This window comes from Diceros bicornis, chromosome 24 (genome assembly GCF_020826845.1).
Source record: "Diceros bicornis minor isolate mBicDic1 chromosome 24, mDicBic1.mat.cur, whole genome shotgun sequence".
In the NCBI taxonomy this organism is placed as follows: Eukaryota; Metazoa; Chordata; class Mammalia; order Perissodactyla; family Rhinocerotidae; genus Diceros; species Diceros bicornis.
The window spans coordinates 2,560,927-2,633,015 of record NC_080763.1 but is presented as its reverse complement, the minus strand read 5'-3'; the positions used below and the strand labels follow the sequence as shown (position 1 = coordinate 2,633,015).

The 72,089-nt window shown below is 43.6% G+C and overlaps 1 long non-coding RNA gene across 6 annotated transcripts; it reads left to right on the top strand.

The window, feature by feature from the left end:
• The first annotated feature begins 31,691 nt into the window (after positions 1–31,691).
• Positions 31,692–59,004, top strand: LOC131420741 (uncharacterized). Of its 6 annotated transcripts, none has more exons than XR_009223647.1 (11): positions 31,692–31,782; positions 38,975–39,304; positions 39,839–40,054; positions 40,428–40,530; positions 41,348–41,417; positions 44,081–44,262; positions 44,472–44,592; positions 44,796–44,886; positions 54,105–54,226; positions 58,394–58,592; positions 58,923–59,004. It is a non-coding gene; the product is annotated as an uncharacterized LOC131420741 (long non-coding RNA). The 6 variants fall into 6 exon arrangements; XR_009223646.1 differs by having other exon boundaries at positions 31,709–31,782; positions 38,765–39,304; XR_009223644.1 differs by lacking the exon at positions 31,692–31,782 and adding an exon at positions 42,936–43,007 and having other exon boundaries at positions 36,425–39,304.
• Positions 59,005–72,089: the final 13,085 nt, after the last annotated feature.

Here is a 72,089-nt window from a genome sequence, read left to right as displayed (position 1 = left end):
TTTGAACGTAATATTGTGTCGGGCCTTGAGAAGGAATCTCACATTAATTTGAGAAGGAATTTTCTGATCCCAGCTTCTAAGTAGATGCCTAGAAACAAGTTTGTATATGAGTGAGAATCACTACTACAGCTGAGCTGAACTATGAATAACACTTATTCCCAGAAATACCTTCATGCTCAGTCTCTCTTCCTTCCAGATCATAAGGCCCACCTTGCTCAACCATGTTTGGAACATATTGTCATTTCCGGCCTTGAGAAGGAATCTCATACCTTTAAGAAGACACTTTCTGATCCCTGCTTCTAAGTATATGTCCAGGAACAAGATTCTATGTAAGTGACAATCATTACTACAACTGAGCTATTCTATGAATAACATCAATTCCTGGAAAAAAACTTCATACTCAATCTCTCTTACTTCCACCTGCTGAGTACCACCTTCTTTGACCAAGTTTGGAACATGTTGCTGTTTCAGGTCTTGAGAAGGAATATTACATTCCTTTGAGAAGTCACTTTCTGATCCTGGGGTTATGTAGATGACTAGGAACAAGTTTGTATATTAGTGGCAATCATTACTACACCTGAGTTAATCTATGTATAAATCCATTCATGAAAATATCATCGTGCCCCATCTCTCTTCCTTCCATCCAGTAAGGATCACAAACCTAAGCCAGGTTTGGAACATATTGCAATTTGGGGCCCTGACAAGCAATCTCACATTCCTTTGCAAAGGCACTTTTTGTTCCAGGCCTGTATGTAGATTTCTATGAACAAGTTTGCATATGAGTGGCAAGCATGACTACAGGAGCTAATGTATAACAGCCATTCCTGGAAATCATTTTGTGCCTAATCTCTCTTCCTTCATCTCATCAGAATCAGCTTGCTCAACCATTTTTGGAGAATCATGCTATTTCAGGCCTTGAGAAGGAACCTCATAGAGTTCAGCCCCCGTGCTGTAGCTGTTAAGTGTGCACACTCCACTGCTGCTGGCCCAGGTTCAGATCCCGGGCACGTACTGATGCACTGCTTGTTAGGCCATGCTGTGGTGGCGTCCCACATAAAGTGGTGGAAGATCGGCATGGATGTTAGCTCAGGGCCTGTCTTCCTCAGCAAATAGAGGAAGATTGGCATGGATGTTAGCTCAGGGCTGAACTTCCTCACACACAAAAAAAGAGAAAGAACCTCATATTCATTTCAGAAGGAACCTTCTTATCCCGGCTACTAAGTAGAAGTCTAGGAACAAGTCTGTATATGATTAACAATCATTGCTACAGCTGAGCTAAACTATGATTAACAGTCATTCCTGGAAATAACTTTGTGCCCAAACTCTCTTCATTCCTGCTCGTAAGGACCATCTTTGGCAACCAGGTTTGGAACATAGTGCCCTTTTGGGCTTTTGGAAGGAATCTCACATTCTTTTGAGAATGCACTCTCTGATACCAGCTTTTAAGTAGATACCTAGGAACAAGTTTGTATAGGTGTGGCAGTCATTACTACAGCTGACACACTAGGTATAACACCCATTCCTGGAAATAACTTTGTGCCTAATCTCTCTTCCTTCCATCTCTTAAATATCACAAACCTAAACCAGATTTGGACCATAATGCCATTTCAGTCCTTAAGAAGGAGTCTCACATTGCTTTGAAAAGGAACGTTCTGATCCTGGCTTTCATGTGGATGTCTAGGAAGAAGTTTGTATATGATTGGCGATCATTACTACAGCTGACGTAAACTTCATATAACACCTATTCCTGGAAGTAACTTTGTGCCTAATCTCTCTTTCTTCCATCTCGTAAAGATCGCAAACCTAAACCAGATTTCAAACATATTGCCATTTCGCACCTTGAGAACAAATCTCACATTACCTTGAGAAAGCACTTTCTAATCCTGACTTCTAAGTAGATGTCTAGGAAAAACTGGGTATATGAGTTTCAATCATTAGTAGGGGTGAGCTATACTATGTATAACACCCATTCCTGAAAATAACTTTGTGCCTTATCTCGCTTCCTTCCATCATGTAAGGATCACAACTCTAAACCAGGTTTGGTAAATAATGCCAATTCGGGCATTGGGAATGAATCTCACATTTCTTTGAGAAGGCAATTTCTGAACTTGGCTTGTCAGTAAATGTCTAGGAGCAAGTTTGAATATGAGTGGCAATCATTACTACAGCTGAGATGAAATATATATCACCTATTCCTGAAAATAATTTGATGTCCAATCTCTCTTCCTTCCAGCTCATAAGCATCACCAACCTAAACCAGTTTTGGAACATATTGGCATTTCGGAAACTGAGAAGGAATCTCACATTCCTATGAGAAGGCACTTTCTGATCCAGGCCTATATGTACATATGCAGGAACACGATTGCAAATGAGTGACAATCATTATTAAAGTGGAGCTAAACTATGTATAAGACCTATTCCTGGAAATAACATTGTGCATATTCTCTCTTCCTTCCATGTCATAAGGATCACCTTCCTCAAGCAGGTTTGGCATATAATGCCATTTCTGGACCTGAGAATTAATCTCACATTCCTATGAGAAGGAAATTTCTGATGCAGGTTTCTAAGTAGAAGTCCATGAACAAGTTTGTATATGAGTGGCAATCATTCCTACAGCTTAGCAAAAGTATGTGTAATGCCCATTCCTGGAAATAAATTTGTGCCTAACCTCTCTTCCTTCCATCTTCTTGTAAGGGGGAAAAACCTGAACCATGTTTGTAGCATAATGCCATTTTGTGCCTTGAGAAGGAATCTCGTACTCCTTTGATAAGGCACTTTCTGAACCCCCTTAGAAGTAAATGTCTAGGAACCAGTTTCTGTATGAGTGGTAATCATTACCACAGCTGAGCTAAGCTATGTATAACACCCATTCCTGGAAATGACTTTGTGCCCAATCTCCCATCATTCCAGCTTCTAAGGATCACCTTCATAAAGCAGGTTTGGAAACAGGGCCGTGTAGGGCCTTGAGACAGGACCACTCCCAAGTGCCTCAGACAACACACTTTCTACTCCCAGATTGTAAGTAGATGATAAGAAACATCTTTGTATCTGAGTGGCAGTCATTACTATAGCTGAATTTAATGATGTATAACACCCATACCTGGAAGTAACTTCTTGCACAATCTCCCATCATTCCACCTCCTAAGAATCTCCTCCCCAAAGAAGGTTTTGCACACATCCATGTAGGGCCTTCAGAGAGAATCTCACTCACATGTCTTTGAGAAGGCACATTCCTATCCTGGCTTGTAAGTAGATGGTAAGAAACATCAATCTGTCTTTGTGACAATCACTACTAGAGCTGAGTAAAATTATGGTTAACACTCATTCCTAGAAGTAACTTCATGTCCAACCCCTTCCTTCCAGGTCCTAAGGATTGCCGTCTCAAAGCAGGTTTGGAAACAGGACCATGTAGTGCCTTGGGACAGCATCTCACTCACAAGCCATTGAGAGTGCATTTTCTCATTCCGGATTCTAAGTAGCTGGTTACAAACATGTTTGTATCTGAGTGGCAGGCATTACTACAGCTGAGATAAACTAAGTATAACTCCCATTCCTGGAAATTACTTTGTGCCCAATCTCCCTTCCTTCCAGCTCCTAAGGATCGCCTTCCTAAAGCAGGTTTGGAAAGAGGATGGTATAGGGCCTTGAGACAGGACTGGTCTCAAATTCCCTAGAGAATACACTTTCTTATCTTGCATTGTAAGTAGATGTTTAGAAACGTCTTTGTTTCTGAGTGGAAATCATCTCTACAGCTGAGTTAAACTATGTATAAGACATATTCCTGGAAAGAACTTCATCCCCAATCTCCCTTATTTCTAGCTCCTAAGGATAGTCTTCTCAAAGCAGATTTTTCACAGTGCCACATAGGGCCTGGAGAGAGATTCTCACTCATGTGCCTTACAGAAGGCAGTTTCTTATCCCGGCTTATAAGTAGATGATAAGAAACATCTTTGTGTCTGAGTGGCAATCACTAATACTACTGAGTGAAACTATGGGTAACATTCATCCCCTGAAGTATCTTCATGCCCAGTCTCCCTTTCTTCCAGCTCATAAGGATCACCTTCCTGAAGTAGGTTTTGCATATAGCCATGATGGGCCTTGAGAGAGAACCTCACTCACACGCCTTAGAGAAAGCATTTTCTTATCCCAGCGTGTAAGTAGATTCTAAGAAACATCTTTCTATATGAGAGGTAATCACTACTCTAGCTGAGTTAAACTATATATAACACCTATTCCTGGAAAAACTTCATGCCCAATCTCCCTTCCTTCCAGCTCCTGAGGATCGCCTTTCCAAACAGGTTTGGAAACAGGACAGTGTATTGTCTTGAGACAGAATCTCACTCACACGTCATAGAGAATGCAATTTCTGACACCAGATTCAAAGTAGATCTTTAGGGACATTCTTGTATCTGAGTGGCAAGCATTACTAAAGCTGAGCTAAGCTAGGTATAACACCCATTACTAGAAATAACTTTGTTCCCAATCTCCCTTCCTTTCAACTCCTAAGGATCGCTTTCCCAAAGCAGTTGATACAAGGCTGTGTCGGGCCTTGAGACAGGACTGCTCTAAAATGCCTCTGAGAACACACTTTCTTATGCTGGATTGTAACTAGATACATAGAAACATATTTGTTTCTGCTTGGCAAACATTACTACAGCTGAGTTAAACTATGTGTAAGACTCATTACTGGAAACAACTTTGTGCCAATTCTCCCTTCCTTCCAGCACTTAAGTATAATTTTCCCAAACCCGGTTTTGCATGGGGCAATGTAGGTCCTTGAGTGAGAATCTTACTCACATGCCTTAGAGAAGGCACTTTATTATCCCGGCTTTTAAGTAGATGATAAGAAACTTCTTTCTATCTGAGTGAGAATCACTATTACAGCTGAGTTAAACTACAGATATCACCCATTCCTGGAAGTAAGTTCATGCCCAATATACCTTCCTTTCAGCTCCTGATTAGTGACTTCCCAAAGCAGGTTTTGCACAAGTCCAGCAAGTGACTTGAGAGAGAATCTCACTCAGATGCCTAAGAGAAATCACTTTCTTATCCTGGCTTGTAAGTAGACGGTAAGAAACATCTTTGTGTCTGAGTGGCAATCACTACTTCAGCTAAGTTAAACTATGTATAACACCCATTCCTGGAAATAACTTTGTACCCAGTCACCCTTTCTTCCAGCTCCTAATTATGGCCTTCTCAAAGCAGGTTTGGAAACAAGACCGAGTAGTGCCTTGAGACAGAATCTCACTCCCAAGAAATAGAGAACACACTTTCTGATACCGGATTCTAAGTGGATGCTTAGGAACATGTTTGTATCTGGGTGGCAAGCATGACTACAGCTGAGCATAAATATAACACACGTTAATGGAAGTAACTTTGTGCCCAATTTCCCTTTCTTCCAGCTCCTAAGGATCGCCTTCCTAAAGCAGGTTTGGAAACAGTCCATGTACAGCCTTGACACAGGACCAGTCTCAAATGCCTTGGAGAAAACCCTTTCTTATCTGGGATTGTAAGTAGATGGTTAGAGACATCTTTGTTTCTGAGAGGCAATCATCACTACAGCTGAGTTTTCCTACGGATAAAACCTATTCCTGAAAGTAACTTCATGCCCAATCTCCCTTCCTTTCAGGTGCAAAGGATAGCTTTCCCAAAGAAGGTTTTGCACAAGGCCATGTAGAGCCTTGAGAGAATCTCACTCATATGTCTTAGAGAAAACACTTTCTTATCCTGGCTTAAGTAGATGGTAAAAAACCTCTTTGCATCTGAGTGGCAATCACTGCTACAGCTGAGTTAAACTATCTATAACACCCATTCCTGGAAGTAACTTCATGCCTAATCTTACTTCCTCAAGAGCTACTAAGGATCATCTTCCCACAGCAGGTTTCGAAACAGGACCGTGTATTGCCTTGAGACAGAATCTCAGTCACAAGCCATAGAGAACTTACTTTCTGATTCCGGATTCTGAGTAGATGGTTAGGAACATGTTTGTATCTGAAAGGCAAGCTTTACTAGAGCTGAGCTAAATTAAGTATAACACCCATTCCTGAAAGTAACTTCGTGCCAAATCTCACTTACTTCTATCTCCTAAGTATTGCCTTCCTAAAGCAGATTTGGAAACAGTGCAGTGTAGGGCCTTGAGGCAGGATGACTCTCAAATGCCTTAGAGAACACACTTTCTTATCTCGGGGTGTAAATAGATGCTTAGAAACATCTTTGTTTCTGAATGGCAATAATTACTACAGGTGAGTTAAACTATGGATGAGACCCATTCCTGGGACGTACTCCGTGCCCAATCACCCTTCCTTCCAGCTCCTATGGATTGCTGACCCAAAGCAGGTTTTGCACAAGACCATTAAGAGCCTTGAGACAGAATCTCACTCACATGCTTGAGGGAAGGCACTTTCTTATTTCAGCTTGTATGAAGATGTTTAGAAACATCTTTCTATATGATTGGCAATCGCTGCTATAGTTGAGTTAAACTATGTATGACACTCATTCTTGGAAGTAACTTCATGTCCAAACTCTCTTCCTTCCAGCCCCTAAGGATCACTTTCCAAAAGCTGGATTTACACAGGACCATGAATGGCCTTGAGAGACAATCTCACTCACATGCCTTACAGAAGGCACTTTCTTGGTTTGTAAGTAGATGGTAAGACACATCTTTGTATCTGAGTGGCAATCACTGCTACATCTGAGTTTAACTTTGTATAACACACATTCCTGAAAGTAACTTCATGCCCAATCTCCCTTCCATAAAGCTCCTAAGGATCCCCTTTCCAAAGTAGGTTTCCAAACAGGACTGAGTAGTGCCTTGAGACAGATTCTCACTCACAAGCCTTAGAGAACTCACTTTCTGACACCAGATTCTAAGTAGATGGTTAGAACATTTTTGTAACTTAGTGGCAAGTATTACTACAGCTCAGCTAAACTAAGTATAACACCTATTCCTGGAAATAACTTTTTGCTCAATCTCCCTTCCCTCCTAAGGATTGCCTTCCTAAAGCAGCTTTGGAAACAGGCCATGTAGGGCCTTGAGACAGGACCACTCTCAAGTGCCTTGGAGAACACATTTTCTTATCACGAGTTCTAACTAGATGGTTAGAATCGTCTTTATTTCTGAGTCGCAATCATTACTATAGCTGAGTTTAATGATGTATAACACCCATTCCCGGAAGTAACTCTATGCCCTATCTCCCTTTATTCCAGCTTCTAAGGATGGCCTTCACAAAGAAGGTTTTCACAGGGCCATTTAGGGACTTGAGAGAGAATCTCACTTAGAAGCCCTAGAGAAGGCACTTTATTATCCAGGCTTGTAAGTAGATGGTTAGGAACATGTTTGTATCTGAGTGGCAAGCATTCCTACTGCTGAGCTAAGCTAAGTATGACACTCATTCCTGAAAATAACTTTTTGCCCAGTCTTCCTTGCTTCCAACTACTAAGGATCGCCTTTCTAAAGCAGCTTTTGAAACAGGGCCGTGTAGGGCCTTGAGACAGGACCATTGGCAAATGTCTTAGAGAACACACTTTCTTCTCCCAGCTTGTAAGTAAACGGTAAGAAACAACTTTGTATCTGAGTGGCAATCATTACAACAGTTGAATTAAAGTATGTATAACACTCATTCCTGGAAGTAACTTCATTCCCAATCTCCCTTACTTCCAGCTCCAAAGGATCACCTTCCCAAAGTAGGTTTTGAACAGGGCCAAGTAGGGCCTTGAGAGAGAATCTTACCCACATGCATTAGAGAATGCAGTTTAATATCCAGGCTTGTAAGTAGATGGCAAGGATCATGTTTGTATCTGAGTGACAATCACTACTACAGCTGAGTTAAACTATATATAACACCCATTAATGGAAGTAACCTCATTTCCATTCTCACTTCTTTCAGGCTTCTAATTATCGCCTACACAATGCAGGTTTGGAAACAGGGCCATGTAGGGCCTTGTGAGAGAATCTCACTCACATGCCTTAGAGAATGCACTTTCATATCCTGTCTTGTAAGCTGATTGTAAGAAACGTCTGTGTATTTGAGTGGAAATCACTACTACATTTGAGTTAAACAATGTATAACACCCATGCCTGGCAGTAACTTCATGCCCATCTCCATTCCTTCCCTTTCCTAAGGATCGCCTTCCCAAAGAAAGTTTGGAAACAGGACAGTGTATTGCCCTTGAGAAAGATTCTCACTCACACGCCATAGAGAATGCACTTTCCGATACCAGATCCTAAGTATATGGTTAGGAACACGTTTGTATTTGAGTGGCAAGCACTACTAAGGCTGAGCTAAGCTAGGTATAACACTCATTCCTAGACATAACTTTGTGCCCAATCTCCCTTTCTGACAACTTCTAAGGATCGCCTTCCAAGAGCAGCTTTTGATACAGGGTCATGTAGAGCCTTGAGACAGGACCATTCTCAAATGACTTAGAGAAGACACTTTCTTCTCAGGCCTTGTAAGTAGACGGTAAAAAAAACTTTGTATGTGAGTGGTAATCATTACTACAGCTGAGTTAAACTATGTCTAACACTCATTCCTGGAAGTAACGTCATGCCCAGTCTCCCTTCCTTCCAGCTGCTAAGGATCACCTTCCCAAAGCAGGTTTTACACAGTGCCATATAAGGCCTAGAGAGAACCTTAACCCCATGCCTTAGATAAAGCACTTTCTTATCCCAGCTTTTAAGTAGATTGTAAGAAACATCTTTGTATCTGAGTGGTAAACACTACTACAGCTGAGTTAAGCTATGTAAAACACCCATTCCTGGAAGTAACTTCATGTGCAATCTCCCTTCCTTCCAGCTCCTAGGGATTGAATTCCCAAAGAAGGTTTGGAAACAGGACTGTGTAGTACCTTGAGAAAGAATCTCACTTACAAGCCATAGTGAATGAATTTCTGATACTGGATTCTAAGTAGATGGTTAGGAACATGTTTGTATATGAGTGGCAAATATTACTACACCTGAATTAAACTATGTATAACACCCATTCCTGGAAGTAACTTCATGTCCAATCTCCCTTCCTTCCTGATCCTAAGGATATCCTTCCCAAAGCAAGTTTTTCACAGGGCCATGTAGGACCTTGAGAGAGAATCTCACTCACATGCCTTAAACAAGGCAGTTTATTATCCAGCCTTGTAAGTAGATGGTAAGAAATATCATTGTATCTGAGTGGCAATCACTACTACAGCTCAGTTAAGCTATATATAACACTCTCTCCCGAAAGTAACTTCATGCTCTTTCTCCCTTCCTTCCAGCTGCTAAGGATCACCTTCTCAAAGCAGGTTTGGAAACAGAGCCATGAAGGGCCTTGAGAGAGAATCTCACTCACATCCCTTAGAGAAGTCACTTTCTTATCCTAGCTTGTAAGTAGATTGTAAGAAGCATCTTTTTATCAGATTGTCAATCACTACTAGACCTGAGTGGCGCTATGGATAACACCCGTTCCTAGAAGTAACTTCATGCCCAATCTCCCTTCCTTCCAGCATCTAACGATCCCCTTCCCAAAGCAGGTTTGAAAACAGGACGCTGTTGGGCCTTCAGAGAGAATCACACCCTCATGCCTTAGAGAAGGCACTTTCTTATCCCGGCTTGTATGTAGATGGTAAGAAACTTCTTTGGACCTGAGTGGCAATCACTACTAGAGCTGAGTGAAACTATGGATAACAGCCATTCCTGGAAGAAACATCATACCCAATCTTCCTTCCTTCCAGCTCCTAATTATTGCCTTCCCAAAGCAGGTTTGGAAACAGGGCCATGTAGGGACTTTAGAGAGAATCACAAGGTCATGCCTTAGAGAAGGCACTTTCTTACCCTACCCTGTGAGTATATGTTTAGTAACATGTTTGTATTTGACTGATAATTATTACTATAGATGAGCAAATCTATGTATGACATCCATTCCTGGAAATAAGATCATGGCCAAACTCTATTCCTTCCAGATTCTATGAATCACCTTGCCAAAGCACGTATGGAACAGGGCTTTGTATGGTCTTGAGACAACACCTCTCCCAAACGTCTGAGAGAACAAACTTTCTTTTCACGGGATGTAAATATGTGGAAGGAAACATCTTGTATCTTAGAAGCAATAATTACTACAGCTGAGATAACCTATGTATATCACCCATTCCTGGATAAAACTTCATGCCCAATCTCCCTTCCTTCCAGCTCCTAAGTATTGCCTTCTCAAAGCAGCTTTGGAAACAGGACCATGTAGTGCCTTTTGAGGGAATCTGACTCATACACCTTAGGGAAGTCACTTTATTATCCAGCTTGTAAGTAGATGGTTAGGAACATGTTTGCATAAGAGTGGCAAGCATTACTACAGCACAGCTAAACTATGTATAACACCCAACCCTCTAAATTGCTTCATCCCCAATCTCCTTTCCTTCCAGCTTCTATGGATCACCTCGTAAAAGCACGTATGGTGAGGGCCTTGTAGGGAATTGAGACAGTACCTCTCTCAAATGTCTTAGAGAACACACTTTCTGACCCCAGTTTGTAAGTAGATGGTAGGAAACATCTTTGTATCTGAGTGGAAATCACTAGCTCAGCTGAGTTAAAGTATGTATAACACCCCTTCCTAGATGTAACTTCATGGTCAATATCCCTTTCTTCCTGCTCCTAAGGATCACCTTCCCAAAGCAGGTTTGGAAACGGGACCGTGTAGTGCCATGAGATGGGTGAAATTGTGTTCTCTAAGTCATTTGAGAGTGCTCCTATCTCAATTACTTTCAAGGCCCCGTTCTATATGAGCTTTGACAAGGTGATCCATGGCAGCTGGAGGGAAGGGAGATTCTGCATGAAGCTATTTCCAGGACTGGGTGTTATACATAGTTTTACTCAGCTGTAGTATTGATTGCCACTCAGATAAAAAGATGTTCCTGACAATCTACTTATAAGCCTGGATATGAATGTGCCTTCTCTAAAGCATGTGAGATTCCCACTGAAAGCCCGACATGGCCCTGTTTCCAAATCTGCTTTGGGTAGGCGATCCTTAGGAGCTGGAAGGAAGTGAGATTGGGCATGAAGTGACTTCTAGGTATGGGTGTTATACATAGTTTAGCTCAGCTGTAGTATTGATTGTCACTCAGATACAAACAGATTCCTAACCTTCTACTTAGAAGCTGGTATCAGAAAGTACGTTCTCTATGGCCTGTGAGTGATATTTTGTTTTGAGACAATACACCGTCCTGTTTCCAAGCCTGCTTTGTGAAGGCAATCCTTAGGAGCTAGAAGGAAGGGAGATTGGCATAATGTTATCTCCAGCAATAGGTGTTATACATAGTTTAACTCAGCTATAGTAGTGATTGCCAGTCAGATACAAAGATGTTTCCTACCATCTACTTAAAGCCTGGTAGAACAAATCATTTTCTCTAAGACATTTGAGAGAGGTCTAGTCTCAAGGCCCTACAAGGCCCTGTTCTTCACTTGATTTGGGAATGCCATCCATAGCAATTGGAAGGAAGGAAGATTGGGCATGAAGTTATTTCCAGAACTGTGTGTTATACATAGTTTAACTCAGCTGTAGTAATTATTGCCATTAAGATTCAAAGATGTTTCTTACCACCTACTTACAACTCGGGATAAGAAAGTGTGTTCTCTGGACACTTGAGGGGTACTATGTCAAGGCCATACAAGGGCCTGTTCCATACGGGCTTTGGCAAGGTGATCCATAGCAGCTGAAAGGAAGGGAGATTCAGGATGTGGCTATTTCCAGATATGGGTGTTATACAGAGTTTTGCTTAGCTGTAGTAATGCTTGCCACTCAGATACAAATGTGTTCCTAAGCATCTGCTTAGATTCTGGTATCAGAAAGTGCATTCTGTATGGATTGTGAGTGAGATTCTGTCTCAAGGCAATACACAGTCCTGTTTCCAAACCTGTTTTGGGAAGGTGAGCCTTAGGAGCTGGAAGGAAGGGAGATTGGGCATGAAGTTACTTCCAGGAATGGATGGTATACATAGTTTATCTCAGCTGTAGTAGTGATTGCCACTCAGATACAAAAATGTTTCTTACAAGCTACTTATGAACCCAGATAAGAAACTGCCTTCTCTAAGTCATGTGAGTGAGTTTCTCTCCAAAGGACCTACATGGCCATGTTTCCAAACTTGCTTTGTGTAGGTGATGCTTGGGAGTTGAAGGAAGGGAGATTGGGCATGAAGTAAACTCCAGGAATGGGTGTTATATGTAGTTTAACTCAGCTGTAGTAGTGATTGCCACTCAGATGCAAAGATGTTTCTTACCATCTACTTACAAGCTGGCATAATAAAGTGCCTTCTCTAAGGCTTGTGATTGATAATCCCTAACAAGGCCCTACACAGTCCTCTTTCCAAACCTGCTTTGTGAAGGCAATCTTTAGGGGCTTGAAGGAAGGGAGATAGGGCATGATGTTACTTCCAGGAATGGGTGTTATACATAGTCTTACTCAGCTGTAGTAACACTTGCCACTAAGGTACAAACATGTTCCTAACCAGCTACATAGAATCCGGTATTAGAAAGTACATTCTCTAAGGCTTGTGAGTGAGATTGTGTCTCAAGGCAGTACATGGTCCTGCTTCCAAACCCTCTATGGGAAGGTGATCCTTAGGAGCTGGAAGGAAGGGAGATGGGGCATGAAGATAATTCTAGGAATGGGTGTTGTACATAGTTTAACTCAGGTGTAGTAGTGATTGCCACTCAGATACAAAGATGTTTCTAACCATATACTTAAAACCCGGGATAGCAAAGTGTGTTCTATAAGACATTTCAGAGAGGTCCTACCTCAAGTCCATTCAAAGCCCTGTTGCATATGTGCTTTGTCAAGGTGATCCATAGCAGCTGGAAGAAAGGGAGATTGGCCATGAAGCTGCTTCCAGGAATGGGTGTTATACATAGGCTAACTCAGCTGTAGTAGTGATTACCACTCAGATACAAAGATGTTTCTTACCATCTACTTACAATGCTGGATAAGAAAGTGCCTTCTCTAAGGTATGTGAGTTGATTTTCTCTCAAGGCCCTACATAGCCCCGTGCAAAACCTGCTTTGGGAAGGTGATCCTTAGGAGCTGGGTGGAAGGGAGATCGGGCATAAAGTTACTTCCGGGAATGAGTGTTACACATAGTTTAACTCAGATGTAGTAGTGATTGCAACTCAATACAAAGATGTTTCCTACTATCTACTTACAATCCGGGATAAGAAAGTGTGTTCTCTAAGACATTTAAGAGATGCCCCATCTCATGGCCCTACAATTCCCTCTTCCATACATACTTTGGGAATGCGATCTCTAGCACCTGGAAGGGAGGTGGGGCATGCAGTTTTTTGCAAGAATAGGTGTTGCACACACTTTCACTCAGCTGTAGTAATTATTGCCACTAGGATACAAAAATGTTTCCTTCTAACTATTTGTAACCTGGGATAAGAAAGTGTGTTCTCGAAGACAGTTGAGAGAGATCCTGTCTCAAGGCACTACAAGGCCCTGTTCCATAAGTGCTTTGGCAAGTTGATAAATAGCAGCTAGAAAGAGGCACATTTGGGCATGAAGTTATTTCCAGGCATGGGTGTTATATATAGTTTATCTCAGCTGTATTAATCCTTGCCACTCTTATACAAACATGTTCCTTAACCATCTACTTAGAAGCTGGTATCTGAAAGTGCGTTCTCTATGGCTTGTGAGTGAGATTCTGTTACAAGGCACTACACGGTCCTATTTCCAAACTTCTTTGGGAAGGCGATCCTTAGGAGCTGGAAGGAAGGGAGATTGGGCATGAAGTTACTTCCAGGAATGGGTGTTATACATAGTTTAACTCAGCTGTAGTGGTGATTGCCACTCAGATACAAAGATGTTTCTTACCATCTACTTACAAGCCCTGGTAAGAAAAGTGCCTTCTCTTAGACATGTTAGAGGTGTTGTCTCTCAAGGCCCTTCACAGCCCTGTTTCCAAAACTTCTTTGGGAAGGTGATCCTTAGGAGATGTAAGAAAGACAGATTTTGTATGAGTTACCTCCACAAAGGGTGTTCTATGTAGTCTACCTCAGCTGTAGTAGTGCTTGACACTCAGATACAAAGATGTTTCTAACCATTCTCATACACACCAGGATGAGAAAGTGTGTTCTCTAATGCATTTCAGAGAGATTCTGTCTCAAGGCCCTACAGTGCCCTGTTTCCAAACATGCTTTGGGAATGTGATTCTTAGTTGCTGGAAGGAAAGGAGAATGGGCACCTAGTTATTTCCAGGAATGGGTATTATACTGAGTTTAGCTCAGCTGTGGTAATGCTTGCCACTCACACAGAAACATGTTCTTACCCACCTAGTTAGACTCTGGGATCAGAAAGTGCATTCTCTATCTCTTCTGAGTGAGAGTCTTCCTAATGGCCAAACAAGGCCCTGTTCCAAACCTGCTTTGGGAAGGCAATCTTTAGGAGCTGGACTTAAGGGAGATTGGGCACAAAGTTACTTCCAGGAATGGGTGTTATTCTTAGTTTAGCTCAGCTGTAGTAGTGATTGTCTCTCAGATACAAACATGTTCCTAAAAATGTACCTAGAATCTGGGATTAGAAAATGCATTCTGACAGGTGAGTGAGATTGTGTCTCAACGCATTACAAGGCCCTGTTCCATACCTACTTTGGGAAGGGGATCCGAGCAGCTAGAAGGAATGGAGACTGTGCCTGAAGTTATTTACAGGAATGGGAGTTATACACAGTTTAACTCAGCTGTAGTAGTGATTGCCTCTCATAAACAAAGGTGTTACGTATCATGCACTTACAAACTGGGATAATAAAGTGCTTTGTGTAAAGCATGTGAGTGATATTCTCACTCAAGTCTCTTTGTGGCCCTGTGCAAAATCTGCTTTTGCTAGGCAATGTTTAGGGGCTGGAATGAATTGAGATTGGGCATGAAATTACTTTCAGGAATGGCTTTTTTTTCCCCCAAAGCCCCAGTAGATAGTTGTATGTCATAGCTGCACATCCCTCTAGTTGCTTTATGTGGGACGCGGCCTCAGCATGGCCGGAGAAGTGGTGCGTCGGTGCGCGCCCAGGATCAGAACCTGGGCCGCCAGTAGTGGAGCGCTCACACTTAACCGCTAAGCCACGGGGCCAGCCCCTGGGAATGGCTTTTATCAGCAGTTTAACTCAGCTATATTCCTGACTGCCACTCAGACAGAGAGATGTCTGTTACCATCTTCTTAAAAGCCCAGAAAAGAAAATGCTTTCTCTAAGGCATTTAAGAATGGTCCTGTGCCAATTAACTGGTCGTAGGGTCCCTCTGTCTGCAGAACTTGAGGTGGGTCCCTACTTAGATCTGGCCAGAGGCAGCCCATTTCAAGGAGCCACATCCCAGAGGACCTGCGTTTCCCAGGGCATCCCAGGAAATGCTCACTGCCAGCTCCCCTCCACTCGCCACTGCCAAGACCATCGTCTTCCCTCGGGAGGCCTGGGCAGGGAAGGGGCCAGGTGTGGAAGGCCGCCAGATCCCAGGACTGGCACACCAGTTGCCAGGCGGCTTCCTCCTTTGACGGGGCCCAGCACACGCCCCAGAATACTTGGTGGCAGGCACCAGGGCTCTTTCCCCCAGAACTTGTCCCCCTGAAAGGGTCCTGGCTCAGGTGGCTGGACCAGCCAGCCAGCCTCATTTGGACAATGCAGGGAAGCCGAGCCAGCTTCCTCCTCTCCCTCAGCGTGGCACCTGTGTGCACTCAGGCAGAGGGCCTCACGCGTGACTTCAATCATGGATTTCTCCCCAGAGCCATGGCCTGGGCACTTGGAAGGCCAGGCCTTCACAACTCCAGAGAAGAGGCTGGGACCTATCACTAGAAGGGCTTTCCCAGTGTGGCCCCGTATACCTAGGCCTCTGGCCTGCTGGGGCCACACTCACTGCTTTGCCATATGCCTGTCTTGGTCCTTCTGACTCCACAGAGACTTTCCTCCACCTAGCTGGAGTCAAAAAGTGTGGGTGTGGGGTGAGGCAGTGGTTTTGCCTTTCCAGGAAGAAATGAGGCTTGGGACAAAGCAGCTGGCTGAGGCAGAACCTTAACCTGGCACACCAGTCTGCCTTTGGCCACCAGAGCCAGACCACCACTTCCAAAGAAGGGAAGCGACGGGCAAACTGAGTGGAAGTGGGGGATGAGAGGGAGACAACAGGTGAAACCAAGTCAAGAAGGGCGGCATTCCTTCTTCATCTGCACCTGGCAGGCGCGAGACAGCACCCCAGCCAGTCAGAGCCTGGCAGGCAGGCAGGGTCTTCACGAAGACCCCCGAGGCCAGCCCTAGGCCCTGGCAGCCGTGCATGCACCCTTGGCCTGACGGGTTGAACCCAAGCCTGCAGGGCTTCCGGAGTGGCCAGAGACAGAAGGGCCCCTGGGAGAGGTAGGCAAGGTGGGCAGGGCTCACCAACATCCTCTCCTCAGGACCCTGAGAGAAAGAGGGAGAGGGAGAGGGAGAGAGAGAGAGAGAGAGAAAGAGAGAGAGAGATCCCGGACCTCTGAGTCACTGCTGCCACTACTGGTGCCACCTCACATGCCATCTCCCTTCCCCCCACCACCCCCTCGCCCACTCCGGGGCCAGCCACACCACAGAGAGGCCGGTTCCTGTTCACCTCCATGCTGTCCCTTCCGGACCAGACCCCAGTGCAGGGGAAATGGTTCAGATGGGGGTGGGGGGGGCAGCAAGATAGCCAGGGATGCAGGGGCCAGGAAGAGCCTGGAGTCCTGCACTGATTCAATGGTACTCGCCTCCCTCAGTCTGTGGACCCTGTGGGACTGGGAGATCAAAATGGGCCACCCTCAAAAATGTCTCTTTCCCTGGATTATTTTCTCGGTCGTACATTGGACCTCCCCCAAACTGCCTAAAGAATTGAACCTAGAAGATCCTTCTCAGGAAGGAGCCACTGTCCTATGGAGGCTGTAATAGAATGTCAAATAGGTGTTACAATAGGAAAGGCACCAACAAGCCCATCTTATCAAAAATTCTCTCTCTCTCAGGCAACATTCTCTAGGGGGCCCTCCAAAGTGTTGCCAGACAAATGGTTACATGTCCCTCTCCATGAGAATTGTGTTCTTCTCCTCTCAAATCCCAAACCCCACCCCCAACATCCTCCTTTGTCTTTAGCTGAACATAGTATTTAACAGGAGAATCTCTGCCATTGTGTTGAGAAACTCAGTTTCCTGGGTTTCTCCCATTTATACATGTTATGAATCCAATTTAATCAAGCATGGATTCTTTTTTATTGTCTATTTGCATTAGGAACATAATTACTAACTAGAGCCTAATTTGAGAATATTCATTATGAATGAAAGATGTCATATCTAAGAACAGAATGGAATTCACTGAGGCTTTATTCTTGGGACATATGTAGGATTAAGTCAGGACATGCTGCAAGAGTGAAAATAAGTTCTCTATATTTTTCTTCTCCAAGACCATGGACTTCAGCCACACTTTATACCCATGTACTTTGCAATAATGAAAAACACTTAAACAATGACCTTGAATATTTTGTCCTCAGATTCATTAGTCTTAAAATATAAATTGAGCAATTTAAATCTAGATGAGTGAAAGACTATGGAGACTTCTAGAATGTTATGTTAGGTCCTTTAGAAGTGAAGAATTGACTTTAATAGCATTGACTCCATTGCTCATGTCTACGTTGTTGTTCCTGCCTCATGAATCCCCGCTTCATTCTGCTGTCTTTGGTTTTATCGTGGTGGTGTTCTGGCTCCTGAGGGAAGTGCTCAGCTTCTTGGTGTACGGTTGATATTCCCTGATACCTACAGTCGAGGCTGTGTCCCTTCTTCTGTCCCTTTGTCCCCACGCCACGGATTTGCCTCATGCTGCTCTCATTGCTGTTCATTTCTGAAGAGTTTGTCCTGTCTGTCTGGATCCCCCCTGTAACCTGAGAGATTTAGAAGGGTGTGGTTAGATTTTCAAGTGAATAGGTTGGGGGAGGGGAGCCAATATTTTGTGATTATTTTTTACTTTAATTGCTGTAAGGTCCGGTAATATGGTCACGTATAGATTTCTGCTTTGTGGACTCTTTAGAGATTTCGTTGTGGCTTAGCACACAGTCCATTGTGGTGACTGTTTCATTGTGGTTTGAGGAGAATGCATCCTCTCCTCTAGTTGCTTACGTTGTCGTCCGTCAGGATGAGGCTAGATCTAGCTTTTTTGTGTTTATAAGCAGATCTGTTTCCTAACGTACTGTGTCACTTGACCTGTGGATTTCTAAGAGAGGTAAGGTCGGTTGCCCTGTGATTCTGGAGGTGCCTGTGTCTTCTTGTTTGTCCAGTTTTGCTTTATGGTCAAGACCATATTGTTAGGTACATAAGTGTTCCTGCCAGTTATCAACACAGAAAACCCCTTTTTGTCCCATTTAAAGTCTTATTTCTTTATCTCCTTATTTTCAACCATATTATATTCTTTTATTTTATAACAATATTTTAAATCAACTCGAGAGCCTTCAAGTTTTTATGGAGCGATTTGATCCATTTACAATTGTGATTATTGATAAATTGGAATGTGAGTCTACCATTTAATTTAATTTTTAATTTGTTAGGTTTTCTCATGATTTTTCTATTTTTTTACTGGGTGTCTTTCAGCTTTTAGGAACAACCCTTTCTGCCTCTCTTTCGGTAAATGCTTAGAGTTGATCAGTTCCTGTGTTCTACACTACCAATTCATCACCTTCTGGTCCCCAGTTTGAGGATATCTGATTTTAGCTCTGTGTTCTTATTTTCTCCATCAAGCAACCATGATTGGATGTAAGTATACATTTTATCGGTTACTTTGCTCACAACTGTTTGTTGTATCCAAATTTTTCCTCCTTTTTGGAAAGATTTGATGCTATTTTGGAACTCATACGACAGTGAAATTTTGAGAGGAATCGAGTCTGAGATACTGCTTAGGTGCTGATGCTGGTGAGCTAGCACCTAAGCTCTTAAAGTTGCATCGGTGTGTCTGCAGAGTCAGGATGAGGTCAGAGATGTTTAAAACCGTGGGGTTGAATGAGGTTTCCTGGAGACACTGTAGCTGTAGAAGGGACCAGGGCCAGGGCCCAGCCTAGGAGCAGGCAGTGTTTGCAGAGGTGCAGCTGAAGAGGGTCCAGGAAAGGGGACTGAAACGGTGGAGCATGAAGTTGCAGGAACCATGAGGGGAAAGGGTATTGCAGAAAGGAGGGGTGCTCAGCTGGGTCGGATACAGCTCTGATCAGAATGGAGAAAAGGTAGCTGGACTCGGCCACATGGGATCACTGGTGACCTCAGTCTCCTTGAGAGGGTGGGAATGAAGCTGGGTCTAGAGTTGGGGAAGGGGGCCATAGGAGGGCAGTAGGGATGAGGCACTTTACTTAAGAGATTTAGCCATGAAAGGGAGTTGGGAAAGTGGACAGTAGCCCAAAGGGAACATGGGTCCAAGGGAGAGTTTTGTTTGTAAGGTGGAGCCGAGCTAGCAGGTGCTGAAGGTAGGACCGGATGGAGAAGAGGAGCCTGAGGGCCCGGGAGGAGCATGTTGGGCCCTGAGGAGGTGCAGGGCTGGGCTCCGCCGCCTGGGGAGGCGCAGAGAGCAAGAGGACAGCTGTGCTGGTGGAAATGGTGCCCTGCACCTCTGCTCCTGTATTCCTGGAGCGTGAGGTGGGCAGTGGTTGGGAGTGGAGGGGCGATGCAGGAGGTGTTAGGTGAGCGGCAGGGGGAGGAGGGGGAGGGAGAGAGGGCGCCATGGCTTGGTCTCCATGGCCCACCAGGAGCTCCCCACTGGGATCCCTGGTCACCAGGTGCTGTCTCCCTTTGATGTCTTACTCAAAATGTTGGCTCTCTTGATGGTTCCCAGGGCTATTATGAATTTGTTCATCAATGAAGAAATCTTTGGGTCATTTTTTAGGGGTTTTATGTCAAAGGGGCTCTACATGTGTTTATTCAGTGCATCATCTTTACCCAATCACCTTGTTTTTGGACAGAGTCCATACAACAGAGCAGCCGGGCCAGTGGCCTGCAGGTTCCAGGGTTCGGGAGGTTTGCCCTCCAGAAAGCTGGTGCTGATTGGCATTCTCACAGGACGTGGTGCTCTGTCCCTGAGCCCACTCTAACTGTGGGTGTCTCGACGTTGTAAATCCTGGGGCAGTTCTGTCAGGGCCCATCGTTGCCATTGCTGCGACCATTAGGGGGAACATTTTTCTGTGTTCATTATCTGTCACTTCCCTGACTGTGCTGTCGCCTGCCTTGCTCACTGAGCTCCAGACCTTCCTGGTGGAACCAGGCTGTTCACTCTCTATCCAGTGTGATTGCACGTTCCCTCAGTGTGCCCCTTGAGTACTTGCTTCAAAAATATCTGTTTTCTTCACATTCTTTGATTCCTTGTACATATAATCTAGATTTAATCTGGAGCTTTAAAAATGTTTTATTGTGGAAAACCTTGAACATATACAAATTAAACAGAAAAGTGTGACAGCCCCCCATGTCCCCATTACCCAGCTTCAACATTTATCAATGTTCTGATATTCTTGTTTCGTGCATATTTCTACCCACTCCCTACCTTCCATTGATTATTTTTTAATTAATAGATTGTTTTTTTAGGAAAGTTGTAGATGGACAGAGAAATTCTGCAGATAGTGCAGAGCATTTCTCCCTCCTCCCCCGCAGTTTCCCCTACTGTTAACATCTTGCATGACCACCTGTGTTAGTGCAGCTCGTTCCTTACAAGTGAGGAGCTGATGCTGCTACAGTGTTCGTAACCAAGTCCGTAGTTTACATTAAGGTTCACTGTCTCGCTGTCATGTACTTGGATTTTGACAAATGCATAATCTCGTGTCCACCACAACAGTGTTCTACAGAAGAGTTGGATTGCCCTAAAAGTCCCTGTGCTCTGCCTCTTTATCCCTTGCCTCTCAACTCCTGGCAACACTGATCTTTATACTGTTTCTATAGTTTTGCCTTTTCTAGAATGTCGTATAATTGGAATATGTGAAAACTATATGGAACAGAGTATATAGCCTTTTCCGGTTGCCTTCTTTCACTTAGCAATATGTGTTTAAGGATCTACTGAGTCTTTCTGTGGATTGATAGCTCATTTTTTTTTTCCTTTTTGTATATTGAGTTAAAATATATATAACAAAAACTGTGCCATCTTAACCATTTTTAAGTGTACACTTCAGTGGCGTTAAATACATTTACACTGTTGTACGGTCATCACCACCATTCATCCCCATAACTCTTGTAAATCTGAAACTCTATACCTATTAAACAAGGACTCTTCCTCCCCCCTTCCCCCAGCCCTTGGCAGCCACCATTCCACTTTCCATCTCTATGATTTTGACTACTCTCAGTTCCTCATGTAAGTGGAATCATACAGTATTTGTTTTTTTGTGACTGGCTTATTTCAGTTAGCATAATGTCCCCAATGTTAATCCATGTGTAACATATTGCAGAATTTGCTTCCTTTTTAAGGCTGAGTAATATTCCATTATGTGGATATACTACATTTTGTGTATCTATTCATGCGTTAGTGAACACTTGGTTTGCTTCCACGTTTTAGCTGTTGTGAATAATACTGCTATGAACATGGATGTACAAATATCTTTTCAAGGCTGTGCTTTCAGATGTTTTGGGTGTATATCCAGAAGTGGAATTGCTGGATCACGTGATAATTCTATGTTCAACTTTTTTAGGAACATCCATACTGTTTTCCATAGCGGCTGCACCATTTTACATTCCTATCAACAGTGTACAAGGGTTCCCATTTCGCTGCATCCTGGCAAACACTTTTTGTTTTCTGTTTTTTCGAAAGCACTAATCTTGGTGTGAGGGTGGTGTCTCATTGTGGTTTTGATTTGCATTTCCCTACTTATTAGTGGGTGTTGAGCATCTTTTCATGTGCTTATATGCCATTTCTAAGTTTTCTTTGGCAAAGGAGTCTTCAAGTCCATTGCCCATTTTTGAATTGGCTTGTTTTTTAGTTGTTTAGTTTTAGGCCTTCTCTGTATATTCTGGATATCAGTCTCTTGTCATAAATATGATTTGCAAATATTTTCTCCCTCTCTTGGGTTGCCTTTTTACTCTGTGGACAGTGCCTCTTGATGTACCAACTTATAAAATTTTCATGGAGTCCAATTTGTCCATTGTTTTTCTTTCGTTACCTGTGCCTTTGGTGTCATATCCAAGAAATCATTGCTGAGTCAGGTGTCGTGAAGATTTTATCCTATGTGTTCTTCTAAGAGTTTTTTTGTTTTAGGTCTTACGTTTATGTCCTTGATCCATTTTGAGTTAATTTTTATAAATGGTGTTGGATGAGGGTCCAGCCTCAATCTTTTGCATGTGGATATCCAGTTTTCCCAGCACCATTTGTTGAAAATAAACCTTTCTCCATTGCGTGGTCTTGACACCTTTGTCAAAAATCACTTGACCATATATGTGAGGGTTTCTTTCTGGGCTCGCTATTCTATGTCATTGGTCTCTATGTCTGCCTTTATGCCAATACCATACTGTTGATTACTGTAGCTTTGTAGTAAGTTTTGAAATCAGGAAATGTGGGTCCTCCAGTTCTGTTCTTCTTTTTCAGGATTGTTTTAGCTATTCTGAGTCCCTTGAGATTTCATGTGAATTTTAGGACTGGTTTTTCTATTTCTGCAAAAAAACATCATTAGGATTTGGATAGAGATTACATTGAATCTGTAGACTGCTTTGGCTAATACTGACACTTTAACAATAGTAAGCCTTCCAATCCGTGAACATGGGATGTGTGTCCATTTATGAATGTGTTCTTTAATTTCTTTCTGAAATGTTTTGTAGTTTTTATGGTGCAAGCCTTTCACCTCTTTGGTTAAGTTAACTCCTAAGCATGTTATTGTTTCTGATACTATTATACATGAATTGTTTTTGTAATTTCATTTCCAGAGAGCTCATGGTTCGTGTATAGAACTGCAGCTGATTTTTGTGTGTTGACTGTGTATCCCGCTACGTTCCTGAATTTATCTGTTACATCAAACGGCTTTTTTGTGGAGTCTTTTGGATTTTCTACATATGAGATGATACCATCTTCAAACAGAGACCATTTTTCTTTCTTCTTTCCAATTTGGATGTCTTTTATTTATTTATTTTTATTGCCTCATGGTTCTGGCTGGAACTTTCAGTACTGTGTTGAATAGAAGGGGTGAAAGTGGGCATCCTTGCCTTGTTCCTGATCTTAGAGGAAAAGCTTTCAGCCTTCCGTCATTGACTATTGTTTGCTGTGTGTTTTTCATGTATGGCTTTTATTGTGGTGAGGCACTTTCCTCCTATTTTAGTTTGTTGAGTGTTTTATCATGAAAGGGTGTTGAATTATGTCAAATGGTTTTTCCTCATCCATTGAGATGGTCATGTTTTTTTCCCCTTCATTTTATTGATGTGGCATATTACACTGATCGATTTTTGTATGTTGAATTCCCCTTGTATAGCAGGAATAAATTTCACTTGGTGGTAGTGTATAATTCTTTTAATACGCTGTTCAATTCAGTTTGCTAATACTTTGTTGAGGATTTTTGCATCTATGTTCATCGAGGGTAATGGTCTGTAATTTTATTTTCTTTTAGTGTCCTTGTCTAGTGTTGGTATCAGGGTAATGCTGGCGTAGTAAAATGAGTTTGGAAGTGTTCCCTCTTTTTCAACATTTGACAGAGGGTAAGAAGGCTTGTTTTTAATACTTCTTTATATGTTTGGTAGAATTCACCAGTGCAGTCATCTGGTCCTGGGTTGTACTTTGTTGAGAGATTTTTTTTTAGATTTCTTTAAATATTAGTGACATATAACATATGTAAAGTTTAGGTGTTCAAGATGATGATTTGTGAAAGGATTATCACAGTAAGGTGCGTTAGCACCTCCATTCCTTCACATAATTAACTTGTTTTTTCTAGTGATCACTTTTAAGATGTACTCTCTTAGCAACTTTCAAGTATATAATATAGTATTGTTAATTATGGTCACTAGGCCATACATTAGATCCCCAGAACTTATTCATTTTACAGCTAGAGATTTGTTCACTTTGACTCACATCTCCCCATTTTCCCCACCCCCAAGACCCTGGCAAACACCATTCTAGTCTCTATTCCTTTGCATTGGGCTTTTTAGATTTCACATATGAGTGAGAATATATAGTATTTGTCTTTCTCTGTCTGACTTACATTGCTTAGTGTAATGCCTCAAGGTCCATCCATGTTGTTGCAAAATGCAGGATTTCATTCTCTTTCATGGCTGAATAATATTCCATTATATATTTCACATATACGTGTATCTCACATTTTCTTTATCTATTGATGGACACATAGATTGTGTCCATGTCCTCAGTTTGTGAATGGTGCTGAAAAGAACATGGGGGTGCAGATATCTCTTCAGAATACTGATTTCAATTCCTTTGGATATACAACCAGAAGTTGAATTGCTCATGTATATAGTATTTCCATTTTTATTTTTTTGAGAAAATTCCATATTTTTTCCATAGTGACTGTAGCAGTTTATACTCATACCAACAGTGCACAGAGTTCTCTTTTCTACACAGCCTCGCCAACACTTGTTGTCTGTTTTCTCTTTGAGAATAACCATTCTAGCATGTGTGAAGTGATATCTCATTGTAGTTTTGATTTCATTTCCCTGATGATGAGTAATCACGAGCATCTTCTCATGTACCTGTTGACCATTTTTATGTCTTCTTTGGAAAAGTATCTATTCAGGTCCTTTGACCATTTTCATATTGTTTTGTTGGTTCTTTGCTGTTGACTTGTAAGAATTTCCTATATATTGTGGATATTAACCCCTTTAGTTTGCCAATTGTTTCATTTGCTGTGCAGAAGCTTTTTAGATTGATGTCATCCCACTTGCTAAGTTTTGCATTTGTTGCTTGCACTTTTGATGTTATATCCAAAAAAATCGTTGTCAAGACCAGTATCATGGGGCCTTTTTCTCTATATTTTCTTCTGGTTGTTTTATATTTGGTGTCTTACATTTAAGTTTTTAATTCAATTTTAGTATCATTTTTAGAGTGGTGTAAAATGGGGGTCCAATTTCATTTGTCTGCATGTGGTTATCCAGTTTTCGCAACACCATTTATCTTAGAAACTATCCGTTCCACATGGAGTCTTCTTAGCTGACTCGTCAACTGTTACCAAAGTGTATGTGTGTGGTTTTATTTCTAGGCCCTTGATTCTCTACTATTGGTCTAGGTGTTGCTTTTTATACCTGTATCATACCGTTTTTACTGCTATAGATTTGTAATAAAGCTTGAAATCAAGAATTGTGATGCCTTCAGCTTTTTCTTTCTCAGGGTTGCTTTGGTTATTGGAGGTCTTTTGTGGATCCATAAGAATATTAGGATTATTTGTCCTACTTCTTTGAAAAATGCCATGGGAATTTTAATAGGAATTGCATTGAATCTTGAGATGGCATTGGGTAGCATGGACATATTAACAATATTAATTCTTCTGATCCATGAACATAAGATATCTTTTCATTTCTTTGTGTCTTTTATTTCTTTCATCAATGTCTTATAGTTGTCAGTGTCTAGATCTTTCACCTTCTTGGTTAAATTTATTAAAAAACGGTATTTTACTGTTTTTGATGCTATTGTAAATAGGATTTTTTTTATGTCTTTTTTAGATAGTTCATTGTTAGTGAACAGAAAGGCAACAGATTTCTATATGTTGATTTTTTCTCCTGCAGCTTGAGTGAATTTGTTGATTAGTCCTAACAGTTTGGGGAGGAGTCTTTAGGTATTTTTCTATATAAAAATCATATCTTCTGCAAACAGAGACAACTTTGTTTCTCCATTTCCAATTTAGATGCATTACATTTCTTTCGCTGGCCAAATGTCTCTGGTTGAGACTTGCAGCAGTATGTTGAAGAGTGGTGTTGAGACTGGGCACCTTTGTCTTGTTCTTTGTCTTAGCAAGAAAGCTTTCAACCTTTCACTGTTCAATATGATGTTAGCTGTGGGTTTGTCATGTAAACCTTTTATTATGTTCCTTCTGTAACCCTTGATTGAGAGTTTTTATCATGAAGGGGTGTTGAATTTTGTCAAACTGCTTTTTCTGCATCGATTGAGATTATTTTATGATTTTTATCTTTCATTCTATTAATGCGGTGTATCACATTCATTGATTTTCATCATGTTGATGTCGATCATGTTGTTTGATCCTTTTTTTGAGTTTAGATAGTTTTGTTATAATGTGTCTTGGAGAAGAAAGTTTTAGTTTGAAATGTTAGGATGACAGATCAGCTTCAGGAACTTGGATGTCTAAATTTCTCCCCAGATTTGGGAAGGTGTCAGCTGCTATTTTTTTTAAGTAAACTTTCTTTTCCTTTCTCCCTGTTTTCTCCTCTGGTACTTTAATAATGCTTATTTATTTCTTTTCATGGTATCCCATAATTCACACTGCCTTTCCCTGTTCCTATCCATTCCTTTTTTTCTTTTTGCTCCTTTGCGTGATTTCAAATGACACATCTTCTAGTTCACTAATTATTTCTTGTACATGGTTGAATCTGATTTCGAAGCTCTCTCTTGAATTCTTCAGCTCAGTCATTGTGTTCTTCAACTCTAGGATTTCTGTTAGTTTTTCCTTAATGATTTCTGTTTCTTTGTGGAACTTCTCACTTGCTCATGCACTGTTTCCTTATTTCATTTAGTAGTCTATCTGTGTTTCCTTAGAGTTTTGTGAATTTCTCAAAGAAGGCTGTTCTGAAGTCTTTGTCACATACTTTCTATATCTCCATTTCTTGGTCAGTCATTTGGGTTTTATTCTTTTTCTTTGGTGGTGTTCTTTTTCTTTGGTGGTTTTATTCTATTTCTTTGATTATTCATCATCCGTGTGGCCTTCCATTTGTGTCTGCAAATTTGAGGAAGTAGACACCTCTTCCAGTCTTTACAGACTGGCTTTAGCAAACCAAAGCCTTCACAGTAGCCCATCTAGGGGTCCTGGGTAGGCCATCTGGTGGTGCCCAGGGGCAGGCTTGCTGCTGGAGTCCTTGGGCAGCCTGGTACTGGGGTGAGTGGAAAGCTTGGGTCCACGGTATTGTGTCTGTCCCTGGGCACAGCTGGGACCCTGAGTTCATGAGTAGCTGCACTTGAGCCTGGTTTGGCAGGTCCTGATTGAGAGCCTGTGACCACAGGAGTCATCCATGGCCATGAGAGTTGGCCAGTGCTGGGATGATCTGAGAGTCGTGGCTCAGGGAGCCTGCCAGGAGCCTGGTGCCATGAGAGACAGTTTGTGCTGTGGTAGGCCAGAAGTCTGGCTTCTTGGGAGCCTGGGTCCATAGGAGCTACCTGAGGCTGCAGGAGCTAGCAGGCACTGGGTCAAGATGGAAACCTGGGTTCATGGGAGCCTGCTGGTACCTGGTGCCATGGGAGCTGCCTGGGGCCGCCTGAGTCAGCAAGTACCTGGGTGAGCTGGGGGCCTGGTTTTGTGGGAGCCTGCCAGGAGCCTGGTTCCATGAGAGTTGTCTACAGCTGCTGGAATTGGCAGGTGGTGTGATGAGCCATGGGTCTGAGTTCCTGTGGTAGCCACCAGGGAGCCTGGTGCCATGGAATCTACCTAGGGTTGTTGGAGCTGGTAAGTGCTGGAGTGACCTTGGGTCCTGGTTTGTGGGAGCCCACTGGGTGCTCTGGTACAGAAGCTGCCTGTGGCTGCCTGGAGTAGGCAGAAACGTGGGGGAGCCAGGGTCTGGATTCATCAGAGCCCACCAGGAACCTGGTGCCAAGGACACCACTTGGGGTCACAGGAGCCACCTTGGGCTGCTGAAGATGGCAGCTCCTCGGCTGACATGGGGGCCTGGAGGCCTGGTTCCCAGGAGCATGGTGGGAGCCTGGTGTCAAGGATGCTGCTTGGGGCTGCCAGAGCTGGCATGCTCCAGGTTGAGCCAGGGGCCTGGATTTGAAGAAGCCTGCAGGGAGCCACCTAGGTCCACAGGAGTCAGCCTGGGGCTGGGGCAGGCTGGCTCAGAGGTGTGTGGTGAAGTGGGGCATTCAATTTACTCTCCTCCCATTGGGAGGTTTTTGATTACTGATTTAGTCTGCTTGTTTGTTACTGGTCTGTTCAAGATTTCTGTTTCTTCATGATTTAGCCTTCATAGATTGTTTCTAGGAATTTATCTATTTTGTCTAGATTACCCAATTTGTGAGTGTAAAGTAGTTCAGAATAGTCTCTTGTGATCTTTTCTTTCTGAAGCATCAGTTGTATTGCCTCCTTTTTCATTTCTGATTTCCTTATTTCAGTCATCTCTCTTTTTTTTTCCTCGATATTCTATCTAAGGGTTTGTCAATTTTATTTTTTACAAAAAATCAACTCTAACTTTTATTGATCTTTCATACTATCTTTGATTTTTTCCCACTCTCCTCTTGGTGACTGCCATCTTTCTGCTAACTTTGGGTTTCATTTTTTCTTTTTCTAATGCTGTGTGTTGTAAGTCAGGTTGTTTCTTGGATGTGTTTTTTCTCTTATAATGTACAAGTTTATCACTATAACTTTCCTCTTAGTACTACTTTTGCTGCATCCTATAAGTTTTGGTGTTTTTATTTTTTCTTTTTGTATGTCTTGAGCTATTTTCTAATGTCCCTTTTGATTTCTTCTTTGATCTAGTGGCTGTTTAAGATTTTGCTGTTGAACTTCCATGTATTATGAATATTCCAGTTTTCCTGCTGTTATTGACTTTTAGTCTCATATCATTGTGTTTGGAAAAGATACTTGCTATGATTTCAGTCTTCTTAATTTTGTTAAGCCTTTTTTGTGACCTAACTCATGATCTGTTCCAGAGAATAGTCCATGTGCCCTTGAGAAGAGAGTGCATTTTGTTGCTGTTCAGTAAAATGTTCTGTGTATGTCTGATAGGTCCATTAATGTTTTCATGTGTGCTGTTTCCTGATTTTCTGTCTGGATATTCTATCCATTGTTATAAGTGGGATACTGAAGTCTCCTACTATTTGCAAGTTATGTAACTGAGAAGGCTCTAATATTGAGACTATTTAAAGATCTCTTAGAACTCAATTATAAAGAACAAAGAAGTCAATGAAAATGGGTAACCAACTGCAATAGACATGTCTTTAGGAGAAACACAGATGGCCAATAAGCAGTACATAGATGCTCAGTATCACAAATTATTAGGAAATTGCAAATTCAAAGCATCGTGTGATACTATTTCACACTCAAAATGAAGGCTATACTCAACATAATGGAAAATAACAAGTGTTGGTAAAGATGTGGAGAAAGGGAAACCCACATACATTACTGGTGGGAAAGTAAAATGATGCAGCCACTGAAGAAAACAGCTTGGCATTTTTTAAAATCTGAAACCTAGAATTACCATTGACCAGGAGAGTCACATGGTAGGTATGTCCAAAAGAGCATTGGAAACATATGTTCAAAGAAAAACTTGTCCAGGGACATTCAAAGCAACATTATTCACAATTGTCCAAAAGTGGAACAAACCCACATTTCTATCCAGTTATGACTGCATAAGCCAAATGTGGCATATTCATAATATAGGATATTATAGAGCCATAAAAAGGAATAAGGTACTGCTGCATGCTCAGCCGTGGATGAACCTTGAAACGTGTGCTCACTGAAGCCATCCACAAAGGCCACAGATAGCATGATGCCGTTTGAATGCACTGTCCAGAATAGGCAAATCCATAGGTGGAGAAAACAGATGAGTTGTTTCCATGGGCTTGGGCTAGGAGGAAATAGAGTGTGAATGAATATGGGTTTGTTTGGGGGTGTTGAAAATGTTCTGGAATTAGATAGTTTTGATAGCCACATGATGTAATCGTTGTACTAAAAGCCACTGAACTGTATACTTTAAAGTGCTTACAACAGTTTATTCTGTGTGAAGCAGATTTCCCTCCATAAAAATTTTGAATTTTTTAAATTAATCAGGGTATTGATTAATTTTAGTTTAGTTAATTTTAAGTTGGTTGAGATATTTAATAAGGGTAATTAATGGAGTCATTAGGAGTAGGGCACGTTGTAGCCAAGAGGGTAAACATCCGATGAGGGCTATAGTAACAAATCCTATAATTGTACAAGCAACAGTCTAAAATCCAGTCTATTTCCGTTGTCCCCAACTTGGAGAGACCAGTCACGAAAGTATGTCAGTGATCTCGGGGGCCTTGAGTATCTTTTAAAAGATTTGGGTAATATTATGCAATATTTTAACCTCTTGGGCCATCTGGTGGAGGTAGGTTTGAACTTGTGTGTTGATGTACATTCAGCAAGTGGTTCTAGGAAAGGCACAAATCCCTCCTTCCTTGGCTGGTAGAGACAGTCTAGGGACACGCCATTTTCTAAAACCATTTAGGCAAAAGACTCATAAGACTTGTACAAGGGCTAGGATAGGGTCTTACGGAGTTGTTGTCCATGTTGGGTTAAGGTTGTTGATACTTCTTGGTTGCCTCAGTTTCCTGATTTTGTGTGGGTAGGGCCACCGCACCTGTGCCCAGTCCAGTCTGTCAGTCCTAGTTGAACTGAACACCCAGTGCTATAGGACTGACAGTGTCTATATGGGTTGGTGGTAGCCAGTCAGGGCAGGAACCTCAGGGGACCTGCAACCTGAGGGAAGCCGGCTGAGAGAGAGACAATGATGCATTGCAGAATATAGCCTGGAGAAAGCTGCTCTGAGAGCTGGAGAAGAGAGAGGCTCACTGGGTGAGAGCTTTGTGATAATCAGTCCACAGTAAAACCCAAAAGTGGATGCTCCTGGTGTGAAATATTTGTTAGGGCTGTTGGAGGTAAAACCAGTAATTTGCACCCATTCACTAGTTACCTGTGCTATGTAATTTCAGGGGGTATGTTTAAAGTGTTTGTGGGCTAAGAGCTGCTTGGGCCTGGGCACAAAATCCCCAAGGTGGCCTCGAAGGCTACCCCAAAATGACTCCTCATGGAGCAGTTGGGGCAGAAAGTGGGTGGAGAATTTTGAAGGAAGCCTGGGGCAAAGATAATGTTGTTCGATGGAGTTCGCTACAGCTGAGTCTCTCAACAGGGTAAGCACTTCAGCTGGGGTACAATAGGTGATTGGAGGCCAAGTGACAGACCCTGTGACTCCTGATTCCCAGTGCACGGACAGGCCTCTCAGCCCATTGGACATAAATGGTGGTGGTGTTTGTGAAGCATCTTACTGGCAGTGTGGAAGGTATAGGGGACGTGTGGTGGAAGATGTCATGATAGTGCCGGAAGGAGCTGTGTGTGAGATTACGGTGCTGAAGGGGAAGGACTGGAGGCAGGTGCAGTGGGTGTGTGACCAACAATGGGTAGCGAAGGGACAGCCGGGATGTAACTGGGGAAAGCAGGAACCAGCAGAAGTCATGTGTTTAAAACAAGACACCCGGCCCAAATGGAGCTGCTTAGGCTATGCCCCTTGTCAACAAGCTGAGACTTAATTAGACTTTTGATGCTCCCAGGAATGGAATCATAAACCAATCAATCGGGAATCGCCTGATGAGCAGCAGGTAGGTCATCTTCCTGATAGAGCCCTGCCATCCCCTAAAGGAAGGTAACCTTGCAGTAACCAACCCGCTTTTTTGTTTAGTGTAACTTCCTTATTCCTGCTCCCTTCTGCCTATAAAGTCCTTCATTTTGTAAGCTCCTTGGAGCTCCTTTCTCTCTGCTAGACTGGATGCTGCCTGATTCATGAACTGTTGAATAAAGCCAATAAGATGTTTAAAACTGACCCAGTTTTATTTTGTTTTGTACCAGTTTGGTGGCAGCAGTGGGATCCAAAGGAGACATCGGATGGATTTGGGGATGAGAAACATAGGCATTGGTACCCGCAAAACCTTTGAGTTCACCATCTTTTTTGCTGTTTCTGAGGACCGTGGGTAAGTTCCTCTCGGATCTGAGATCCGCTTTCTTTGCGTTGAGCTCCCAATCTAACTGGCTTTCCCTTCCAGGGTCAGTGGGTCAGTCTAGATTGACAAGATACCCTAAGAGAGCATCAGTCTTAGCCCTTGGCTAGTCTGCAGTGCCAGGCAAAGTCTTAGCTGGTCAGCATGAGCTGGCAGATGATTCTACCAGGAACCTGAGTCTCTGGCCCTTGCTTAGTCCACAGTCCCTATTTGTTGGGGTCTGCTGGTTGAGTCTGTAGTCCCCGTGTGTTAGGGTCTGGTGCTTCAGTCCATGGCTCTTGCTAATGGAGAGGAGTGGAAGAAATGTGTGCTCCATGCACACCCAGTCCTTGAAAACTTCCCACGTGCATTTTACATGCATTTTGCCCTCTGTTGACTGTCGATGGGTTCTAAGGAAATGGTGAAGGCACAGTGAGGAGGAATTGTGGATTTCTGTATGACTACCTCGAGGAGTGTTGCCCCCTCAACCTGAACAGCCACCCGGCACTACTAGAAATGAAAGACATCCCATCACCATGGATTGGAAGACTCCTTATTGTGACGATGTCAGCATTATCCAAAGAGTTCAACAAATGCAGTGCAGTCCTTATCAAAATCCCAAGGACGTTTTGTGCTGAAATAGAAAAAAACCCATCCTAAGATTCTTTTGAAATCTCAAGTAAGCCCAGATACCCAAAACAATCTTGAAAGGAGGGACTAAGTTGGAGGAGTCATTCTTCCTGAACAGAAAAATTACTACAAATCTACAGTATCAAAACAGCGTTGTCATGGCATAAAGACAGACATATTGACCAATGGAAACAGAATTGAGAGCCCAGAAATTAACCCTCACCCATGTGATCAAATGATGTTTGACGAGGGTGCCAAGATTATTCAATGGGGAAAAGTCTTTTCAACAAGCTATGCTGGAAAAAGTGGATATCTACATGCAAAAGAATCAACCTGGACCCTTACCTAACACTGTATACAAAACTTGATTCCCAGTGAATCAAAGACCTAAATGTAAAAGCTAACACTATAATACCCTTAGAAGAAAACATAAGACAAAACTTGACAAAATAGGATTTGGTAATGATTTCATGGATATGACACCCAAGGAGCAGGCAATAAAATAAGAAAATACACATGCTGGACTTCATGAATAATCAAAAGTTTTGTGCCTCAAAAGTCGTTATGAACAGAGTAAAAGCACAGCCCACAGGATGGGAGACGATATTTGCAAACCATGTATCTGACAAGGCCTTAATATCCAGAATAGATAGAGAACTCCTAAACTCAACAACAAAATCAAACAACCTAAATCAAAATTGAACAAAGTAAATGAATAGACATTTCTTCAAAGAAGATCTGCAAATGAGCAATAAGCACATGAAAAGATGCTCAACATGAGTAATCATTAGGGAAATGCAAATCAGAAACAGTGAGAGACCACCTCTCATTCATTAGCTTGGCATCTATCAAAAAGAAAAGAAGAAAAAGACTAGAACCAGTGTTGGCCAAGATGTGGAGAAGTTGGAACCCTTGTGCACTGTGGTGGGAATATATAATATATGGTTGCTGTAGATATCAGTATAACAATTCCTAAAAAAAATTAAAAATATAATTATATAGGACCCAGCCATTCCACTTCTGGTTATATACCCCGCCAAAGAGTTGAAAGCATGTTCTCAAAGACATATTTCAACACCCATGTTCATAGCATCATTATTCATAATAGCTAAATCATGAAAGCCACCCAAGTATTGGAATCAAGGAAGGGCTCGCTGCCCAATGCACCCCTTAAGCCAAACGGGATACCCGCTCTTGTAGAAGGGAAAAAGCTTTATTATGAGGTTGGCCAGCAAGGAGACAGGAGACAAAGGTTAAATCTTTCTCTCCTGGATGGGCTGTTAAAAAGGGTTATTTAAGGGCAAAGGAGCAGGTGCAGGAAGGTTGGGGGCAGTCCTAGGCATTTTGTGCAAACGCAGATTTTCATGTTGTGTCATACATCCCATGTTCAAAAGACGGTGTCCTTAACATGATCGGAAGGAGAGTTCTTGGTCCCCCAGGTCATTCTCCAGTCATTTGTGCAGTTGTGGTTTGAGTCTTGCCAGCCGTCTTGTAGTCTCACTGGCTCAAATCAGTTGAAACTTGCTCAAGGAGGACAAATGGAGTTTCTGAAAAACAACTCACACCCCAAGATTAGATCTTTTGTAAATATCATACGCGACATGACTTAAGAAAGTAGTCTCCAGGGGACTGTTGATAAAAATCTGGCTGGGGCCCTATTTTATTTTGGGCTTTGTTTTGGGCCTGGCTATGGTATCAATTCAGGATGCATGGATGAGCAAAATGTGGAATATACATAGAATGGCATATTATTCATCCTTAAAAAAAGGAAGGAGGTTCTAAGATATGGCACACCATGGATGAACCTTCAGGATATTACTCTAAATGAAATAAGCCAGTCACAAAAATACAACCTTGTGTGATTTCCATTCTATGACATTCCTGAAATCGCCAGATTCAGAAAGACAGAAAGAATGACGTTTGCCAGGGGCTGGGACGGTGGGGAATGGAGGATTCTTCATGAATGGCTATAGAGTTTCAGTTTTGCAAGATGAGAAGAGTTCTGAAGATGGATCATGGTGATGATTGCACAGCAATATTAATGTCTTCAATACACTTAAAACATACTTAATGTATCGATGGGGCGTGATGACTTGTCCTGGCCGAGCACATGCTTGTGCTGTTGCACATCTTACCCATCACTGTACAGCTGGGAAACTGGACCGGAAAGAGGCAGGTACTGGCCCAGACCACAGGAGGTGATCAGAGTCCTGAAGACTACAGAGAGCTCCAGCTTCCTTGGCCAAGGCTCCACCCCTTCCCTCAGGTTTCCTTTGGCAGTGAGAGGCGTTAAGATCCTAGGGGGCTGCTGCCCACCCCTCTCCATATGGGGTCATTTTCCTCTCCTCATCATGGCATGTGCACAGGCACACCCACTCACACTGGCTTCTCATGTGGGGACCACGGATGTGGAGTCAAGAAAGAGCTAACATGGGGGAAGTGACAAGAGGCAGGAGGGAGAGAGGTTGCAGGCAGCTCTCCTATGGAGCCATAGCATCCGTTCTCCTAGATATGTGCCCGGGGGCCCAGAGATGGGCAGAGGAATCGCTAAGGTTCCTAGGTTTCTACCTGTTCCAGACCCCTCCCTGGCCCAGCCTGGGGAGCACAGGACTGGGGTCCTGCAGTCCACCTCTGTGGGCACCCAGAACTGTGATGAGCACATCCTCCCCTTTTGTAGGCATTGAGAACAGGAGAGAAGACCTCAGTGAGGGTCCTGCTGTATAAAGTGGAGTGCATCCAGCAGGTGATTCCATGTGTTCCATGTGCTCGCAACATGTCTGTTGGACTAGGTTCTCTGTTGATGACCTACTGTGCTCTGAAATGCTGAGCAAATGCTTTCTGGCCCCTGTAGATCCTTTAGAACTGAGGAGGCCTGGGGGCTTGGGTGGATGAGAACTGAGGATAAGGAAGAAGATGCCAGAGCACTGGACACCAAGTCCGTCCAGGGAGAAGACTAATCCTTGTTGGACCCTTGGGGTCCTCATCTGGAGGTAGGGGGAATCATTGTCAGCTGAGGTTAGGATGCCTCAGGAGTGAAGAGGACACCTGGTGGGGAACAGCAAAAGGGGGGGAAGGTAGACTCCCGAGATTCCTCCTACTCCCTCGAAGCCGACAGGTCCTGCTCCTTTAATCCTGGGACCCTGGAGAGCCTCTGCCTTGAGGACACCCGAAGAAAAGTTTCTTTCTGTTTGGTGGAGTTCCTGCCTGGGCTGCAGTGCTAGTGCTGACAACCAGGGGGTGGGCAGCCTCTTGTGTCAGTGGTGGCCAGTGAGTTTTTGTTTTTATTTTTTTTCAGTTGTATTGAGATATACTTGATATACAGCACTTTGTGAGTTAACACTGCTGTGTGGTATATTTGAAACTTGCTAAGAGAGTAGATCCTAAAACTTATCATCATCAGGAAAAAAACTTTTGTTTCTGTTCGGTGATTGATGGTAACTAAACTTATTTCGGTAGCCTCTACATTATATATATATATATATATGTATATCAAGTTACTCTGCTGTAAACCTGGAATTTACTCGGTGTCCACTGAACTTTACTTAAGCTCCTGGAGCAGCGAAGAGTCAAACAGAGGTCTTTCTGGCTGTCCCCCTGCCTCAGAAACAACTTGTACCTCCTATTACTAGTGTTCCTCTCCACAATCAAAGTTGGTCAGAAGCGGGGGGAGGGGTGCAAGATCTTCCCATGTACTCATTCAGCAGCTGTGCACTGAGCACTCACCCTGTGCCAGGTGCCCTGGTGGGCCAAAATGCAGGATGAAAATGACCAAGTGGTCTCTGCCAGCCAGGAGCTCACAGTCTAGAGGGGAAATGGACAAAAGCAAAGACATGAGCAAGAAAAGAGCAAGTGCTGTAGAGAAACACAGCAGGGGGCTGTGAGGGAGGGCTGGAGGGGTCACTGGGTAGGAGGGCCTGAAAGGCCTCACTGGGGTGACATTTGGTGGGAGAAGAATGACAAGAGGGAGCCAGCCCTGCACGTATCTGGGAGCAGTGTGTCAGGCAGACGGCACCACTGGTCCTGAGTCTCACAGGCAGAAGTAAGTTTGGCCAGAGGAGGTTAGAAAGGTGGCCAGTGCAGCTGGAGGGAGCCTGGGAGGAGAGAACAGGAGCTGGGGTGGAAGGTAGGGCCAGGGCCTGGTAGGCTGTGTCAGTTACGTTTCCCTCTCTGACTTCATTGCCCCAACCTTGCATTTCAAAACTACAAATGTTGACTATCTCACAATTTGTGTAGATCAGCAATCAGGCACATTTTAGCTGGGTGCCTCTGCCTCAGTGAGTTTAACAAGTTGGGGCTGTGGCCTTAACTGAGGCTCAACTGGGGGAGGACTGGCCCCCAACTTCACCCTCAGCCTTCAGGATTCAGTTTGGCCTGAGAGCCTGAGTTCCTTTCTGTTGGCCTCGGCACTCCCGTGCTGCTCTCCTCGATGGGCCTCCACAATGGGCAGCCCCAATACACCGGTATTTGATTCCTCAGTTCCAGAGATTCAGCAGAGTGAGAGAGAGAGAGAGATGGAACATGAGAGAGGGAGTAAGAGGAAGTGAGAGACTTTTTTATTTAAAATTTAGACAAGACATCCCATCGCTTTGGCTGTTATTATGTTCAGAAGCCAGTTACTAACCACTTAGTGGTTCCACGGGGATGGCTATACTATGGGTGAGGCTTACTGGGTACCACTGTGGAGGCTGCCCACCTCATAGGCCAAGATGAGGCACTTGAGTCTCATTCTCCATAAAACAGGAAACAATTGAATGGTTTTATGCCACAGAATGGCAATATCTGAATTTCCATTAGTTGCAACCCCCTCATGATGCTGACCTGAAAATGAAGTCAAGTTGGAAGTGACTGTCCCAATATCACATTCCTGGAACCCAGGCCTGTTTTGAGTGGTGGTCTGTACTACATCCCACCTCTCCTTGTTATTCTTCCATCTCTAAGTTTGGGCCTTAGGTACATGTGACACCAGCCCACAGGGGTAATAGATATTATCTCATATACACTGGGTGACCTCCCTAGGAAGTAGATTCTAGCCTGATCCCCATGGTGCAGGTTTGGAGACTAGGGAGGACCTGAGAGGCACAGGGACTATCCCAGGATGAAGAACTGGTAAGAAAAAGGAGGTCTGCATTCATCTCTGTCTCCTCAAAGCTAGGACCCTAGTTAGGTTTCCCAGGAGCTGTGGCTAGGGCTGTGTGGGCTCCTTGTGTACAGTTCAGGAGATGACATGGGGTCATAGACCTCAATAGATCTTATAACTCTCGTAACCAGGCACCCACAGCCCCCTATCCAGCTCACTTGATTGGAGACAGTCAGCAGGCAAAGATGTTTTGTTGTTGTTTCCCAACTTTCTGAGGATCTGGGCTCAAAAAATCCCAGAAAGAGAATCTTTTTGGTCGTTGCCAACGTTTATTCAGCCCTCATCCCCGATGCCTCTGGGCATCTGGCAGGAGGCAGTGAAAGGTAACACGGGGCAGCCCAGGAAAGGCTAGTGCAGGCCAGGGCACAGCTGTGATCCCACCTGATCAGCCCCCCACCCGTTGCCCCTCTTTGGGTGTGTGTGTGTGCGCGCGTGCGCACGCGCGCATGTGTCTGTGTGGAGTGGGGAAGGCAGGGCATGAGAGGTGGGTCATTCCTAGGTTGGAGCTGGTTGTTAGGTGTCGGAAGCCTGGTGGGTCTGTCATGTTCATACCCCAGGTCATGGCTGGCAGCATGAGAAGGTGAGCTCCTCTACTCATATGTTACCGAGCCCTAGAGGTTTCATCTGCTTCCCTCCCTGATGGGAGTTCTTTGCAGGGATGCTTCTCTGTGACTGAACTGAGGAGCAGACTTTCTCTTTGAGGTTGGCCCCAGTGGCAGTGTGCAGGCAGCCCCTGATTCCTTCTGGCCCAGCTCCCGGGCAGTCTTTGTAGAACTTCACTCAGGAGGTCATCGAGGAGCTGCCCGATGGTTTCAACTCCACCAACTCACTAGACAAGAGGCAGGTGCACGAGGCCACCAACTCCATCCACTGCTGCTTGAGATAAGAGCAGGAGCAGAGGGTCTCCACACTCAGGACCTTGAGGTGACAGGCTAGGACCAGAACTGGGGCGGGACCAGACAGGGGCTGTCCCTTTTTCAAGCTAAAGGGGATGTACATGCAGGTTACCTTGCCTGGTTCGGAGCTGAGCTGCCTGACCCTCTTTCCCTTGTCTGGTGTGAGCTTCTTGAGGCCACTGAGGCAGAGCTGGAGGATAAGGGGTACTGAAGGCTGGGTATTCCTGGAAGGGAAGTGGAATCTTTCCTGTGTTTAGAAGGATGCATGGAAAGTCAGCTATGTGGGTCAAGTTTTCTCTTTATCCCGCTCCAGCGCCAGCTGCAGAGCTCCAGCCAGCGGCAGAAGCAGAACAGCGGGCAGTGGTGGAGGTAGAGCTGGCTCCAGCTCCGTTGACACCACCCCCTATAGCACAGGAGCCAGCGTCCCCTCCAGCAGCAGTGTTGGAGCTGGAGCAAGGGCCGACATCGGCTCCAGCAGGAGTGAGAGCTTCTGAGCTGGAGTCACCTGGACCATCATTTCTAGTGGGAAGTCCATCTCCACCTGTGGCTGTTAAGGAGCATGAGAAGAAGCCTAACCTCACAGCCTTCCTCCTAAGCTGGTGGTGGAGCAGTTGACCATGATGGATTAGGTGAGCAGCTGGGCTGTCAGGATGGGGTGGGGCAGGTCTTCCCTCTGCCATCATTGCCCCAGACCTGATCCGCACTCCTATGACCAAATCCCGGCTCCACCCCTTACCAACCGTACGACCTGGGAAACTTTCTGAACCCCCAAGGCTTTGCTGTCCACCTGCAGAGCGTAGAGGTGGACACTAACAGGACCTTTTGCACAGAGTGGCTGTGCCAACTCCATGAGGTAGAAGAGATGGAAAGCTGGGTGGGGCCTGGCCCATCAGTGGGTGACGGAACTCACTGTGTGCAGCCAGGTCCACGGTGGCCCAACAGGCTGCTCAGGAGGCTCAACAGCCTTAGGACTTATTAGAGACCTGATGTGTACTTCCCTACAAGGGAGACAGACAAGGCCCGTGGTTGTAGCTGCCACAGGAGAATGTGCATCAGAATGGGAAGTGGGACCAGAGTGGGGGTTCAGGGTGGTGGAAGATGCCCCCTGGGATGAGCCGAGTTGAGCCACCGTCTGGAGATTGGAGTTAGCCAGGACAGGCTGGGTGCAAATGCCCACTCCCTTCCCTGCCTGTATTGGGTTCTGGGTCATCCTGTGCTGGGTGCCTGAAGTGGACAAAGAAAACCCAGGGACTCTCAGAAGGCTCAGGCCACATCCTGAGCTTCCTGAGCTCCGGCTCTAAACTGTGACCCCTGTGTGGGACCTTTGGGGCTGTGGACACAGAACTGGCATGTGGCAGGGCTGGGTGACACTCCCCCTGTTCCCCAGGAGCTCTTCTGGAAGGTGCTGCCCTCTCAGTGCCTGGGCTCCACTTGGGGCAAGAGGAACAAGCCTGGCAATGAGCACCTGGCACCCACCGTCCAGGCCGCTGTCGACCACTTCAGAAGGGTGGTCAGCCTCGTCGTCACCACCTGCCTCGGGGACCCGAGCATGACGGCCCAGGACAGGGCGAGGGTGGTGGAGCACTGGGTCCAGGTGGCCCAGGTCTGCTGTGGGAGGCCCAGTGGAGCCCCTCTCTGGAGACTTGGGAACTGCCTCTCCACCTTTATCAGCTCCCAAGATTGCAATGTGTGGTCTAAGCCCCTGCACAGTCTCTAGGCCCTTCCTGCCAGGGGCCCCGCTGACCTTGACTCCAGTTCCCAGTGGGAGGATGCTCAGTTCCTCCCTGGCTCCTTCCCTGGGTTGAGCTAAAATCATCTCCCTGTGAGTGTTACTCTTTGGGTCCTAAATGTGCCCTTCTGGGGCTCCCTGAGCATCTGTCTCATCCAGGAGGGGAGATTTAAATAGAAGGGGACTGAAGCTAGAGCAAGCAGGCTCCAGCGCCCCACCTCACAGCTCATTCTCTTCCCTTCCCCAGGAGTGCGAGATCCTGAAGAACTTCTCCTTGCCCCGCACTGTCATCTCTGCTCTGCAGAAACCCTCCATAAACCACCTGAAGAACACACGGGGGAAGTTTCCCGGTGGGTAGGCCCCTCTCCATAGGAAGACCAGGGTGGATGGGGGATCTCCTGTATGTCTGCCATTGGCCCCTCAGTCAGCCGGGAACTCCTGGGAGGCAGCAAATGCTGGGGACAGGGCCTGGGTCTTGGCGGGGTGTCTCTAAGCCTCCTGGGGTGCTTTTTTTTTTTTCTTTGTGAGGACGATTAGCTCTGAGCTAACATCCATGCTAATCCTTCTCTTTTTGCTAAGGAAGACCGGCTCTGAGGTAACATCTATTGCCAATCCTCCTCCTTTTTTTTCCTTTCCCCAAAGCCCCAGTAGATAGTTGTATGTCATGGTTGCACATCCTTCTAGTTGCTGTATGTGGGACGCGGCCTCAGCATGGCCGGAGAAGCGGTGCCTCAGTGCACGCCCAGGATCCGAACCTGGGCGGCCAGTAGCAGAGCGCGCGCACTGAACCCGTAAGCCACGGGGCCGGCCCCCTTCCTGGGGTCCTTAGTGTACCAGTTCTGCTTCAGGACTCCGTTTCCCTAAGGGTCAGGTACTGAGTTGAGCCACATTTGGACATTTTCAAGTGTTTATAGCAACAGAACTCTACGCCCAGTTGAAACTCAAAGGAGTCAAAACAGAGCTGCTCTGTAGAGCTGGGGAGTGGAGACCCCATTGACCAACAGTAGAGCCCCACCCTGGTCCCACGAGACCTTAGCGCTCAGAGGAGCCCAGTGAGAACACTCCTCCAGGCAGTTTGAATCTCTTGGGTTGTCAAAGAAAAGGGATTTGCACTCAGAACACTCATATTATTGCTAAATTTATCCTTCCCTCTTTCCCCTCCCCGAGGGAGAGCTCTGAAAATCTTAAGGAGCTTTATAGCCACGACAAGTCCTTGAGCAGAGAACTGATGACCAAGGTAGAGTGGAGGCTGGGGGTCTGGAAAGAGAGGAGGTGTGTGGAGGAAGGGGACTGGGCAGGCTGTGGTTTTGATAGTTTCTCACTTGAACTTTCTCTGAAACATTCCCCTCTATCTTGTCCAGATTAGCAAGCAGAGGGATCTGTTCAGCCCATGGGTGGGTGGGGCGCCGTTTGTGGGCAGGAGGCCCTGGTCATGGGACACAGTGGTGTTGGCTGCGCTGTTCCAGGAGGAGTTGCCGAGCTGGCACCATCAGCAGGTCTCTGGCTTCCATGCACGTCCATCCTACTGGATGTAGCTTCTTCCAGGCTGTTGGGTGGTTGGGGTGGGTTTAGCCTCAGCCTAAACCTGTCCTCAGGAAGCGAGGCCCGTGCTGCTCCTTCTCTCTTCACCACGTCTCCAAGGGGGGGCACCCTGCCTGCCCCAGGGACGGGCACAGCAGGGGATTCCCATGGCCCAGCTGGACAAACAGGCTGCTCATCCTTGGGTCTGAATGTATGGACCAGAGACAGATGTGTGTGCATTCTGGGACCCCCCAAACCCCTAGAGCAGTCAACCACAGGAGTTTCACCTGAGTGCCTGGTTGGCAATGACATATTCCCCCTGTGGCTTATGAGTAGCATCTAGGCAACTGATGGATTCTTAGTGGATCCTGCTGAAAGGACGTTAGGAGCTTCATGTAAACGGGGAAGCAAAGCATCCTGTCACCCCCTTCCCTGTGGATCAGAGGTGGCACCTTGGGGGTCCACTTCCTATGTGGATAAAGAAAGAGTTCATTGCAGGGGAATATCCTGAGGGGTTCCCTGGGGAGGAGAAGGCTTTGGCATGGCCTCTGCCCCAGCCTGGGGGCCAGGCACTCCACGGGGCCTGGGGCAGGCAGGAGCCACTCAACCACACTCCCAAGACACCCCATCATCTTCATCCATGGCTCGGCCCAGGACCAAGATTTGAGAGCACAGGGGACAGGACTGTTGTCAGTGATGGGGCGGGAGTTAGGTGAGGATGTTGGAACAGGACCTCTGGCTGGGAGGGGCAAGTGGCCTCTCCTCTGTGGGCCCCTGAGCAACTCACTGCCCCTGTTTGGGCCTCTGTGTCCTCATCAGGGAAATGGAGGCATGGTGATCGTGTTGTGTAGGCCTCACAGGGTGGTGATGAGGAGGTAAGAGGGAGGAAAGGAATGTGGGAGCTTTCTGCCTGCTCCACCTGGAGGGGTGAGGGCGAGAACAATGATGACAGTCATGTGACACTGAGGCCTCAGGAGAACCTGTGAGGTAGCTGGAGTTCTCACTCTTTCCAGATGAGGAAACAGGCTTGGGGAGGCCAGGCCACAAGCCCAAGCTCACATCCAGAGTGAGAGTTGGAGCTGGGCTTGTTCTGGAATCACAAGACCTTGGAGGGTGGAGTGGCATTGGTACCAGTTGACTCGAGTCAGATGTCCAGGGTCGGAGGCCAGTGGTGCTGGAGAGAAATGGGGTGAGGGGACTATGGCCTCGCTGACACTGTCCTCGACCCTGGCAGGAGGGGCCCTCCACCTTTGCCCCCCCGGAGAGCAGCCCCCAGAGAGTGCAGGAGAAGCAGCAGCAGCAGCAGGTGAGTGTGCCTGTGGGAGAGGGGCTCTGCCCTCCCAGCTGGAGGCCTCAAATCAAGAGAGGAGGGCCCTTCCTCCTGGTGCCACAGTGTCTGAATCCCCCAGTAGAAGTGACCAGGAGGGGGGTCTGGAAGAGCTGGTGCAGGATGGGTTTGTTGTGGGGAGGGCCAGGGACCGCACACCCTGTGATTTGCCAGAAGCTGGCCCGGGGAGGTGAGGAGGAGGAGTGTGGTGTTCTTGGAGTGTGAAGTGAGGAGGAATTGAGGGGAGTCTGCTAAGGGTCTTAGGCTGCTCCCCGTGGCAACCCTGGGGTGGGCCAGGAGACTCAGGGTGAGGACTATTCAAGGGAGGGTCTGCACGGGGATGACTTGACAGCAAGGGCTCATCCCACCCGATGTGACAGGGTGTTGTCCCCTATCTTGGCACTTTCCTCGGTGACCTGCTGATGCTGCACCTGGTGAAGGGTGATTATCTCTAGGTGGGTGAACATGGGGACCAGGCATTGAGGACCAGGATCCTGAGCCTTGGGATGCAGGAGCCCCCGAACTGAGCTCTGAGCTCTCAGCACTTGGCTCATCTCTCATGAGAGCCTCGCAACTGCCCCTGGGAGCTGAGGCATCAGACCCATCTTAGGGATGAGTGAACAGAAGCTCCGCCTGCGACACCCATTCCGGTTCCGCAGGCTGGGGAAGCTCAGAGCTGCCTGATTGCAAAGCTGCATGAGGTTTTATCTGAGCTGGACTCTGCCTCTCCGTCCCATGCTGCCCATGAGGGAGAGAGATGTCAGGTCCCTCCAACTCAGGCAGCACATAAGTGGCTGAGCAGTCCCCTCTGCCTGAGGCCTCAGCCTCCAAGTCTGTCATCAGAGAGGGTTGTGCTGCCAGGTCCCTCAGCCTCCCCACCATGTCCTCCTTCTCTGGAAGCCCAGAGCCCATCCTAGGTCCAAGTCCTGTTTTCTCTGCATGCCCAGCCCCTCTGGAGACCTGGCAGTAGTGCAACATGAGAAGGTGTGGGCATAGGAGGCTATTCAGGCTAGGGGGCTGTGTCTGATGGACTCTGGCTGTCTGCCTTCCAGGGGAATGAGATCAACCTTGAGAAGAGGACTGAGGAGCAGCTGCGGCACTCCCTGCAGGGGAGGGGAAGGAGGTGGAAATCAGAGACCCTCTGGGCAGAATAGTCCCTGGCTCCACCCCGTGTATCTTACATTGAGTGGAAGAGATTGATAACAGAGAAGTGGGAGACCCATCCAATTGGCGGGTGGGTTGAGGGGAGGATGGCATCAAGGAAAACTTCCTGGAGGACGGGTTGATTATTCCCCTTCTGAGAACAGTTAGAGCCTGGATGGAACTGGAGGGAAGGAGGGTTCCCAGGACTGGTCCCCTGTCCCACTCCTCACCCCCCACAAGGCCCCTGCAGCATCCCCCACCCAGGCCCTGTGTGCATCCTCTTCTTCCCTCTGGTCTCAGGAATACCGAGTCATGAGGGAGATCCTGCTGCTCCAGGTGGCCACAAAGAATTACAACCAGAGCCCCAGGAGCGATTTGGGGCCTGATTCCAGGACATGGAGCTGCTCAATGAGAATGATAGGTGAGGCCGGGCAGGAGTTGGGTGAAGGCAGGGGTGGACTCTCCCTGTTGGCCAGTCCAGAGGGCCTGTTTCCGTGGCCCCCTGGTCAGCCCCAGGCCTTATTTCATGGTGACCTCTGGGACTCCCAGACTCCAGCTGCTGGGCAGGCAGTGGGGCTCCTGGTAGGCTCCTGGTAGGCTCACAAGTGCCTCTCTGTCCTGTAGCTACAGCCTGTCCCGCCAGTTGGAGCCCCAGACCTAGTTGGCTAGCAGAATACTCAAGGCCAAGAAGAACCAGCCATCATCAAGGTCAGGGGTGAGTGAGTGTCTGGGCCGGGGTGACTGACTCCTAGGGGTTCAGTAAAGCTTCGGGCTAAGCGTGGCCTTGGGGAGTCGGACAGCTGGCACTGGGATCCCAGCTCCACTACTGAGCAGTCCTGTGACTGGGGTGACTCTCTTCAGCTTCCTGAGACTCCGTTTCCTCCTCTGTGAAATAGGTGATACTAAATGATTGCTCACGTGGCAGGGACAAATGGGGTACTGGTTGCTGACAGCATTGAGCACAGGGTCTGGAGCACCCACTGTAGTGGGGACAGGGTGGGGGGCCATGATTATGAGGGAGACCCCCAAGATAACCCGACTCTTCTACTCAGCCCCCAGGCCCCAACACCGAGCCCCATACCAGCGGCCGTTCACAGCCCCATCCTCAGCAGCGGGGACACAGCTGGGATGCTAGCAATGCACCGGGCCAGCTCCTCCCACCCGATGGGAAGGGGAGCATTGTAAGCTGATTACTGGGGCCCCCTGAAGCCCAAGAAAGAGGGGACGACCCCACCCCAGCTCCCTGACATCTCTACCTCAGCTTCTATTCATCCATTGGGGAGGGACGGTAGTTATGTGTTGTAAATAATAAATGCCATATTTGAATATTATATTCAAGTCCTGTTCCTTTTACAGCCTGGGAGTTGTGGTGTGGTTCTGTCACTTTCTGTAGGCATGTAAGTGAGACACAGAATCTCATTTCTCCTTGAATCAAGAACTCTTCTGGGTCATCAGCTTATTGTAGGTGAGAGAAGGGCCAGCCCCTTCCCTGGCTAGTGGGGACACTCCCAAGTCCCTCTAACTCTGAGGACAAGTTCATTTCAGTATCATTCAGCTCCTCCAGGAACAGACATGGCCCCCCGCCTATTCTCTTGGGATTTAAAGGTTGAAGGTACTTTCACAGGCAGAGCAACAATCACTGAAATGTGGGTGTCTTTAAAACAGCACTACCCAGGACCATGTCGTGCCACAGGCAGGGGCTGCCTTTCTACATTCTGGAGGAACAGGGAATGTTTTTCTGCTTCTCTTGTTGAGGTTTCTTTCGACCAAATTTTAGGAACTTTTAGTTTTCTAGTTCAATCTCTGGAATTGCATCAGCTCTAAGTGGGGAAAACAATGTAAAAAGATCAAAACGTGCACGTGGAGAGGACAAGGCCCGAGAAAGGTCATTTGCAAATGGACTCAAGGCAGGCAGGACTTTCCCTCCTGAGGCCCCTCTAGGGGCTCCATGTTCACTACTGACGTAGCTTTGAATCCTCCTGGGATCCTTGTCCAGGACTCTGAATTCCTTTTCCTGCTTGTTTTGTATCCAATGGGAAAGATTTGTGACGCAGCTTTAAGGTTACTGCTGGGCCTCGTTCCATAAACATGACCGCTCTCTGTGAACTAGGATTTTCAGCACCCCTGCCTTCCTTATGCAATTCCCTTTAGGGCAGAAATTCCCTAGAAGGCCCCCAGCCTCTGTCTCAGGTTCATCCTGGCTCCTCCTCCCTGGCTTGGCCTGATGGATCCCAGGTGAGCTCTGCTTTGCCAGGATAAGGGACCATAATCCTGGCCAGTGAGTGACCCCACATTGTCCCTTGCTGTTCAGGGTGACTTGTGAGCCCCTGTCATTCTGAGGTCCATGGTCTTGGACAGTCCTCCAGTTTATACACTCAGTGTTGGTGTTACCAACTCATTGAAATGGGGCAATTGGGCCTGAGCCCTTAAACTGTGTTGCCCCTGGGTGGCTGTGTTTTGTCCCCAGTCTTCTGCTGTGGTTACATCACAACCATCTGTTGGAGTGTGAACCCTGTTTGGAGCTTTGAAAGATGAGGCATGACAGGGGTGTGGGGTCGTCCAGCAGGGAATGCCACGGAACTGATGATCCATGGATGTGCATGAACACAGCCTTACCAATTAAAATACTGAAATGCTTCCCATCTGGTGGTGAACAGACACTGCTCTGAGCTCACACCGAGAACCCACCCCATGACTAGGAGTTTTCAAAGGGTTACCACATAGCATTTTGAACCTCATCCCTTGGGAACACCCCGTAAGACAAGGGCCAGATGAATCGCTTGGCACTTGTGAGTTATCCCCTGCTTTCTGAGGCTGCAAGTGTCACCCAGACACACAGGCTGGACTCTGCCAAGGAAGCCTTCTCAGGACAGCCAGAAGCTGAGAATGAATCCTGGTTCCCAGCATCCTAGGCCCTTCCTGACACAGCACAGCCACCCAGGAAAGTGATTTGGTAATGGAAAGACTGGGATGCTGTACTTTCCCTCCAAAGAGAAAGAGAAGTGCGAACAGTGAAAGCTTGATCCCTCAAACAGACAATTAAATCCCAACAAGCAGTGGGTTCTTGTAAGATTACTGATGCTGAAAAGGTCTCTTTTGATAATAGCACGATCCCCCAACTGCCATGTCCATCTTTATGAATCAAATTTCCAACACATATGGATCTAAAAAACTGAGGGAAATCTGGTATTTGCTTAGATGCAACTCTGAAGTAGCATGCAACAAAAAACAGAAAAACGGAGACCTAGAAGTAAATATCTTATTTGAGAACATAGACATCAAAGTGCTTTCGAAATAATATTTTGGAATCTATTGGAATATTACACAAAAAGAATAATCCACTTTAAGTAGGTTTTACTGTGACTGTGAGGGGAAAAACTGAATCATCCTGTGACATTGATAACTCGCTGCTGACTTTAAAGTACAAATAAATAATGTACATAGTAAAGGAAAATGAGAGAACAGCATGAAAAAGGAAGATCTTGGTCTCCTCACCTGTAACCAAACCTCTCAGCTCTGAAAGAAACCGCTGTCTATATGTTCTATGTCACGCAACGGAGTTTAATAAAAGTATCGGTATATTTTAAAGTTTCAAGAGTTCAAAGCAAGGAAACATTAGGGACACTGCAAAGAGACATCACTGAGGTGCCTGCTCCGTTTCATCTGCTGTCAGGACGTCCTTTTTGGCCTCTTGCTTTCTCTGCCTCGCTAGCAAGTCTGTCCGCCATCAGTGCTATCACCAGTCTCTCTCCTGTGCTCTTCACTGTCCTTTCCTCCTTCCTGATACCTTCCTCAGTCGCCAGAAATTGTTGGCAGTGGAGCTGTGGAATGCCCAGATCAGCTCCTGGAATCATCCCTGCCAAATCTGAAGACCGGCAGGAGTGGGCATGGGACCTGGAGTGCAGACCACCTGCGAGCACACCTGGCAGGGATTCACCTGTGTGACTAGGTGCAAGTTTTTGCAACGCTTTGGCAAGCTTGAAAGGACTTACCAGTTGTCCTGCACTGCTGCAGACCTGGAGGCCTTGTGGTCTCTCGGGCCAGCAGACCTGGTGGGGCTGGTCCAAGGTGTCCTCCCAGAGACTCGTCACTGCCAGGATGGGATGGGATTCCAGTAACCGGCCTCTTGAATATGTCACTGGACATCTTCATAGGGATGGAGATGCTTAAACCAGGCTTTGTTTTGGACTGGTTCCCACAGTCACGCTGCTTCCTCTGTGAAGACATGACTACCATCCTTCTTTTTCTCTTACCCTATAAAAATAAACCGTGAAATTGGATCAAATGATAAAGGAAGCCTGCCTTTTTAGGACAATTATCCTGGCTGTTTTGTACTCCCCACCCCATCCTCTGGGGATAGATCTGACCTGTGTCCCGGGATGTCATCAGGCAGATTTGCATCAAGAACAGAAAGCTCAAGGTCAAAACTCAAGGCTCCTCTAGATCATTTCCCCCCCTCCATCCTGTTAACACCCCCTCCTTGTTTGAGTGTGATTCTATTCTCTTCTTGTCCTTGTCACTCTCAACCGCACAAGTCCTGGCACTCCCTCTCAGGACAGTCGGTCCCCAGTCCTTTACTAAATCCCAAAACCTACCATTTCTGTGTTTTCTGACTACTCATTTGCTTAATCCATTGACCACTTGGTGTTCATAGCTCCTTTAGAAGTTAAATCAGGGCCAGCCCCGTGGCTTAGCGGTTAAGTGCACGTGCTCTGCTACTGGTGGCCCAGGTTCGGATCCTGGGCATGCACCAACGCACCACTTCTCCAGCCATGCTGAGGCCACGTCCGACATACAGCATCTAGAAGGGTGTGCAACTATAACATACAACTATCTACTGGGGCTTTGGGGAAAAAAAGGAGGAGGATTGGCAATAGATGTTAGTTCAGAGCCAGTCTTCCTCAGCAAAAAGAGGAGGATTAGCATGAATGTTAGCTCAGGGCTGATCTTCCTCACACACACACAAAAGAAGTTAAATCAATAGTGACATTATCAACCACCCCCTGTTAGCGACTTAGTCCCATATCCTAGATGTTCATGTAATCCAAATGGTGATGTTCAAAAGTAAATAATTCAGAAAACATTCACCCGCACAAATTCCTGATCTCTAGTATTTTTATTCAAACACTCATATAGTAGATACCTGTCCCTCAAGATCTAAAGTAATGCCAGATCACCGATCCTCACCTTAATTTCCTCCTACACCTATCAATCCTGGATTCCATGGACTATGATCTCAATAATTTCCTTGGAATAATAAAAAATTCCTTATCACTCATTTATGTTGTAAACCTCCAAACCAAGAAGATCCCGATTATCTGCCATGCCGTAGCTACTGCTGGTCTTATAACAAGGTGAAGAAAAAGCACGAAACATCTTTTGGTACCACTGTAAATACAAAACCGTGTGCATCAACTGGTAGGCACCCATAATGCCTGGAAATTTTGTTCTCTTTTTTTGTATTAGCTCAATAGCAAAAAGACAAATCAATTTAAAAAATGGACAAGGGACCAGAATAAACTTTTTCCAATGAAGACATACAAGTGGCCAATAGGTGTCTGAAAAGTTGTTCGGCATCACTAATCAGGGAATGCAAATCAACACCACAATGAGCTATCACTTCACACCTGCTAAGATGGCGATTATCAAAAAAAAACTAAAGATGACAAATGTTGGTGAAGATGTGGAAAAAAGGAACCCTTGTGGGAATGTAAACTAGTACAGCCATTATGGAAAATAGGATGGAGTTTGCTCCAAAAATTAAAACTAGCGTATGATCCAACAATCCCACTTCTGGTATATACCCACAGGAATTGAAATCAGGGTCTCAAAGATATACCTGCACTCTAACGTTCATTGCAGCTAATTCACAAAACCCAAGATACGGAGGTAACCTAGATGTCACTGGTGGATGAATAACTAAAGAAATGGAATATTAGTCAACTTTGAAAAAAGAAGGAATTCCTTTCATTTTTGACAACAGGGATGGACCTAGAAGACATTATGCTAAGTGAAATAAGGCAGACAGAGAAAGGAAAATACTCGCTTATATGTGGAATCTAAAATAGTCAAACTCATACAAGCAGAGGTTAAAATGGTGATTTTCAGGGGCTGGGGGGATGGAGAAATGGGGAGCTGATGGTCAAAGGATACAAAGTTTCAATTATCAAGATAAATCTAAGTTCTGGAGATGTAGGATATGGCATAGTGCCTACAGCTGACAAGACTGTATTGCATACATTACATTTGCTAATAGAGTAGATATTAAGAGTTCTTACCACACAATAATAGTAATAAAGGAGGTGAGAGAAAACTTTGGGAGGTGATGGATATGTTTGTGGCCTTGATGGTGGTGACAGTCTCAAGGGTATATACTTATGTCCAAATTCATCAAGCTGTATATGGAAAAGTATGACATCATCGTTGATTCTTCTGCACCTTGAAACACGCCATGTCCTCATCACAAGAGAAAAAAATTTGTAACTATGTATGGGGACGGATGTTAACTGGACTTATTGTGGTGATCATTTCAACATATAGACAATCATTGAATCATTATGTTGTACCCCTGAAACTAATAATGTTGTATGTCAACTTTACCTCAATTAAAAAAACAACAGGGGGCCAGCCCCGTGGCTTAGGTGTTAAGTGCGCGCGCTCCACTACTGGCGGCCCAGGTTGGGATCCCCGGGTGCGCACCGACGCGTACCGCTTCTCTGACCATCCTGAGGCCGCGTCCCACGTACAGCAACTAAGAAGGATGTGCAACTATGACATACAACTAGCTACTGGGGTTTTGGGGAAAAAAAGGAGGAGGATTGGCAATAGATATTAGCTCAGAGCTGGTCTTCCTCAGCAAAAAGAGGAGGATTAGCATGAATGTTAGCTCAGGGCTGATCTTCCTCACACAAAAAAAGAATCACCTGGAGGTTTGTTGAGCAAATTGCTGGCTCACCCCTAGAAAAAAAAAAAAAAACAACACAACAGACAAAACCATTTGAATATTACAAATGAGTTCAGTGAATCCCTGAAAGTGCCCGATTCCCATATGGGAGTTACAGGAAGCAGAGAGGATGAAGTAAGATGGAAGAAAGTTGTACAAAACAGTATTCAAATTAAAATCATTCAAGTTGCTATCAGCTCCTTGTGGCAAAGTTCTGTGAGCACTGATCTTTCACATTTATCCTGGAAAAGCATACTTTCACATCCAACCCATAATAGTTTCATCATTTGCTCTAATGAGAAAATTTCAATTTAATAAATAAAACCAAAAGCATCCCTTATGTATGAATAAAGTTAGTGAACTTTACAGAGAAAAGAGCATATTTGCACAATCTCAATAAAGGAAACAGAAGAACTGAATAATGATCGAGTCTCATTCAAGCTTATCTTTGAAAGCCAGTAAGACCAGATTATCTTTTCAAGGATGTGTGTAGAGCTGTCAGCCTTGGAAGATAGAAATAGTGGCCTCCTCTGGAGCAAAGGGCAGGCTTGCTTACTGCCCGGTATAATAAAAACAACACACACCCCCGAGGCAAAGGTCAGCAGACTTCCTGCCTGTTATCAAAGATTTGAGATCCTTAAGCTCTGAGATCTTGCAACCCTCTGCGTGTCACCTGGGCCACTGTGTATCACCCTGTAGGAAGTGGGATTTAGTGAACCAGTGCAAATGCTGATACTCTGGCCACTGCTATTGCTCTGTCATTAAGTCCTTTGTCTCTGACCCATGGTCTTGTATCTTTTGCCAACATCTGTAAGACCATGGTAGGCTGACTTACTGGTTTGCAGGTAAGGTAAATTATCAGACCTTTCACAGTTCCTGACTGTCTTGACATGAGTACAGCCATGTTTGGCTGCTCCATTGACCTACAGCCACCAGCACAAAAAGAAATATAAAAGCTGCTTTCTGCATGGTGGGAACTGGCCCTTCTCCCATGGAGATAGTTGCAATGTGTAAAAATTTCAAGGCATTTCGGGCGCCGCAGCCTGGTGCAGATTGGCCGTCTGTGCCGGGCTGGGACGATAAACGAGGTAAACAATACATGTACACAACTACTGGGCTGGGCCGACAGCGGGGGGGGCGGGGGCCTCAGTGCACACGTACACCAATGATAACCATTTGTGCATGGGAATACTAGAGGCTTGCTCTGAAAAAAAGCTCTGCAACTGCTTACTCTGGAAATTATTGATGCTATAAATAACTGCTGGGGACCGAGGCCTGGTGAGAGTTCCACCTGTGGAAGTGACGCCTTGCCCAGGATGTGTGATCCTTGCCCTGCCGTGTCAATTGACAGGACTCTCCCGGCGGTGGGGCGTGGATGTTGTGAGTAATTGATTTATTGTGAAGTAATTGGTCTGATGTGTTCTCTTTTCGGTCAACCTGGTGTTTCTCTTTCCAGTTGATTTGTGTCATTTCCCTTCAGTCGATCTGGTGTTTCCCTTTCCGATCGATCTGATGTTTTTCCCTCTTATTATATGACCTATTCGGATCTGCTGCTATCTCAGCCGATGTGGATGTTTTCCCTTTCCAGTTGAGCTGGTGTTTTTTCCCTCTTATTATTTGACCTATTCGGATCTGTTTGCGGATTATCGCCTTTACTATCCTCTATATAATAAAATATACCTTCAGTCCATTTGCTTGGAGTGGAAGGTTTCTTTTACGTCTCTGATCGAATCCCCGAACCTCTCATAACACTGACAAACCCTTAAAGTAACTAGTAGTCTTAGGAACAGAGAGCTTTCCAGACCATTATGCATGGATGGTCTTCATAGAAGACGTCACAAGTCTCCAAAACTTCAGTAAGTCTCTCTGACCTCTTTTATTTCTACTCCAACTATAAGGAGAAGCACCAAGCTATTATAGACCTAGGGCTTGTGCAAGCCATCTGGAGACCTAGTGACCAGAAACTTCCCATGGGGAGAAAAGACAGATGGGCATATTTCCAAAATGGACTCATGTGCCTCCCGATCATCCAAAAGACAGTACGTTATCTTAATTTATGATGATTGGATTCATTAAAATCTTCTGATGGGCCAAAGATACACTTCTAAGAGGAGTGAGGCACATGGCAGTTGTAAGCAGATTAACACATTTGGTGAATAACAAACTCTAAACTAAACTTAGTGTTTTAATCAATTAAAAGGTACAACAAATTTAATTAGGTAGATTAAATGATATTTAATGGTATGCCTGATTATTACTCTGCAATAATAAACAAGCAGCTCAAGTAAATAACTATAATTGGTCTTTAAAATATGATAGTCAGGACTGTTTGAGAAAAGCTGGAGAGAAGGAAGGGGAGAAATATAAAAGTTAGCTGCTCTGAAGCCACTCTCAAGACCCCTGGATCTACATGTAACCCAGGAGATCGAGGCAGATGGCTGTGTGCCTAGATCCTCCTGCAGTGTGGTTCTCAGGGATGTCACGGGGCTGAAGCAGCTTCCTGAATCGTGTTTACACGTCCACGTGTACAATACCCCTGACCATGGGGATGAACCACCATTCAGTCATCCCTTACACCCCTCTAATTAACAATTAGATTTCAGAATCATTGTATCATTACATGAAAATTTATTCCTCAAACCTGTAGGATTCCGAGCTAAAAGAAAATCAAATTTCAATGGCTTCTTTTCTTTGAAGGACCAAGATGTTCTTTCACACTGGGAATCTGGATTAGAGGATAAATCCATCAAATCAATGGAAACAAGTTAAGAAATGGACAGAGGGATATTTCATTCATATATACACAGTTTGCACTGTGGCAAAAATAGTTATATTTTTAAAAATTAGGATTTTTTGAAATTTTATAGATATTAAACTGTTTGTTCTGCTTATACTCCCTCTGGTTTACCAAATCAAACTCAGTCTTTAATGGGAATTTCTAGCATTGAGTGTTAATAACAGCAGCTATTAAAAATTCTTATTTTTCCCAGGTCAAAGACCAAGGGCAGAGGTCATCAAGAGGTCAAGCCTAATCTACCTACAGATGTGGCAGCCTTAACTATGGATGTTCAAGCCAGACATTGCCAGCAGAATCACATCTCTTCACCCATAAGTGAGTTTTTACTAGTGATCACAGAGACTTAAGGATATCAAAGGAAATTCTTTATTAAGAACCAAAGTTATAGATTCCTATCTTGGGTTCATTACTTTAAATTTTTGACCCAAATCATACATATCGATTGGACCATGTTCAAATCTATGATCTTTAGAAGATGCAGCCTGCAGCTGAAGAGAAACAGATACAACACCAATATCTTATTTATCCTCTCTGAAGCCCAACTGAGAGCCCCTGGAGTCAGAAGCTTTCAAGACAAGAAAAAGTCATCCTTCTTCGGAACAGAGAGAGTAGAGGCTATTCAAAGATTCAACTTTAAATTGTTAACATGACTTGTTAGAATGTGATGGAGCAAGCAGAATACCTTCTAAGTTTGAAGATTTTTCTCCAGAATACAGAGATGGATGACCTTGAAGTCCAGTTTCCCCATAAATGTCTTTATTCAGTGATAAAATTAATTTCCCTATAAAATAATTACCATAAAAATGTTAAAAATATATCATAGTCTTTGACTAAAAGGAAACAAAGCAAATTGAACAGTTGAATAGCAGTGTAATAAATTCCATACAAGGATCTCACTGCAGCATTATGTATAATAGTGAAACTGGATATAATCTCATCTCTATCAAAGAAGAAATAAACAAATCATGGTATTTCTGTTCTTTGGAGTACCTCTAAAACGTCTAAAAAGCTAAGTTAGAGTGATGTGCACTGATAAGGAGAGACGTCTATGATATATGGTTTGGGAAACAGCAAATTGCAAAACGATGTAGTTATGTAATTTATGTTAAAAAAACTTTATGTGTATTTATAAATTCATAGGCAATGTCCAGAAGAATAAGCCGCAACATCTTAACAATAGTTCCTTCTGAGTAGGGGAGTGAGTTTGCAGGGAAGGGGATGGAAGGAGAAGGCTTCACTTTACTCTACATAGATCTGTGTAATTTGACTTTTTTTACAGTATGTATTTGTTTCATAATTAGAAAAATGAGTGATGTGACCATTTGGTGCAGGGCAACAGTATTATGTTCACCAGTCTCTGTACTGTATGTTACTGCACAGCACGGACTGTAGGAGAAAGCCCAGAGGAGCAAGGAAGACAAAGAAGACAAGACACCTGCAAAAAGTCAGTGGAGTATTTCTCCATAACAAACCTTCCAGGTGAATGACGGTCAGTATCTTCCACTGCTCCAGCTCTCACAATGAACCTAGAACCTGCCCAGGGTAAGCCTGAGGACCATGCCATGCTAGCCCACTCCCTGCCCGGGACCTGTTTGTGCAGGTTGACTCCCATCAAGGAGACAGTGGACTCAGGATGGGGCCTGTGCCTTTGGAGGGGTGACAAAGTGGAACACCAGCTAAGTGCACACACCTGAGAGGCTGAGTTCCAGGTGGAGACTCAAAACGCACCAAGAAACTGTGTGAAGGAAGCTACTCCACCTCTCTGAGCCTCAGTGTCCCCCCCTGTAAAATGGGGATCACAGGCCTACTTCACAGAGCTGTTGGGGAAGATACATAAAAGTGCCTGTGACAGCCAGTGTCCACATTATTAACAAAGTCGTATCCAACTTCAAAATAATCGATGAAAAGAATAATCTTGATGAGACCAAAGATGAGATGCCCAGCTTCGTAAGCAGCCCCAGCAGCATGAGAATGAGAGGAGCTCCAAGTAAGCAGGGTTCTTCACAGCTCCACTGGAGAGGACGAACACGGGCTACACCAGGATAAGTGGCTGTTGTAGTGACTCGTGTAGTGAGGGTGGGTCCCTAAAGACACTGTGAAATACAGTTACACACAGTGGCTCCCAGGAAACAACTAGAAAGCAATCAATGCAGCAGGTAGGAATGGGAAGGGGGCAAGCAGAGGAGGGTCAGATCCACAAAATCTGACGGAAGACACTGAACCACGACGAGCGCCCAGCTCTGTCAACAGCTGTTGTGATTGTGCCAGGAGATGAAACGTCTGAGACAGCCATTGTGGGGACTGATGGGAGCACAGTGGTCACTGCAGCCACAGCCCGATAGCAGTGCATCGGAGCACACAGACCCCGACACTTTCCTCTCCATTAATCCTTGTTTTAAGATGATGAATATCCTCATGTTACAATGTCTCCTTCCAACCCTTGTGGACAAGAGTCATCAGAAACCCCTGAAGAGGGCACAGGCCAGAGTAGGATGGAACTCTGGGGACTGGGGGAGCGGCGCTGCACCTGACCACACGGACTATCACCCGGGCCTATTGAACACGAGAGAAGAAACCGAGGATGTGGTGTAACGAGACTTCCCCATCTTGCCACATTCAAAGACACTACAGAGTTTCTCGTCCGTTCTTTAGAAAAATGTTAAAGAATTCATGTGTCGCTAATTCATAAAGAGGCAAATTCTTGACAAAGTGACAGGGTCCAGTTTCCATGACCAGGGTTTTCAGTTGTTTTGATAATATCCCACAGTCAGGAATCGGAAATATAACCTACTGGGATGTGTAGTATAAACAAGGACTTTTTTCCATGTAGATCAATGCCCAGATATTTAGGGAGGACATAAATCATGAAGGCTGCTAACCATTCCTCCACAGGTTTTAATAAAACTTTTAAGTTAATTTACCAATCTCAGGAAAAGAGAATTTGGCCATTCAAATTTTTTGTTTCTGCATTCAAGCGTACAGTACAGGCAAGAGAATGAACAGAAAAAAATTAACAAGAAGGTCTTCCTTGCATTTCATCTTTTGCAAATAAGCAGGATATTTTATGCTCTGTTCCTTTCACTACTCTAATCAATTTTTAAAGAATACGGTACATGTGACTATCCCTGGGTGTGTTTATCCTGGAACCTTGCTGGAATCCAAAGCAGAGATGTTAAAGCTGACGAGTTTCAAATGCTGCCCAAGTGCTGTCTACCTTGAACATCCCTCTCCCAAAGCTGGACCACTGGTCTCTTCCTGAGGGATCAGAGTCGCCACCTGTGTCCCTGAGAGACAGGCCACTCAGGCCTGAGCTGGGATTAGGCGATCAATCTAAAAGGCAAAATGCTTAAGTTATTCTCATCTTAAGGGTGCTGTTTCGGAGGCCTCGGCACTGGAATGTGTTGGTGAAAACGGCCTACTAGATACTTGCCTGGCAATTGGGTTGTTCTCCTCTGCTCTTAGCGGATCCTGGGGAAACCAATGATTAACCTCTCAGATGCTTCAACTTCCACACCTGCAAAAAAGGCAAGCAACAGCCAATGTTACCACCCACCAAAGCTCTTAAGTTGTGCTTGCAAGAGGGGCCACAAGGGCGAATGTCTCCCAAAAGCTGATGAAATGATGGCACTTTGCCTGGAGAAGGCAGAGGGCAGCAGGCAAAGTGGAAAGTTTCTGGGATGTCAAACCAGTTCCCATAAGCACTTCAGAGAAGTACCTGGCCCTGGACTAGGTAGGACGCTGTGGAAAGACCCACAGGCACACAGGTGGGAGGAGGAATCAAGCAACGGAGGGAGGCGGTGGGGAAGAGGCACGAGCCCGGCTTCACTTTTGGACAAAAGCAGTTGCACGCTGCAGGCCCGCGGCTGCCCATGCAGCTGCCACACCCTCCTAACTCCCTGGTCCCGCTCATCCCGTCACATCCCTCCGGGACTCAGTCAACGTGGAGCCAGTGCAGGACCAGGGTCTGCAGCCAACAGTGGTTTGGCCCTTGGCCAAGCGGACACCGCCTTGCTTCTCCTCCCCTCAGGGCTAGGCACCGCCCCATGCCCAGAGCATCCTGGGAGTTGTAGTCCTGCAGCCCTGCAGCCTGCCGGCTGGGAGCGGTTAAGAGACAAAAGCTCTCAGCATGCACAGCTAGGGGCCTCAACTCCCGCCTTGTCCCTCCACCACTGGGCCCCACTCTGCTTCTCCACCCCACCCTCTACCCTGCCTCTTCCCTATGCCACACCCACCCTCCATGCCCTGCCCACCCCCCAGAGTATGCGCAGTGTGGTTGGGCTGCATCCCTTGAGGCCGGTACTCATGTAGGGGTGGGGATCTCCAACCTGGCTATTGCTGAGAATGCTTACAGCCCTCGTGGAAGCTCCCTGGTCAGTATTTGAAATGTAAATTCAATATCTAAAATGGAAATACCAGGTGACTGGGATCCTGGAATTTGCCTTTTCAAGGCCACCTGTCCTACCATCCCCTCCATCCCTCCAGGCTGCCATGATCCTCCCTCTGGATCCCGTGGTCAGGATCGCTGCAGAGATCCTCCTTTTGGACCCCACCCGCCTGAAGGGCCTATACCTTGGTCAGGCATCTTAGAAGGCCTGCCGTGAGCCATGTCATAAAAAGGAGAAAACATCACAGTGGACAGCCCCAATTCCTGCATATACAGATGGGAAACTTAGGTGCACTGGTAAGTGACTCCTAAGCCACTTCAGGGGACCACACGCACGCCCCTTCTCCGATGCTGCACACAGGCTTGTTCACTGGACTTCCTTATCCCAGTGTGGACCTCTTGGCCTCATTAACACAGGCAACAGCACTGAAACTTCCCGTTGGTCGTTCCCACAATGTCAGGGAAGTTTATTTAGGAAGGTAATATGCTATTTCTGCTGTACTATAGGGCTGGCTCCTTGGGAAACAGTTTTAATATCCCTTTTTAAATATACCCTCAGAATCGCAAAATAATTTGTTGCTCTTGGGGGTTATAGCGATAATTCTCTTGAGTCGTTTTTCCATTTAGCTTCTCTGATTGACTCCAAATACTACAGCACCACACGCTTCTAGACTGGTGGATGCGCAGCTCCACTTCTTTGCAGGGAGGACGCACAGCAGCAGAATATCCGTGGCCCGACTTTCTGGAGCATCAGTATTACTACAAGATTTGGAAGAAGCAAAGTTAGGTCATTTCCAAGGTAAGGAATTAAAAACTTAACACTAAGATGAAGTGGGAAAGTCATATGGCATTAATAGTTGTCGGTAATCTGTGCCTGAAATGTCAGATCGTCTCTGAGAAAGAACTTGGAGACTCTATTTCCCATTGTTTTAAATAGGAAAAATTAGAAGGCATAGCAAATCTATCGAAAAACTCTACCAATTTCCTAAGTCACGATATGGCACCTAGGCATAAGTTATGAACATCATGTGCTCCTCGTTTTGTTCCTCATTCAACCCAGTCCCACGGGTCTTGAGTGCATGCTGTGAACACGGCACTGTGTTAGGTGTCGAGGCCTTGGTGAGCATCGTCTTGGGGGTGGACCTTGCTGGAGAAAGATGGCATCATAAAAACTCAAAGCCATGCCACTTACCAAATTCAGGCAAAAATGGCAAGACCCAGGGGGCCACACAAGGGTGAGGGCATTAATAGATACTTGGGAGTATTAAAATCCATCTGATAATGTCATGAGTGAATGTGTTCCACTTTAAAACAAAACCCTACTGTTATTCTTAGATATTGAGTTAGGATCTTTGTGCAAATATGCAGGATTTAAAATGTTTATTGATGTATAACTTGCATACAGAAATATATGCAGATGTCATCCATGTGAATCTCAAAGAATTATTACAAAGCGAACACACTTGTGTGACCAAGAACTATCACCAGCTTCACTCAGGCCCCCACAATCCCTTTCTCCCTCCTTCCTCCCCAAAGGTAACCAGTATCTTACCAGCAAACACTGTATATCGAGTTTGTCTTCTTATACAAGTGTTTTATTACAGAACAATTTAAACAATGTACAAAATAAACAAAATAGCATAGTAGGCCGTCACCCAGCTTCAACAACTACTAATCATCTGCATTTTGGTTTCATCCACACTCCATCCCATTCCTACCTCACTTTATTATTTAGTCCTTTGTGTGTTGGGGGGGGTAAGATCTACGCACACTGAAATGCACAAATATCAACCTTACAGTTTTGGCAAATAAACATGCCCATATAACCTTCACTCCTTTAAGAATAGAATATTTCCATCACCCCAGAAAACCCCTTCCTGTTCCTTCCCAGGCAATTTTTTTCTTCCCTCGAGGCAACCACTGTTCTGGTTTTTTCACCATAAGTTCATCTTGGCTGAAATCATCCTACGTGTATTGTTTTCTGTCCAGCTTGCCTCCCTTGCCACGAGGTTGATGAGACTCACCCAGCATGTGTGTGTCAGCGTTTGCTCCTCGGCAGGGCTGAGGGTGTTCTGCTCTGTGGATGCCCCGCAGTGCGCTCATCTTCCTCCTGGGGACGTGCAGGTCATCTCCTGTAAACATTCTTGTACAAACTCTTTTTGTATGCTGTTTAATTACTTTATTGGCATTTAAGTGAGACACCTTTGCATTTTTTAGTGGTTAGTCCAGATTACAATATGCATCTTTGACATATCACAGCCTACCTAGACTTAATAGTGCACCAGTTTAATCAATGTAAAATATGGAAGCCTTGCTACAGAACAGTTCTATTTACCTCTGTCTGTCCTTTGTGCTATTGTTGTCATAAATTTTACATCTACCTGTGTTATAAATTCCACAATACAGTGTTATAATCTTTGCTTTAAATAGTCATAGGTCTTTTAAAGAAATTAAAAGAAAAAACTTAAGCATTTGGAGGGAGATGCTTTGAGGCTCTGCAAATGTACTATTTCTTCTTTAAGTTTCACCCACAGTTTTTGCATTCACCAGTCAGTCTTGCCCACAGTAATTATTACTGTGGTGTTCTAGTGGGGATTTTCTATTTCATGCTATCCAGCCGCATTTATTATTTGGAATTCTGTGAGGAAGACTCCCCCTCTCCCTCCCCCTTCCTTCTTCCTGTCTTTCTCTCTTTCTCTCATTCTTTTCTTTCTCCCTTTTTTTCTTCCTTTCCTTCCTTTCTTATTTAATCTTTTTTATATCAGTATAGACTCATGGATATGTATTTTATTCTCTGGGTAATAATCCAATGCTACCATTATTTATTTTGTTGCTCACAGTTTTCCAGCTTGAGCCATTGGGATGTCTTTCAGATTGATTCCTTTTGAAACATCTCATCATTTTCTGTGTTTTTTTTCAGGCACTTTCCTACTCTCTGGCACTACAAGATGTTCCAGGCTCATCTTGTATTTTCCATCTCCAGCCCTAGAATTAGCCATTTCTCCAAGAAAACCTGGTTCTTTTTATTGGAGAATGATATTTAGAAACCCAGATCTGTGAGCTAGGTGTGCTCATTGATACTAGGGTGTCACTGCTTCTGGACCCTCTCAGCAGAGCTTGGAAATGTATGTATGAATATAAACTCAGGTATACACATCTATCTATCGATCCATCAGCATATCTATCTATCTATCTGGATAGATATATTAAAAGAGATATGTATTCATACTGATACTTCCAACTCCAATCCAGCACCACAGAGTTTATTCCATCATTCTCTTTTTGTTTATTTGTAACTTCTTTCACTAACAGTGAGAAACTTAACTCCAGTTAGCTACAGTATATTTACTAATGTGTCAACTAGTTTCAGAATTGCTAATCCATATCCTTATGAAAAACAAATTTACCACCTAGAGTACAGTGGTTGTGTCCAGTACATTAGTTTTACAGTATCCCATCAAAACACTGTCTTCCAATGTAACTTAGGTCAGGACCTTTCATCCCCACCCATTATGTGTGGCTATGTCACATGCTTGTAATACAGTGAGATTCATTTGTCACTGCATTCCATCTGAGTTCCCCAGCATCCTGATTGATTTTTAAAATTTGCAGAGTAAAATTCACTCTTTGCGGTGTACAGTTCTATGGGTTTTGACCACTTTGTGGTCATGTATCCACCTCCACAGTACCATACAGAGCTGTTTTTTTCACCCCCAAAATTCTCTCATACTGTCTCTTTGTAGTCAACCCCTTTCCCTACTCCATCCCTTGGCAACCACTGATCATTTTCCATCCCTGTAATTCTGCCTTTTCTAGAAAGTCATATAAATGGAATCATATACCATATAGCCTTTTGAATCTGGCTTCCTTCACTTAGAGAAATGTATCCAAGATTCATCCATGTTGTTGTGTGAATCAAGAGTTTATCCTTTTTATTGCCAAGTAGTATTCGAAAGTACCGATGCACCACAGTTTCTCCATTCACCTGATGAAGAACATTTAGTTTATTTCCAGCTTGTGTCAATTATGAATAAAATGGCTATGAAGATTCACACAAAGATTTTTGTTTAAACGTTAGCTTTCAATTTGCTTCAGTAAATCTCTAGGAGTGGGATATCTGAGTCATATAATAAGTGTATGTTTAACTTTATAAGAACCTGCTGAACTGTTTTCCAAATGCAACTATCATGTTGCGTTCCCAGTTCTAGTTGCTCCTAGTCCTCACCAGCATTTGGTATTTGTGATTTTATTTTTTATTTTAGCCACCTAATAGGTGTGTGTTATCTTATTGTGGCTTCTGCTTCCTTTTTGAAAGTGAGTTCTGCTAAATACAGAATCCTGTGTTGACTTTTGCGTTTTCTTTTTGCACTTGAAAGATGTCATTTTGTTGTTGATTTGTCTGTTTTGTTTTTGATAATATATCATCCATCATTCACATTATTTCTCCCTATATGTAATGTCTTCCCCTGCATATATGTATTTCTGTGAATGCTTTCAAGATTTTCTTTTTATCTTTGGATTTTAGCAGCTTGACTATCATGTGCCTAGGTATGGTTTTATTTTGTATTTTATTTTGTGGGTTTGCTGACTTCTTGGATCTAAAATTTTAGATTTTCCACCAAATTTTGGAAGTTTTATGCTATTACTTATTGATTTGCTTTTCTGCCTCATTTAATTTTTCTGTCTCTCTCATCTCTGCTGGGGACTCAATCATCTCACAGGTTGTAAGGCTCTCTTCATTTTTCTTCAAAATTTTTACATTCGTTTCTTCAGACTGGATAATTTCTATTGCTCTATCTTCATGTTTCTTCTACTGTTTCTAATCTACTGGTAAACTCAAAGTACTTTTTTAACTTCATCTTCCTATTTGATTCTTTTTTGTAATTTCCATTTCTCTGCTAAGTTTCCACATCTGTTCATTCATTATGAGAATATTTTTCTTTACCACCATGATCATCTTTATAATAGCTGCTTTCTTATCCTTGTCTGCTAATTGCAACACCTTGGGGATAGTTTCTACTGCCTGCTTTTGGTCACATACGGATTACATTTTCCTATTTCTTCAAATCTCATGATTTTTTAAATTGTGTACTGGAAACCATGAATGATAGTTATAGAGACTCTGGATTCTATTGTATTCCTCTGAAGAGTGTTGTTATTTTTCTAGCCGGGTGTTAACTTGGCTGGATGGAAACTCCAATCCTATCTCCTTTACAGTGGGCATAGCTGAAATCCTCATTCAGTTCTTTCGTCTTCCAACTGCTGTTTTTACACTAGGCCCTCTGGGGCCTACCCTGCATGTGTGTTGTTCAAAGATCTGCCAATTTGGTGTGTGTAGGGGGGAGACTTTCATACGTATTTTGAGATTTTCTTCTTTGTGGCTCCCTCCCTTCCAGAATTTCACCCTTAACTTTCCAGCTACTCTGCCAGCCCCGAAATTCATCCTCGAACATTACAAGTAAGACTAGTTTTTCCCCTGTCTGGGCCATGTACAGATTTTGGAATGCTTTGAGGCAAAAGACTCAAGCTTGCAAATATCTCCTGGTGCAATTCTCATCATTTAAGGGAAGACTCCCTCTCAGTTCTGCTTGCTTTGGGAGTGATTTATACATACACACAAATACACATTTATTGTATGTGTATTACATATAGATACATGATTCTATATAAATATACATAATATTTTATACAGATTTTATCATTGTTATCTGTGAGAGTGTTAGTTCAACAAGCTACTCCACCATTACTGGAAGCCAGACCTCAGTTTTTTTTCTTTTTTGGATTTTATATAAATGGAATTATAAAATATATAGCCCTTTGAATATAGTTTCTTTTATGCAGCATTATGGTTGTGATATTCATCCATGCTATTGCATTTAGCTAGTGTTTGTTCATTTGTTGAAAATAATTTTTTTAATGGTCATAAAATATGCATAACATAAAATTGACCATTGTAACCATTTTTAAGTGTACAGTTCAGTGACATTCAGTACATTCACATTATTGTTTAGCCATAGCCTCCAACCATCCACAGAACTATTTTCACCTTGCACTGAAACTCTGTGCATATTAAGCAACAACTCCCTGTTATCCCTCCCTCCTGCCCCTGGGAACCACCATTCTCCTTTCTATTCCTATAAATTTGACTACTCTAAGTACCTTATATGAGTGGAATCATACAGTATTTTTCTTCTTGTGGCTGGCTTTATTTCACTTAACATGAAGTCCTCAAGGTTCATCCATGTCATAGCATTTGTCAGAATTCCTTCCTTTTTAAGGGTGAATAGTATTCCACTGTGTGTATGCACCGCATTTTTTTTTGTCAATTCATCTGTTGATGGACACCTGGCTTGCTTCCATCTTCTGGCTATTTTGAATAACGCTGTTAACACAGGTGTACATACATGTCTTTATACCTCTGCGTTCTGTTCTTTTGGGTCTATACCCATAAATGGTGTTCTGAGATTCATTGTTGCACATGTGGGAGGGTTCCCCACACCTCCAATCAGCAATTCTTGGAATGCCAGCTGGTCGTCAGATAATTCAACTCAATTTGATGCTGTCAACCCAGAGATACATCTGATTCCACAGCTTAAGGGCTCAGTCCTATAAGACTGCACACCCACCCAACCTCACCTCAACTTCAGATGCCAGTTAGAAGCCCAGGCTGTTACCTGTACTTCTGACTGACTGGCTGTAAACCAGAGGTTCCCACAACCTCCTCCTTGGGTTTGATTAATTTGCTAGAGTGGCTTACAAAACTCAGAGAAACATTTACTAGATCACCAGTTTATTATAAAAGGATATAACTCATGATCCAGCTATTCCACTACTATGTATCTATGTAAAGAACTTGAAATCAACAACCAAAAGAGGCTTATGCACCCCTATGTTCATTGCAGCATATTCCCTATAGCAAAGACGTAGAATCAACCTAAGTGTCCCTCAACTGATGATCGGATAAAGAAAACGTGGCATACGTATATACAATGGAATACTACTCAGCCATAAAAAAGACAAAATCGCCCCATTTGCAAAAATGTAGATGGACCTGGAGGGTATTATGTTAAGCAAAATGAGACAGAGAGAGAAATACAAACACTGCATGATTTCACTCATATGTGGAAGATAAACCAACTCACAGGCAGAGATAACAGTTTGGTGATTACCAGTGGGAAGGGGGTCAGGGGGTGGGTACAAGGGGTGAAGGGACACATTTATATGGCAACTGGCAAACAATAATGTACAGCTAAATGTTCACATTATAAACTATTATGACATCAATAAAAAAAGAGACCAAATTAAAAGGAAAATACAATGACTAGTCTTAAGAACTTAATTAAACTTGGGGTCTCAGTTTCTTTTTGTGGTCTTACAGATGCTGGTGAATACGTTAAGTTAACAAAAGAATAAAAGGAATCTCAGAAAAAAATAAAGGGACCCTTTTCAACAAGGAGGAAATTTTTAAAGGAGTTTTTGAAAATAATAATAAAAAAGTAAGGTAAATAAGACAGTGGATTAAATAAGACAACTATTAAAATGGGAAATACAAAGAGAAATCAAAAAAGGATGAGTCACAGGACTCATCCCAACAGGATGGAAATCTTTAGCTAGTTATTAAAAAGGAAAACGGGATGAATAGAACAGACATGAATGAAGTTAAAACAAACGTTTTAATAAAACACTGCCTAAGGTTCAGTGGGCTAAAGTCACCCCCCAGATGCCCCTCAACATTAAAGGACCTCAGACAGGCCTGTTCTATTCACCCCAGTTTGAAAAAATTTAAAAATACAGAAAATAGAAATCAAAATGAGAAACCTGACCAACAACTCTTTGGGGCAACAGGCTGCTCAGGTTGATAAGACTATAAAGATTAAAGTGTTTAAGCTCATATTATATGAACATGTTATGTCAACTTTGTCTGAATGTTTTTTTGGAAATGAATGTTATGTCTGCCTGGGAATGCTTCCCCTACACAGTACTATAATACCAAAACTTGTCAATGAAATTCTAATATAAGTTACAATTATAGGTATAAGAGTTGATAAAATTTTGTAAAAGTTAGTGTATTTAAATGGGCTTTACATAAAGTAATTGCATTTCTGCCTGATTGTATTATAGATTATGTTACGGGGATAAACATTATGTCTCACTGGGGAATGTTTCCCTTCCCTGATATTGTAAGAGCACACAAATCCACTCTTCGGGCACTGTTCATTAAACATGCTAAAGGAGATCTCACTTTAAAATGGCCCAAATGGGGCAATTTCAGTTTACCCAAATTGGTGTATTTACATATGGAATTGGAAAAGGCTAGCTACAAAGTAAAACAACCAACGAAGGGCCTATTTTAATTTTTTGAGGCTTCTAAAGAAAATGAGGAATACTTTACTGCCTCTTAAAAAGAAAATAGTTAAATAATTAACCATGCCAGTAGCTGACACCAAATCTGCTGCTCCTCTCTCCTCTCTTGCTATGCTTCCCTACTTCAACACCCCCCAAATTCCTAATCTAAAATTAAGCAAGTGAAAATAAGTAAACTTTTGAGATAATTTGGAATTGTAATGACCATTCTGGAAACCTCTGTTTCAGATGAGTCCACCTTAAGGATCACCCTTAAAAGAGAGGATTCAAAACCTCTCATAATGGAATGCAGTCTTGGATTAATATGCAGAAACTTCTAAAAGACAAAGTTACTGAACATGATATAAAATGATCTTTGGTAAATGAAAGCCTGTTTAAGTTTGCGGGTTTGATTTAAAATAGGCATGTTTTCAGAGTTATCAACATTGGATATAATGCAGAAATGTTCTCTCTGTTACAAAATTTGTCAGCAAAATAACATAGAATAATAGCTGATTCTGTTAGATGTCTCATGAGATTTTTGTAGACAATCTAAATTGTTGAGGACAGGTAAGCTAAATAGATATGGAAAAGGATAAAAGTTTTTGGAGACAGTTTTTAACAATAATTATGCATTATGGTGTATGTACTTAAAAAAACTGCTTTATTATCATAAAAATTTTTTGTGAGTAACCTAAATGTAATTATTGGAAATAAATGATTTAGATAAATAATAAATAAATAAATAAATAAAATAAAAGGGTATAACTCAAGAACAGCCTGATGGAAGTGGCGCATAGGGAAAGGTGTGTGAGAAAGGGCACAGAGCTTTCACGCCATCTCCAGGTGCACCACTCTCCAGGCACTCCTTGTCATTGCCACCCTGGAAGCTCTCTGAACCTCCTTCTACTGGGATTTTTATGGAGGCTCCCTCATGCAGGCATGATCAATTATTAACTCAGTTTCCAGCCCCTCTCCCCTCTCTGGAGGATAAGGGGTAGGGCTAAAAATTCCAAGCTTCTAATCAGGGCTTGGTCTTTCTGATGACCAGCCCCCATCCAGGAGCCCACCCAGAGTTGCCTCAATAGAACAAAAGATTCTCCTAGTGTTCTTATCACTTGGGAAATTACAAGGGTTTTAGGAGCTCTGTGTCAGGGATGGGGTCAAAGACAAATATTAGAACAAGAGATGCTCCTAGTGTTCTTATCATTTAGGAAATTACAAGAGTTTTAGGACCTTTGTTATAGGAACTGGAGGCAGACACCAATAAATATATTTTCTATTATTTCAGAACCCATAAGTGGAATTTCTAGATCCTATGGTAATTCTATTTTTAATTTTTGAAGGAACTGCCATACTGTTTTCCACAGTTTTATATTCTCACCATCAGAGTATAAGGGTTCCAATTGGTCAACATCCTTGCCAACACTTGTTATTTTCTGATTTTGTGACAGTAACTATCCCAATGGGTGTGAAGAGGTATCTCATTGTGGTTTTATTTTGCGTTTTCCTGATACTTAGTGATGTTGAGCATCTTTTCATTTGTTTACTGGCCATTTTATATCTTTGGAGAAATGTGTATTCAAGTCCTTTGTACATTTTTAAATTGGGTTTTTTTTTATTGTTGAGTTGTAGGAGTTCTTTATATATTCTAGTTATTAATCCCTTATCAGACATGTGATTTGCAAATATTTTCAGCCATTCTGTGTGTTGCCTTTTTACTCTATTGACTGTATCTTGTGCTACAGAAAACCTTTGCATTTTAATGAAGTCCAATTTGTTATTTTTTTTGTTGCTTATGTCTTTGGTGTCATATTAAAGAAATCATTGTTGGCAATGGTATTTGGACCCAATGACATGCAGCTTTTGCCCTGTGTTTTCTTCTAAGGATTTTATAGCTTTAACTCTAACATTTATATCTTTGATCCATTTTGAGTTAATTTTTGTATATGGTTTGAGGTAAGGGTCCAACCTCATTCTTTGGCATGTGGGTATCCAGTATTCCCAGCACCATTTGTTGAAAAACTTATCCTTTCTCCAATGAATGGTCTTTGCACCCTTGTCAAAAATCAATTGACCATATATCAAAGGTTTATTTCTGGGCTCTCTATACTATTTCATTAGTATATTGTGTGTATTTATGCCAGTACCACACTGTTTTGATTACTTTATAGTAAGTTTTGAAATCAGGAAGTGTGAGTTCTCATTGTTCTTCTTTTTCTAGATTATTTTGGCTATTCAGGGTCCCTTGAGAGTCCATATGAATTTTAGGATAGATTTTTCTATTTTTGCAAAAAACATCATTGGAATTTTTACCTCTTTGAGTAAGTTGATTCTTAAGTATTTTACTCTTTTTGATGATATTGTAAATAAAAATGTAAAGTTTGTAAATTTCTTTTTCAGATTACTTATTATTAATGTATAGAAGAACAACTAATTTTTGCATGTTGATTTTGTGTCCCACTACACTGCAGAATTTATTAGTTCTAACCATTTTTCTGTGGAATTTTTAGGGGTTTCAACATATAAGATATTATTTGTAAACAAATATAATATTACATCTTCCTTTCCAATTAGAATGTTCTTTCTTTCTTTTTCTTGCCTAATTGCTTTGGCTAGACCTTCTAAAACCGTGTTGAATAGAAGTGATGACAGTGGGCATTCTTGCCTTGTTCCTGATCTTAGAGGAAAAGCTTTCAGTCTTTCACCCTTGAATACAATGTTCTCTGTGGATTTCTATATATGGCTTTTATTATGTTGAAGTAGCTTCCTTTTACTCTGAGGGTTTTTAGTGTTTTTAACATGAAAGCATGTTTAGTTTTGTCAAACACTTTTTCTGCATCCATCAAGATGATCATGTGTTTTTTTCCTTCATTCTGTTAATGTGGTTTATTACATTGATTCATTTTCATATATTGAAACATCCTTGCATTCCAGGAATAAATCCCACTTAAAAATGATGTGTAATCCTTTTAATATGCTGCTGAATTTGGTTTGTTACTATTTTATTGAGAATTTTTATATCAATATTCATCAAAGATATTGAGCTGTAGTTTTCCTTTCTCTTAGCGTCTTTGGCTTTGATATCAGGGTAGTGCTAACCCCATAGAATGACTTTAGAAGTATTTTCTCCTCTTCAAATTTTTGAAAGAGTTTGAAAAGAATTGGTGTTCCTTAATTAAAAAAAGTCTTTGGGCCCAGGAATAAATTCAGCATAAAATAAATACAAATAAATACTTTTTAAAAATGTGAAAAAAATTTTTCCTAAAAAAAAAATAAAAATTAAGCAAGTACATCACATCACTTTATTTCTAAAACGTCTTTTTAACCTAATAGTAAGCATGAACAAATTGTTAGAATTAAAATGACTCCAGTGTTAATTTTGTTCATTGCAAATTTTCTGACAGAAATATGTGATGCCATCATGTATGACATCTTTTATGAAAAATGGTCACTTTTTGTAGTACTTGAGAATATTATGAATTTTCCCAGTCGCCTCTGACAATACTCTGATATGCAAAGTTATCTTTTCAACATGTATGTCTTACCATCATCCTTACCAAATTAACAAACTCTGTCAGGTGCTAATTAGTCAACTGCTTTTCATATGATTCAGGTTCTCCGCCATCAACTTCCCTAACCATTAGGAAATTCTACAACTTCTGCAAGATTAAGAATTTTACCTTACACTGTATTTATCTCATGTGGTTTAAAACATCCAAAAATCATTGATAAACTGACCCTGCCCAAACTAAAGCATGGTGAATTATAAAAGATGGTCTCTGTTAAGTGGGGAGGGATTTCAGGTTGAACTTAATTTTATACGTGGTCAATTTATTACAGTGTATTTTTCCGTTATGTATTTCACTTCTTTTTTAAAAAAAGTGATAGTTGAGGGCACTTAGATAATAAAAAGTTGAGATAATAAGGAACTGATATACTCTGTAGGCTTCAAATGTTTTCAAGCATAAGATACAATAAGAACTAAAACTAAGAAATGGCAGAGGAAACAGAGATAAGAGGATGAAATTGCAAAACTGAATCTATAATAATATCACAGTGGCTAGTGTTGTGGTGCCAAGAAGGTGGTGAAGTCAAAGAATTCGTACAGATGATAATAAACGGACTGTAAAGAAAAAAGACTGAAATTTTTTTTATTATTGATGTTTTAATGGTTTCTAACATTGTGAAATTTTGGGTTGTACATTTTTGTTTGTCCATCACCACATATATGACTCCCTTCTCCCCTTGTGCCCACCCCCCACCCCCACTGCCCTGGTAATCACAGTCCAATTTTCTCTGTCCATGTGTTGGTTTATATTCCACATATGAGTGAGATCATACAGTGTTTGTCTTTCTCTTTCTGGCTTATTTCACTTAACATAATACGCTCCAGGCCCATCCATGTTGTTGCAAATGGGACGATTTTGTCTTTTTTTATGGCTGAGTAGTATTCCATTGTATATATATACCACATTTTCTTAATCCAATCGTCAGTCGAGGGACACTTAGGTTGCTTCCACTTCTTGGCTATGGTGAATAATGCTGCAATGAACATAGGGGTACATAAGCCTCTTTGGATTGTTGATTTCAGGTGCATTGGATAGATTCCCAGTAGTGGGATGGCTGGGTCATAGGGCATCTCTATTTTTAATTCTTTGAGGAATCTCCATACCGTTTTCCATAGAGGCTGCACCAGTTTGCATTCCCACCAGCTGTGTATGAGGGTTCCTGTTTCTCCACATCCTCTCCAACATTTGTTGTTTTTTGTCTTGGTGATTATAGCCATTCTAACAGGCATGAGGTGATATATTAGTGTTGTTTTGATTTGCATTTCCCTGATGATTAGTGATGTTGAACATCTTTTCATGTGCCAATAGGCCATCTGTATATCTTCTTTGGAGAAGTGTCTGTTCATTTCCTCTGCCCATTTTTTGATCGGGTTGTTTGTTTTTTTGTTGTTCAATTGTGTGAGTTCTTTATATATTATGGAGATCAACGCCTTGTCAGATGTATGTTTTGCAAATATTCTCTCCCAGCTGGTTGGTTGTTTGTTCATCTTGATTCTGGTTTCATTTGTCTTATAAAAGCTCTTTAATCTGATAAAGTCCCACTTGTTTATTTTTTCTTTAGTTTCCCTAGTCTGGGTAGGCATGTCATCCAAAAAGATTCCTTTAAACCCAATGTCAAATAGTGTGTTGCCTATATTTTCTTCTATGAGTTTTATAGTTTCAGGTCTCACCTTCAGGTCTTTGATCCATTTTGAGTTAATTTTTGTGAATGGCGATAGCACATGGTCCACTTTCATTCTTTTGCATGTGGATGTCCAGTTTTCCCAACACTATTTATTGAAGAGACTTTCTTTTCTCCATTGCATGTTCTTAGCACCTTTGTCGAAAATTAGCTGTCCGTATATCTGTGGTTTTATTTCTGGGCTTTCAATTCTGTTCC